General features: G+C 35.5%; 3 protein-coding genes and 1 long non-coding RNA gene across 7 annotated transcripts; 2 read left to right on the plus strand and 2 right to left on the minus strand.

Annotated features, from left to right (window-relative positions):
- Positions 1-7,915: 7,915 nt before the first annotated feature.
- On the plus strand, positions 7,916-13,745 carry LA1 (La protein 1). Its single transcript, XM_039030524.2, has 10 exons — positions 7,916-8,073; positions 8,158-8,236; positions 8,443-8,595; positions 9,143-9,285; positions 10,449-10,597; positions 11,216-11,314; positions 11,394-11,880; positions 12,211-12,358; positions 12,819-12,900; positions 13,224-13,745. The coding sequence occupies exons 1-10, from the start codon at positions 8,023-8,025 to the stop codon at positions 13,312-13,314; spliced, it is 1,482 nt and encodes a 493-aa protein (XP_038886452.1). The 5' UTR covers positions 7,916-8,022; the 3' UTR covers positions 13,315-13,745.
- A 1,573-nt stretch (positions 13,746-15,318) lies between these two features.
- On the plus strand, positions 15,319-26,959 carry PC-MYB1 (Homeodomain-like protein). Of its 4 annotated transcripts, none has more exons than XM_039030382.2 (12): positions 15,319-15,648; positions 16,132-16,344; positions 16,607-16,664; positions 16,838-16,895; positions 17,454-17,548; positions 17,665-17,768; positions 18,076-18,204; positions 18,424-20,167; positions 20,251-20,435; positions 20,916-21,030; positions 22,047-22,283; positions 26,623-26,959. In XM_039030382.2, exons 2-12 carry the CDS (start codon positions 16,268-16,270, stop codon positions 26,752-26,754), a joined length of 2,934 nt encoding a protein of 977 aa, XP_038886310.1. In that variant the 5' UTR covers positions 15,319-15,648; positions 16,132-16,267; the 3' UTR covers positions 26,755-26,959. The 4 variants fall into 4 exon arrangements, with proteins under 4 accessions (XP_038886310.1, XP_038886309.1, XP_038886313.1 ...); XM_039030381.2 differs by having other exon boundaries at positions 15,373-15,629; XM_039030385.2 differs by having other exon boundaries at positions 15,410-15,629; positions 16,176-16,344.
- LOC120076529 (uncharacterized) lies at positions 24,140-28,974 on the minus strand. The gene is made up of 4 exons (XR_005481567.2): positions 28,763-28,974; positions 28,356-28,494; positions 27,993-28,135; positions 24,140-25,555 (listed from the first exon to the last, which is right to left on the minus strand). It is a non-coding gene; the product is annotated as an uncharacterized LOC120076529 (long non-coding RNA).
- A 3,107-nt stretch (positions 28,975-32,081) lies between these two features.
- On the minus strand, positions 32,082-36,001 carry LOC120076695 (uncharacterized). Its single transcript, XM_039030594.1, has 3 exons — positions 35,096-36,001; positions 33,692-33,772; positions 32,082-32,966 (listed from the first exon to the last, which is right to left on the minus strand). The coding sequence occupies exons 1-3, from the start codon at positions 35,469-35,471 to the stop codon at positions 32,545-32,547; spliced, it is 879 nt and encodes a 292-aa protein (XP_038886522.1). The 5' UTR covers positions 35,472-36,001; the 3' UTR covers positions 32,082-32,544.
- Positions 36,002-72,089: the final 36,088 nt, after the last annotated feature.

Raw genomic sequence — 72,089 nt, forward strand, 5'->3', positions numbered from 1 at the left:
TCAGATAATGGGAGAGAGTATGAAAAAATACACCATCTCTATGAGTCCAAAGACATTTTAATCAGAAAGTCCTGTCCTCATACCTCTACACAAAATGGTAGAGCTGAGCGCAAGTATCGGCACATTATAGAAATTGGGCTCATGTTTCTTGCACAGGCATCCATGCCCCTGTCTTTTTTGTGGGAGGCGTTCTCAACAGCTGCTTATCTTATTGATGGTATGCCTACCACAGTATTGCAAGGTAAATCACCTGTCACCATAATGTTTGGTTCTAACCTTGATTTTCTTAATCTCAGGACATTCGGGTGTGCCTGTTACCCATATCTACGGCTATATCACAGTAAAAATTTCCAATTACACACGGAGAAATGTGTGTATATTAGTCCCAGCTCGTATCACAAAGGGTACAGATGCCTCAGTCCATCAGGCCGTATTTATACAAGCAGACATGTTAAGTTTGATGAAAGGGAATTTCCATTTGTAACACAGTCATGCACCACGATCGCCCAGATGACAGGTCCAATGATCGTTAAACAACCATCATTTAGCATGATCGCCCAGATGACAGACCATACAAAAGCACCTCGATCGCTGAGACAACACGATCGTTGAGAACGATCGGCCAGACAACAGATAATGCGATCGCTCAGCCTTCATCGTTTAGCACGATCGCCCAGACGACAGATAATGCGATCGTTTAGTCCCCATCATTTAGAACGATTGCCCATATGATAGACAATACGATCGTTCAGTGCCCATCGTTCAGAACGATCGTCCAGACGACAGATAATGCGGTCATTCAATTTCCATCGTTTAGAACGATCGTCTAGCTGATAGACAATACGATCGTTCAGCGTCCATCGTATAGAACGATCGCACAGACAAAAGACAAAGTGATTGCCCAATCCTCATCGTGTAGACCGATTGCGAAGGCCAAAGACAAAACGATCGCAGTAAGTCATGTTAGCTTTAGGGCTTCAATCAAACCAAGTATTTTGATGATAACAAACTCAGATTTTTTGTACTAAAATTTTTAGTATTTCAGAGTCACTATCATGTAGAGCTCGGAAAGATGATTCCAACACAATTTGAATCGCTCAAATCGGAGTTCAAACGAGAAAGTTATAAGCAAAAGAAGATTGGAGAGGAAATCCAATGTGACAGTGACACGTGGCACCTTGCTGACATTGCATCCGACGTGGCGGTTGATGTGGCACACAAACGATCAATATTGATGATGTGGAAGCTGATGTGGAGGATGATGTGACGCTCCAACTGGTCATTTTTGCTGGCGTGGCGATGGCGTGGCACATGATGTGGCAGTGACGTGGCGACCGTGGACAAATGAGATAATGAAAAGTGGCGGTTTCTTCACAGAATGAAGCGTGACGCTCAATCTCCTTCCCTGTGCACGTGGTGCTCAATCATCCGGTTATTTTTTATTTTCATTTTTATTTTCTTATTTTTCTTTAATTTCCTGATCCAATTTTCTTCAAATTCTCATCAAATTTCAGCCTTTTCAAATTTGATTTCCTTCCTAAATTTTCATCCTTCAAATTCTTCAAATTCTCCAAATCTCAATAATTCCAATCTTTCAAAATTCCTTTTCAAATCCTTTCCTTTTCTATTTTTATTCAATCTCCACCTTCATTTGCAATCATATCCAATGACCAAAATTTATTGTTGACTTGATTTTACTCTTCATGGACACACCAAAAGTTATCAAGTCTTAAGCTCTCAATTTTCTCTACTCTCAAATTCTTGTCCTCCTTGCTCCTAAATTGGCCTAAAGTTATTTTTGTGAGTTTTTTTTTCTGAGTGCTCAACTTGTGTATTTAGCCTTCAAGAGGTAATATTGTGAGGTTTTCTTTTAATTTTTGGGAATTGTATTAAGGTGTGGGTACACCTTGGGTTGTGAGAAAAAGAAATTGGTTTGATCCTGAACCAGTAAAAAGGATCTTGGGTTTCTCTTTAGCTTAGGAAAAAGAGGGTCGTGTGTCGGTTTGGTCCTCACCTGCAAGAGGATCACTTAGTGAAATACCCAAGAAGGAGTCTTGGAGAGTGGAGTAGGCAATTTGTCGAACCACTATAATTCCCGGTGTTTTCTCTTCCCCTCTCTCTTTTATTTCTTGTTTTCAAATTTTTTTGCTTCTTGTCTTAGTTATTTTTTTAATCTTTCTAAATTGCATGATTTAATTTTTAGTGTGTTATTTAAATTTATCATTGATTAAATTGTCTTTAAATTTGAAGTTATCATAGCTTACATGATATAAGTTTTGTCTTGCATAAATTTTCTTTAATCAAATTAGTGAGTTAATTTTATTGAGTACTGTTTGAAGATAAAATTATTTTAAAAAAAAATTGGTAGTCAACCCTATTCACCCCCCTAGTGTTGCCTTTAGATCCTACAATCCATCGATTGTGGACATTCCATCGTCCAACACGATCGTCCAGGCAACAACCCCTCCCACACCTACTCCCTTCAATGTGTCACTAATCCCGAACCTTTAACCAATACTCAATACCCTGCCTCAGTCACTGTCCCTCCCTCAAGCAAAGCCAGCCTACCAACCAGACCATACCTTACACTCCACAAACCAGATATCCTCACCACGATATGCATCTCACTAAAGGCCATCAAAGACCCTGCCTCAAACCATGTCTGAAGGACACATCAGTCCAACTCTACCACACATATCACATACTACTACTGCCTCAACCTCTCCCAGCCCACCACAACCCACCACAGCCCACCATCTCCACCCACCCCCCACCTACTCTGACTCATCCAATGATCACCCGAGCAAAAGCTGGCATCTTTAAACCAAAAGTCTGGATAACGAGCAAAGCCACAGATTGGTCTCAAATAGAGCCCACAAGAATTACAGCAGCACTTGCGACCCCTCAATGGAAAAAGGCGATGGATGAAGAATACACGGCGCTAATGAGAAATAAGACCTAGACACTGGTTCTTCCATCTCCATCTCAAAATATTGTTGGGAACAAATGGATATTTCGACTCAAGAGGAACATGGATGGCACAATGCAGCGGTATATGGCCCGACTAGTAGCAAAGGGCTTTCATCAGCATCATGGAGTCGACTTCTTTGAAACCTTCAACCCAGTGGTGAAGCCCTCAACAATCCGAGTAGTCATCAGTGTTGCTATGTCACACGGATGGACACTGAGGCAACTTGACTTCAACAATGCATTCTTAAATGGAAGACTAACGGAGGAAGTATATATGAGTCAACCACCTGGGTATGTCAGCACTCATTACCCAAATCACGTCTGCAAGTTGGAAAAAACAATTTATGGTCTGAAACAAGCACCATGAGCCTGGAATACAACCCTCAGCTCAGTTCTCACGAAATGGGGATTCTATCAGTCAAGATCTGATACATCTCTGTTCATCTATCACGAGGAAGGCTCTATCATATACCTCTTTGTCTATGTTAATGATGTCATTGTCACAGGTAACAACACTAAACTCACAGAACAACTCATACAGACACCTGACATACAATTTGCACTTAAAGATTTGGGCCAACTTCGATATTTTCTGGGAATCCAAGTACATTATCTTGACTCATGCCTACTGATAAACCAGTCAAAATATGTAGATGACTTACTACACAAACTTCATATGTCTGATGTGAAACCGGTGCTCTCGCCAACTGTCCAAGGCACGAAACTGTCAAAAGCTGATGGACAGCCCCTCTCTGAAGCATTTATATATCGCAGCATTATCGAAGTCCTTCAGTACTTAACGCATACACGGTCGGACATCACCTCTGCTGTCAACCAACTAAGTCAGTTTCTTCAAACTCCAACTGATATCCATTGGCAGGCAGCTAAAAGAGTACTTAGATATATCAGTGGCACAAAACATTATGGGCTCTACTTTCAACCAAGCCCGAATCTACATATATTTGCCTACTCGGATGCTGACTGGGCATCCAATCTTGATGAAAGGAAATCAGTGACTACCTACTGTACATTTGTAGGAAATAACATCATCTCATGGTCCTCGAGGAAGCAAGCAGTAGTAGCAAGGTCGAGTACCGAATCTGAATATAAAGCACTTCTAAGGTCCTCTGGCTTCAACAACTACTATGTGAGATGGGATTACAGTCAAACACTCGACCGACCATGTGGTATGACAATCTAGGAGTATGAGCCTTAGCTGCCAATCCGGTGTTTCACTCTAGAACCAAACATATCGAAATTGATCTTCACTTCATCAGAGACCATGTTCTAAAAGGTAACATCAATATTCGCTATGTGCTATCGGCCGACCAACTTGCTGACTGCCTCACAAAGCCACTCAACAACACACACTTCTATATCTTATGAGCCAAACTAGGAGTACTTGAAGTACCCTCCAATTAGGGGGATGTTAGAGTAGAAATTAGAAATGAAAAAGGGAAAGCAAAGGTGGAAGAAGAGGGAGGTGAGTCGTTAAGAATTGGCTATTCACCTATCATGTAGTGCCATGTGTATTATTCTCATTCCTTGTATTATCAATATTGTAACAAACTAGGGCAAACTTTGTATAAAAGAAATAGGGCGGTAGGCATTTATTATTACAAAAGAAGAAAAGAAGTCCAAAGGACTAGAGATAATTCCCAGAACCTCTTCTTCTTCAACCGTCCCCATAGCAGTTTCAACACTCTTCTTCTTTTTTTCTCCCGTGTTTTAAAATTTTCCGTTTGATTTCTTCATCATGTTCGCTTTCTTCATTGCCCACGCAAGGATTCTTCAATTAGTGACATTTTTCGACAGTCAACATAGTCAGAATATCTCCAAAATCTAATCCCACCAGCTTCAACTCTAGCATCGTCCACTATCGCCGAGGATGAAATCTTATGCACCGACAACCAATTTCTTGGATTCGATCACCAATGACAGCAGAGCAAGCCGACGACGTTAAGAGTCAGTGATTTTGTTCCGATAAATGTGGCGGTTGGAATGATTGTTCTCTCTGTAGCCCTCAAACTGCTCACGACGAAACAACAATTTGCTCATTTGTCCTCCGTTTTCGTTCAGACGAAGTGGAGAGAGACGATCTTGTTGGAGGTGGTGGAGGATACTGAGAAATTTTGGTTATTCAGAAAAGTGGCTCACGTTCAGGAATTATGTACTCAAAACAAAAGTTTGTTAAATTTTCTGTTTTGTGTGATTAATTTTGTATTTTCTGAAAAGCATGTACTTAGTGTGAGTGTGAGAGTTCTCGAGGAAAAAAGGAAAATCCTTGCGGACTTTGTATTTTTATGTAATAGATCTTAAAGATAACCTTGACTGAAGGCTTCCATGGCTGCTTTTGAGAGTGGATGTAGCCATCTAGTATGTTGAACCACTATAGATTTTGATGTTTTACTTCTTTCTTCTTCTTCTCTTATTTTTCAAATTCCTTGAAAGAGGTAAGATTTCATCTTTCTCATTGTGTTCTTGCTTCTGCATGTTCAAAGTGAGAAAAGAGGAGTAAAGTAGGAATAATGGTTTGTTTATTCCGATTACATTTTCATGATTGATATCCTAACTAAACTAACCAAATAAACTTTTACATGTGTTATAACCAAACTGTATCAATAAGTTGATGCATGTATACAATATCAAAAGCGTACAAGTAAGTTTATATATTGAGTATCATAATGTAAGAGTGTATCAGTCACATAATTGATATATATAAGAGAGAGTATATAAGTAAATCATGCCTGTTTCATTTTATAAGCATGATACTCAAAGTGGATTTGTAGTATATTAGATATAGGACATGAGCATTTCATACATCAATCAATAAATATTGAAGTAAGAATGAGTGTACTGACAATATATTTAATAATAATCAATAATCAATTAATAATTTATTTTGAAGTAAAACAACCGTGTTTCATTTTATAAGTATGATATACTACATATGACATGAGTGTGTCAGACGTTCAAGTAGTAAAAATACTTGAAGTTAAGACATATGTGTATGATCAATAGTACATCTAGCATCAATCAACGTTCTATGTATATCAGCAATCTATATCCACATATCAATAAACTTTTAAACATATCAATGGAACATCAAATGTATATCAATAAATATTAATTAACTTTAAAAAATGATAATAGTATATTAGCATGCAGTATATCACATATTAATCAACTTTTAAGTATATCGATAATATACAACAATTTTTTTTCACACGCGTTTCTCTCTCTTTTCTTTGGTTGGTTTATTTAGCTTTTTCTCTCTCTCTCTTTTTTCCATCTAGTTTCTGGTGATTGGATTGTGATTATGGAAATTTGTTTGATAAAATATCATTACAATTTAATTTGAGTAAACTAGTTGTATATCAAGTATATCAACATTATAAATCATATAAAGAATATAAAAAGTATAATCAGTATTCGTAGTATATATACATGAATGTATCATTATAAAGTATATCAACTATATATTAGTTCAAATATATCAACAATATTAACGCGTGTATTATTATAAAGTATATCAATAATATGTTAGTCAAGTGTGTATCAGCTACATAAATTAGAGTATCACTGCAAAGTATATCAACTATATATCAATATTATATTTTAATCATAGTATATCAACAGTACATATTTTAAAATTAAGTTAGAAAATATTTTGTGCTTCATTGCTTTCATCATTCTTTGCCCTCTTTATTTGTTTCTTGGTTTCTTCTTTTTGAAGTATTTGATGGAGATGGACAATAGATTGATGTAAAAGTTTGGGAATGATTTATAAAGTTTGAAAGAAAAAATGATGAAAAGTTTGGGAAGAAGACAAAATGGTAGAAAGTTGGGAAGATGAAAAGTGTAAAGTTTACTATGGTAAAATGAAACTCTAAAAGTAGGAAACTTAAGCGTCTTTGGAACTTAGCTTTTGTCATTTTTGTAAAACCCAAATGTTTGTGCTACGGACTTAGTTTTTGAAATCTAATTTGCCATTCTTATAAGTAGCCCAATTGACATGTTGTATCATTTTTTACCATAACTTTTTTTTTCTTCCATCAATTTAGGCTAAATAAATCTACCGATTAAAAAAAAAAAGCAAATAGAATTGTTTCAAACCACACGAGTACTGGCAAAAAAAAAAAAAAAAAGCCTCCTACACAACTAAGCTTGATAAGTACAAAAAATTAATAATGGTTTGGGTTGGTTTGACAGGCGAATATGATGTGGTTGGACAGGCGAGTATGATGGCTATCTCTCATCCATACGAGGTGAAGATTAAGAAACTTTGACTATTTTAGAAGGATTGGCTAATACTCTTCCGTTAGTACATGGACAAATGGTTATGGAGTATGGTTGTTTAGAGGTGATTAATTTGTTGAACTATGCGATAATTGATCTTGAGGTGAATATCATTATTAACTCAGGTTGTTAGCGTTGTCGTGGAGAAGTTCTTTCGCTCCTACCACGTCGTTACAATGACCTTACACGTTGTCCTACTCAAAGCTGCCATGGATAGTCGTCTGGATCTTCTCCATAGCCCTTATCTTGAGTTTTTGCTCTCACGATTGTCCAAAGATAAGATCTTGTGATCTTTTTGTTCTTATTATTTTTAAAAAAATATCAATCGACTCTCGACACAGTTTATAAAAAGTATCATCCACTAATAGTAGGTCAGAAATTCAGAAATTTTATTATTTAATTTAAAAAAAAATTATAGATTCTCTCTCTCACTTTTTCCTTTGTTTTTTTTAAAAAGTATCAAATAAATCGCAAAGTGTAAATTTAATCCGGAGGGGTCAGTTAGTTTGTTCCAAGGTCACTCTGCAATACGGCAATACCTGTTTTCAATCGTGGCCGTTTCAACGGCACGTTGGTTGTTATGCCAACGTGGGCCGGATCGTGGGGAATAAACCGAACCCGGTTTTTTCTCTTATCAATAATATAAGAGCTTTAAATACAATAGAAAACTCAGTACTCGAAATCGAAACCCTACTCTCTGCTTCTTCTTCTTCCCGCCCGCGTTTTTTCTCCGTCTCAAACTTTCTTCCGATCATGGAGACGCCTTCTCTCGACCAAGAAATGGCAAAGAAAGTGATTCGTCAGGTCAAATGCGTTTAAAATCTATCTTCATTTCATGCTCTAGTCGATAATTTCTAATTGTTCATCGGTTTGATGTTTCTTCTGCAGGTCGAGTTCTATTTCAGTGACAGTAATCTTCCTAGAGATTGTTTTCTTATGAAAAATATTAACGAAAGCCCTGATGGAAGTATCCTTCACTTTCTGATCATACGTGTTTATAACGCTTTTCCTTTTTGGTTATGTTTAATTTGCTTTCAAGATTGATGGTCTCTTTAAGTATTGCCTATTCCCATTTCGGGTTTTGTTTTTGGTTTAAAATCTAATTTGGATTAGTATTATTGTGTTTGGATACTTTTCGAAAGTCTTTCGTTGATCTTAACTGTGCAATTACAGTGGTCAATTTGTCTTTAATCTGTACGTTTTCTCGGATGAGAAGCCATCTCGAATTGAAACACGAGACTAGACCAGATGAGATTCCAGAAGATATTATCAAGGCGGTTGGTGAAACTCTAAGAAGCTCTTCGACTGTTAAAGTTTCTGAAGATGGTCAGTTCTTTCGCATACTAGTGATGTAATTCGTTATTTATCTTGGTGCTGAGTAGTTGTGGAATTTTTATTTGTTATTGTGTAGCATGAAATGCAGAGTTTGGAGTTATGGAAAACCAACCCATTTCTACCCATTAATGTATCTTTATTACTATATTCGTTATTTGTTATTGCTATTGTTGCATTACACAATTTCATGAAAGAAGAAGAAAACGACTAAGTAGGAGTGAAAGTTAAGGTTTAAATTTTGTGAAAAGGTTGGTCTAAATGTTGACATCATTTGTCCTGAAAAAATCGTGAAAGTCTAGCAAATTAATAAATTAAAATATCGAATGTCATAAGTTCTCATGTTAACTGCTTACATTGAAGATGCAGAATGGTAGAATCCTTAGATATATCATAATGCTTATGAATTTATCAAAATACCTCATTGTTCAGAATTTCAGGATAGCTCTTGCTCTACAATTAACTTTTGTATCTGATTCCAATTTACGAATTGTTCTGGACTATAATATTATTATATTGAATTTGGGTTTGCATGGTCCAGGGAAGAAGGTTGGTAGAGCTACTGAACTCCCAAAGCCTGAGGAGTTGATAGAACAATTGGATGATAGAACCGTAGCTGCATCACCATTCCCATATGATGTCAAGCTTGAAGATGTTCATGCTTTCTTTGATCGAGTTGCAAAGGTAGATTTTCTTTTTCATTGATGTTAATTTCTATATTTTATTCCCAATATCCTTGTTGGTATAATTTTACATGCAAATGCTATTGTTTCATTATTGGCTTCAGAATGCCGTTAGTATTAGCTAAGATTACCATGAAGCAGCTCAAGCAGCGGATTCTGTTCTGGGCATGAACGTGCAACCTAAAGACCTTCAAGTTTTTTTTCCCCTCTACTTCCCACCTTGGCTATAAGCTCTTTTGAATAAATTTGTAGAAGTTTTCTCTTCTGAACAATTTCGTAAACAATTGTGGAAGTTTGAACTTGTGAAATGCAATTCTTCGATTCCTCCCAAATTGTGGAAATTTTAAATTGTGAAATGCAGTACCTTGATTCTTCCCATTTTCATTGATCGTCAGACTGTAAACTGATCTTTTAGTTATTTTATTTTGCATTACACATCAAGTACTCGAAATCCTGTTCTGTTAGTCTAAATGAAAGTTCTTATAAAAAAAGGGTGCTGCACTGTAAAAACGTAGTTAAATGCAATTTCCCAATTTCTGATTCAAGAAATTGAAAAAAGCATTTAAAAATAAAAATACCATTATCTGCAGTTAGTCGAAGGAGAAGGTGGTTTTGTGTTGGCGATGGCCACAACGGCTGGCAAAGAAACAAGAAAAAAAAGGGAAGAAAATGAAAAACCAATTCTGAAAGCCTGGGAAGTGAACAGGCACAAGAGAAGGAAATAAAAAAAAAACTATGGGGAAATGGAAAAGATAAGGTGACGATTTGAAAAATGTAATTTAAAATCAAAATTAATTAGGTGGATCATCTTTCGGGAGGACTATATATTTACAACTTTTTTGTTTTTATTTTTCTTTTTCAAATGTTTTCTCCTTCTCACAGTACATTATATGCATGTCCATCATATTCCTTTATAATAGTTTAATTTTGTTTTATGTTTTTGTATCAAATTTAGACTTTAACTATTTATATTTATATTTCAATATTATTTATCAAGTTGAATCTTATGGTAGACGATATGTTGTGATACTCGATACACTAAATTTTGATTTCGACACTCCTTCCGTTTCATGAGTTAACAACCTTGGTTATTATCACTACCCTTTGATATACCTTTTCCTGATTTATATTGTCAAATGTTAGAACTTTCCTACTGATTTTCAGGTCAACAGCGTGAGGCTGCCCCGTCATGTTGCAGATAAGCGGGTATTCTGTGGAACTGCCTTGGTAGAATTTTCTACTGAGGAAGATGCAGAAAAAGTTTTGAAGGAAAGCTTGGTTTATGCTGGTGCCAAGTTAGAATTGAAACCAAAGTATGTATGTTTTGAAATGCATCTACATTCCTTTTGCTTCTAAATCGAATGGTGAACCTCCAGGTGTATCAGTCACAAACTCAATTTAAATAAGAAGCAATAGTCGAAACTTTAAAACCATGCATAAATTGTAAGAATTATAATTACAATACATAAGTTGTTGCAATCTTAAATTCAGATTAGTTTGAAGACTTAAAAGGCCATTCTAAATGCTGTAAACAATCATCAATAGGATTTGCATACTTTTTGATTTCTTCTTCTAACCTTTTTGAAAGGCTTATTGGTAAAACCATTATAGGCTGGCTAAACCAGATTCCATCATATGTTTTGGATATATCCGTTAGTTTATTTCTGTATTATGAAAAATAGTTGGTTATTCTATATTTATTCTTCCAGCCGTCATTAAAGTGTGTCTGATCCTTTATATCTTCTCAAAAGGTGCAAGCCTTGAGGCTTTATTTTTTTTTTTTTCTTTTTTTCCCTGGTGAATTGTGATGGTATTTAAAAAAAATCGTTATACTAATCGGTATCTATATGAAAAGCTTATTGATTACCCAAGCTTTTTTGATAAGATGACATATCAGTCAACTGCGTTTGTAAAGATTATTTCCATTTCAGGAGGGATTTTGATGAGGAGAGAACAAAAGAGACGGAGAAGTTTGAAAGTTCACGCTCAACCTCGGGTGCAAACCGCAATAATAGTTCCCCTGAATCAAGGTATGTAGTACAGGCTTGTATTCTTAGCCATACACTTCTCCTCTTTCACATCACATGATCTTATGCATTATCATTGCAGCTACCCTAAAGGCTTAATTGTCGCCTTTACATTGAAAAGCATGTCATCTGTAAGTTCTGCTGAGGAAAATGGATCTCATGGTGTAGACGCTGCTGATAACACTGTAAGTTCTGCTGAGGAAAATGGATCTCATGGTGTAGATGCTGCTGCTGATAACACTGAATGCAAAACAGATGAAGCAAATAATGACTCTGAGAATGACTCTGAGAAATCTGATAAAATAGTGCTGACGATAAGAGTGGAGGAGGCAAATATGAGTAAAGATGAAGAAATTATGAAAAGTGCTGATGATAAGAATGGAGAGGCTGAAGAGAAAAATGACTCGGGCAATGAAGAAAGACCTGAAGTAGAACAGTGTAAGGATGATCCCATTGACGAACATGAAGAGGCTGAAGAAAAACCCCCAGCTGCTAAATCCAAGAACAATATGAATGTGGTTTCACGTGAGGATTTGAAGGCTGTTTTTCAGAAGTTTGGGAGTGTCAAGGTATCTCATAGGGTCTTCCTCATATACTGTACTCAACATAACGTTTAAAAAATATTTGTTTTATTTTTTTTTTGGTTCTCTACTTTATCCAGTAGTTTTTCGTATGTGTGGGTGGGTGTTTTTTTTTTTTTTTTTTGGGGGGGGGGGGGGGGTGATTCTTGTGTTCCATCGTTATGTAGCTTTTTCAAATAATCACTTTGCCTATATTTGTGCTTTTGTTGTTTGTTTCACTTTTCTGTTTTCAGTTCTCATATAAAGCTTTATTCATTCTGACACATCTGTGTATTTTTTTTTTCCCCCTTATCTCTTCTTTGGTTGGGATTGTCAAAGTTCATTGATTTCAAGATTGGAGACGAATCAGGCTATATCAGGTTTGAGGAGCCTGAAGCTGCCCAGAAAGCTCGTGCTACTGCATTACTAGCTGACCAAGGGGGACTGGCTGTGAAGAATTTTATAGCCACTTTAGAACCAGTGTCAGGTATCATACAAAATTTTCAAAATTTTCACTGTTCTTTGAGCAATGAGTAAAGTAATGCTAATAGGTGCTGGCCATGGTGTCTTTCTATTGTTAATCTTGATTGTGCCAAAAGACCTATCATCAATATCAATTGGCATAGTTTCTTCAAAAATTATTTTGTATAATAAACTTGGATGGAACCCGAATTTTATCAACTCCACTCTTCGGAATTGTTGCATCTTTTTTCCCGTTTATATTGTTTCATGATCTGCCTATAACTTTTGCTTCTTTAAAACAGAACTAAAGTCATTAAACGTTGGTATGGTCAATTCCTTGTTCATTGATAACCATTTTGTTTTACTTTTGGATTAGTAATTGACTTGGAGGGAGAGGATGCTTTTGGATTAGTAATTAACATCGTACTGGATGAAACTGAAATTATATCCGTTTGGCAATTTTGGTTAAATTCATTTGATTTCAGGTGAGGCTGAGAAGGAGTATTGGAGTCTACTCCGCAGCAACCAAGAGAAGCATCATCGCGACTTTAAGGGACACCGTGGAAGGTTTGCTTTGTAAATAACCATTTTGTTTTGCTTTTCTGTTTTCTCACAAGTTTTTGTATGTACCTTCTTTAAAAACACACATTTGAATTCGTAGCTGAATTTCAAACACAATTTTAAGAAGTATGTAGTAAAAGCAAGAATAGTTTGAGTGGTGTTTATAAGGGTTTTTTAATATATTATTTAAAAAAACAGAAAATAAAATGGTTATTGAACAGATCTTAAACTACTAGTGTTGTTTGATTCCATTATTATCACTGGATGTTCCTCTTGGTCTCTTTCAATTAAATCTTCCTATGGTTTTCTGCTGCTCGGTATTTCTATAGGGGCGGTAAATTCAATCGAGGTGGAAAGCACGGTCGGTCGAGGGGGCATGACAACCATCGAGGTCGCCCAGACAAAGCTCAAAAGGTTTGAGCCTACTTGAAGCTTGAAAAGCTTGTTTCTTTATGGTCGGCTCTGCTACAATTTTGCTGCAAGACATTTTGGAGGGGGAAGTACTTCGCATCTGGATCTACTGATCTTTTTACTCATCCTCATGTTTAGTTTAGTTTGTCCTTTTTTTTTTTTGGGTGGGGGGGTGGGGGAATATATTAGTTATAAAAAAAGCCTAACCAAACCCTGTTTTCCCATTTTAGTTCTCTTTCCCCACTTCAAAATCTTTGCGTGTTAGAGAGGCTGCCAAAAAGGAGTGGCAGTGTAGTGTAGTAGTGAAAAAGAGCACAATGATTTGGTGTGGAAATTTTATGAATGTATTTTGAATTTTGAGATTTTATTCATAAATCTTTCCTAATTTTGATGTATTTGAATTCGTGGTGAGTTTAAAGTGACGGAGATTCAAATGTGTATGTGAATGAATCTATCTTTTTAAATTTGGAAGCTATTTTTGAGAAAAGCCTCTCTGTAGGTAAAAAAAAAAAAAAATTGAAAAAAGCGTGCGAAGAAAATAAATCATCATATTTTTAATGGACTTTTTGCATTTTAAGTATTTATTCTCTGAGTTTGTTATTCAAAATTTGCGATTATACCATATTTCAAAATTTTTATGTAATTGGTCCAATATTGTTACACTGTTTTAAATTAATATGATAATTCAAACAATCTGATAGCAACCCAATTCGTGTGGTTTGGGTTGGGTTATCAACTCATTTGGATTGAATTTGGTTGAAATAAATGAAAATTTTATGAGTTGGATTGATCTATGAATTCACCTAATATAATTCAAATTAACTCGAATCAATCCAAATTTATTATTAACTTTAAAATATATATATTTTTTATTTATAACACAATTATTTATACATATTGATTTTAATTTTATTTAATTCAAATATTTTTTGAATAATTTATTCTTTAACAACTCTTAGAAGTAGTTTTTTACATTTTAGAAAGGAAATTATCACTATATAAATTGAAATTGAGTTGTTAATCTTAGTTCAATATATGAAAATAATTAAATTAGACTTTTATATATTTACGTTTGATTCTTTTTAGAATAAAATTTTAAAGAAATATCCGATTAACCTAAACCAACTCAACCCAAATATTTTATGGTTGGGTTGGGGTTGAGTTCATTTTTTAATAAAGGTTATTTGGGTTGAAAAAATTTACAATCTGAAGTCTTTCAATCTAACCCAATCCATGAATAAAAGTACCCTAAACTTAAATTCAGTTAATGGCCCAAAATAAGAGTACCCTAAATACTCTCGGTGCTCGTTCTGTTATTTATATATAATTTTTCTAATACTGAACGTGAAAAATTATGAGCATAACATAGCCCCTATATTTGTGAGTCATGACCTCCATGAAAGGAAAAAAATATTTAGGTGTTTGATGGCCTTCACATATTTGTGTGCAGTCCAACTAATTATCCAATAATACCATTATATTTTTAAAAATTACAATATGACTTAAATTTTGATAAACATTACAAAACAATCCAATATGTTTCTTCAAAATTTTAGACAAATTGAGACTTACAATAGTGTGGTGATGATCTACAATTTTTCATTTTAAGTTACCATCACACCTTTCTATGTCCTAATATTAATATGAAATTCCATAAGATTTCTACATAATTTTAAGATGCTTATGAAAAATCAAGAGTAAACACGGCAACTTTTGGAAAAAAAAAAGGTATAATTTCAATAACTTAACCTAAAAAATAATACTTCCAATTTTAATAATGTAGTTAAAATTTTAAATTTTAGGGGTAAATAGACATTAACAACGAAGTTCAGGCAATAATTTTGTATTTAATCTTAAATTAATGAGACAATTAACACTTTTAAGTTGGTAATGAACACACACGTTTCAAAATTCGGACAAAATTAGAAAGGAATACATTTTTAATTTGAAAAAAAGAAAAAAAGAAAAGAAAAAAAATGATAATTGAAAATGCCCGTTGAACTTGAACTTTTCGAAAAGAACCGGTTGGATTTTAGGTACAAAAATGGCCATTTTCTCTCTATAGGCGTTAAATCGACTACGGTCCAGAATTTCAAAAAACTTTGATCGACTTTAACTATAGGGTTTGAAATTGAATCTCCCAGTCCGCCTTCTTCGTATTTGAATATGGCTTCACTCTGATCTCACTCGTTCTTCACCTTTCTCTATCTCTCTCTCGCTTGCATCTTCTCTCTCGGATCTGCTCTTGCTCGAGGTATTGATCGATTTCAATGGCGAGGTTTTGAACATCTTCATCTTGTTCATCTGCATTTCGCTTTTCTTCTGTAAGTGAAGTAGGCGAAGGTTCGATAGTCGTTCTTTTTCTTTTTCTATTGAATTTTTAAATTCGTTGTGTTTACTGATTTTGAAATCTGTTTAAACGGACTTTCTTTCAATCGGAAATTTATATCTACTTCTTTTCGTTTTGGTTGAATCAATTGTGATTTAGATTATACTTTGAAAGTAGATTAGTTTTATCTGGTTAGCTCCAATTCGTATCCGATAGTGCTTTATTAACGATTAGCTTCCTTCAGATTTTGAATTTGTTAGAGTAACTTCATTCGAGTTTGGTTTGTACTGCTTCCAAGTATAAAAAATGCGTTGTTGAAACCTAAGCCACGGTTTCTTGTGGTTCCTTGTTCATCTTTGGAATTTGAAACTCCAGATCTCTGCTTGTAATGGCTTGAGACGACGATTGGGTTGTAAAGACTTTATACCATCTTCTGTTACTACACCTCAGGAATTGCGTCTGACGAATTCTCTCCTATATATGTTTTATTTCTGCAGTCCATCGGATTTTCGGATGAAAACTAATCGCTGGCTCTTCTTAGGAAGAGTAGAATGATTTGGAGGAAATATTCGGGAGAGAGTTGCAGTGGAGTTGAAGTTGGGCTATGCAGCTTTACCTGCCTGACGAAGAACTATGGAAAGTGATCCTCCGCTTTGTACTCCTTTAGATCTGCCTGGTGATATTGGTCAGAATATCCGAGCCCTGCATAGGTAGTATTTCTGTTGGAAAATCATCTACATTCTTTTAATTCGACCTTATGTTCATCTATTTATCCACTCTCTCTCTCTCTCTCTCTCTCTCTCTCACACACACACACACACACACACACACTCTTCTAGTTTCATGACTTCTTCTCCAATTATAATAGTTCATCGTCTTATCAACACTCCTTGTGTTAAAATCTGGTTTGATTGGGAGGTTTAGAGCCATATTACTTATCCAAATTTGTGCTTATAACTGAACAACTTCTAGCCGAAGGACAAGTGGCCCTACTAGACGTTCCACCAAAGGCCAATGGACAGCTGAAGAGGTAACCTACTATTTTCACTTTCCTCTTTTAAGATTCCTTCGTTTATTATGATAAACGACAAACATATATTCGTTTTGATTCTTTGAAATATTTTCTTGCTAAAGAAATTTTCTTAATTGTCTTAGGTTTTCTTTATACACTTGATCTGTATGATAAACTTCTTATTTGATTAGGATGAAATCTTGCGGAAGGCCGTCCAACGTTTCAAAGGAAAGAACTGGAAGAAAATAGGTAATGATAATTTTTTTTTTTCCCTTTTTTTTCTTTTTACAATTAGGGTTGCCAACACTTGGAACACTTCTCTTCCTTCTTAATCATTTTCACATTGTGGGACTCGGTATAGTTATCGACCTGTTTAGATCCTTCAGTGAAGTTTCACTTTACCTAATTAATATGAATAGGGGTCTACTGTGGGTTCATGATTAATAAAGTATTAATTACTTGTAAGAAAACCTGCTCATTGCAAACCTATATGCAGTAACGAGGAAGCTATAGTATTCTTACGTTGAAAACCTGCTCGTTAAATTTTACTTTATGATATTGTGCATGGAGCTTTAGCTTGGAGGGATATGGAGAGCAGAGTCTCAGCAAATTCATGTATGACTGTTACACGCAACTGTTAGGATATTGATATTTCAATCTTGATAATTGATATTAATTTTCACCATACTTGCTCATGATTGTTTGCATCACCACTTGCTTTCGTTGCAATTCAATGGCTATTTATTGATCCTCGTGGTTTGATGTCCTACAAGCCAGATGCCTAATCTCATATTTGGTTGTATGTAGCGGAATGCTTCAAGGATCGAACTGACGTGCAGTGTCTACATAGGTGGCAGAAGGTTTTGAATCCAGAACTTGTCAAGGGTCCATGGTCTAAAGAGGTTGTCTGTCCATGACAGTAATTCTTTCTTGGATCGATTATCCCTTTGTAAACATGTCAGTTGGTGCACAATTTTTTATTTTACAAAATGATGAATTATTTTGGGAATTGTTTTAGGAAGATGAAATAATTGTTGAATTGGTGGAAAAGTATGGACCTAAGAAGTGGTCCACCATAGCACAACACTTACCTGGACGCATTGGTAAGCAATGTAGGGAAAGGTATGATTTGAAGTTCTGATGTCAACCTTTAGTATTTTTACTTCCTGAGGTTAACTGTGTTGGAATATTTCACTACTAAACTCTATAGGCCTTGTTTTTGTTACTTTTCGTTTGACCCTTTTCTGTCTTCTTCACCTCTCTGTTCTTAACTCTGAAGGCCTTGTATTACATATACAATAATTTATTGAGTTGTGGGGGCACTTATTGCTTGACTTTGTCCATGTGCTTTTGTTTTGTTTTGTTTTGTTGTTGTTTTTTTTTTTTGGGTAAAATTTTTTCACATTAACTAAACTTTTCAATTAATCAGGTGGCACAATCATTTAAATCCTGCCATAAACAAGGAGGCGTGGACACAGGAAGAAGAGTTGGCACTCATTCGTGCTCATCAAATATATGGAAATAGATGGGCAGAGCTAACGAAGTTCTTGCCTGGCAGGTAAGCGGATGCTCAGATTTTCAGTATATTTCTTTCATAAAGAGCACTTCTACGTTATGAAAAATTACATCAATTTTGCTTGTAATTCCCTGTGAGATTCTTCATGTTCATTGATGTAATGCTTTAGTGCATTATCCTTCACAGAGCTTCTTTACTTTGAATTTATCTTCAGCACTGCTAAGATACCCATCAGAGTGATGTATATTTGATTGTCAACAGGACAGACAATGCTATAAAGAACCACTGGAATAGTTCTGTGAAAAAGAAATTGGATTCTTACTTGGCATCCGGTTTACTTGAACAGTTTCAACCCCTGCATCATGCAGTGCAATCAAGCATACCCGTGCTTTCATCCTCAAGGGTGCAAAGCAGTATAGATGATAGCAGTCTCAGGGGGGCAGAAACAGCAGAGGACATATCTGAAGTCAGTCAAACTTCAGCTATTGGTGCTTGCTCCAATACAATTCCACGCACAAAAGAGGAATGCCAATTGGCTGGAGATGCTTTTTTAAAAGAGGAACCATGCTCAACCCCACATTGTCCGGAGCAATGTCAAGCTTCTTTGGATGACATCACTTTTTCAATTCCTGAAATGCTCTGTGAATTGGATTGCTATGTGAAACCCCCTAACCAAAATTTCTCACAGGATTACAGAACTTCATCAACTGGAGATAACCAATATAATTTATACGAGTTGCCAAATATTTCTTCACTGGAATTAGGTCAGGAGTTGTCACAATTTCAAGCAAATGAATCTCAGGAAGTAGAAAATGTTCCACATCACACTTCTGCAGGATTGAGTGCATCTACTGTCGAAAATATGGCTCGGGCTTCAGATAAACCTGAACATATGCTGATATCTGATTATGAATGTTGCAGTGTCCTTTTTTCAGAAGCAATAATTAATGAATCTTTTCCTTCTGAAAATACAACGGATGCCCCAGACATGGTTGAACTGAATGGATATGCGCATCCTTTGCACCGTCAATCAACGAGCATTGAAATGCCAGATAGTAATAGAAACTTATCATTGCAATCATATCATCATTCGAGATCTGATGTTCTGGATAACTCATGTTCTCAACGTTTTCTTGCTCCTCGGTTGGTTTCTGTTAATGATGATACTTATGTATATACAAGTGAAACTAGTCATTTATTTGAAACTCTCGATCAGGAGCTTGTGGCTAATGGACATGATAGCTTTATCTACACCAATGAATCCACCAACTCTCCTCCCAAGGATGGTCTCAAGAATGCAGAACTCCAAAAGCAGCAGGGTTCAAAGGATCCATCAAAGCTGGTTCCTGTAAATACTTTTAGTTCAGAACCTAAAACTGCAGAAAATCTGCCTTCATCTAGTGGAAGAGAGAATACACATTCAGAACAACAGGACTTTGGTGGAGCTCTTTGTTATGAGCCTCCTCGGTTTCCGAGCTTAGACGTTCCATTTCTTAGCTGTGATCTTGCACCAGCCGCCGGTGATATGCAGCAAGAATATAGTCCACTTGGTATCCGTCAACTGATGATGTCTTCTATGAACTGTCTTACTCCATTTAAGCTATGGAATTCACCTACCCGTGATGATAGTCCCGATGCTGTGCTGAAAAGTGCTGCTAAAACTTTCACTAACACTCCATCAATCTTGAAGAAACGCCATAGAGAGTTCTTATCTCCGCTATCAGATAAACGATGTGACAAAAAGCAAGAGATTGATGTTGGCATTAGTAGAACATCATCTCATACTAATCCATCACACCAGACGATCAATTCTAGAAGCTCTGAAGATAAGGAAAATATCTGTCCTTCAGAAGAAGTGAGGCAAGAGAAGCAAATCGATAGTTGTAATATTTTGCATAGCAAACGTCCAGATATAACTTCAGATACCTGCAGTTTCCGGGAGAACAAATTGCAAGAACTGGATAATGGCACGATAACTGAGTGTGTTGATTCTATTGGCCAAACAGTGAGTCGTTTTCTTTGTCTTCTCAAATTATTTTTGATTGACTCAGAAAATCATCACCCTTCAAACCACTTTTCCTTACACAGGTTCCACAGTCTTCACGTGTCCTTATTGAATGTGACACAAACAACTACGATCATTGTGCCCTTGCAAACTGTTTTGTTGCCAGTGGAACGACAGCTACATGCCTAAACTCAGAGCCGACAGCAGCCGCCGCAGAGGTTATTGGTGATAATGTCTCAAAGGAGTCCTCTATTGAAACCATGACCATGTAAGCTTTACTTTATAGGAAGTTAAGGAAAGAATCCTTCACACGACCCCAATTACTCCTACTGCCAAAACTTTCCTACAATTTTCCACTCTGATTTCGGCAGCAGTTTAATTGCTTCTTCATCTTTTAAAAAATGTCTACTTTTTACCATCAAACATTAATCCTTTTTATCCTAAATAGGAGTTTCATTCATTCCTTCCATGCCCTTTAAGCTAGCTAATAGCTTTAGGGTCTATTTAGATTGACTAGAGCAAAAATGTTTTTTTAAAAAATCATTTTTATTTAAACATTTTGATAAAAAATTGTTTAAAATACACTTGAAAGTGTCTCAAAAGTATTTACCAAATCCTTCAATTTTTTTTGAAGTAACTTATTTTCAGAATTAAATACTTGAAAAGTTACCTAACACACTTTTAGCTTACTGTTATTTTCCTCGAGTACTCTATATGGCTTCTCAGTTGACGATGTTTGTTTCTCCAGATTCGGTGGAACTCCATTCAAGAGAAGCATCGAATCTCCTTCAGCATGGAAGTCCCCTTGGTTCATCAACTCTTTTCTATTTGGTCCAAGAATGGATACTGATGTACCAATGGAGGTATTACTATTGTCTACAATTATTTTTGGTTAAATTATAGATTTAGGGTGCTGCGGTTAGGGGTTGCTTTTGGGAGGGCTAGAGGTGATTATAAAAAAATCTTAACCGTTTTTGTGTTTGATGAAACAGATTGGATTAAATCTGTTAAAATCACTTTTATAAATACGTTTATTTCACTTTTAAAAACTAGCTTTTAGATTCTCCTAAAATCTTGAATATTTTTTTTAATTAGTTTTATATCTGGTCTTTTAAAATCAAGATTTATTTTATATACCTATTTTTTCCTCATCTAATCAAATATATCTTCTAATTTTCATAATTTTCTTAAAATATTATACCATTTTGATTTTTCAATATAAAAAATAAAATTATTTTCCTTAATATTTAAAAATTAATTTAGAACAGACAAAATATATCGTTTTAAACAGTTATTTAAAATTATAAATTATAAAAGTAGAAAATATAATAATATAGGTATATTTTAGTTATTATATTTAAAACAAGATAGTTTAGTATTTATTTATCAAACACTAAAATCAACTTGGTCATTGCTTAGCACAATAATTTGGCATTATTTATCCCAACCTACTTTGAATTTTCGTGCTATTATGTAATAGATTTCTGAAATTTAAAAAGTTTTTAGTAGGTCATTCAGTTTTCACTTTTGTATCTAATAGATTCCTAAACTTTATAAATGTCAAATAAGATCCTAAATCTAATAAGGTTTTTAGCATATTCAATATTTTATAAAGTTAATGAATATATATGACATAAAACTAAATCTTGTATCTAATAAGACATTGACCTTCCAATCTTATATCAAATAGGAGTCTAGGCCAAGGACATAATAAACACAAAATTAAAAGTTGAAGAATTAACTTGTTTGGAAATGTATTAGAAAGATTATGTAGTTTAGAGAGTTAAGTTCAAGGACTGAACATGTAATTTGTCCATTATTTGTATTTGTTTTCACAGTATTTTTCCATTCTCATGGCTCGAATGTAATGTATGTTTAGGAAGTTGGATACTTTATGAGCCCAGGGGATAGGAGCTACGATGCAATTGGGTTGATGAAAGAGGTAAGCGAGCATACTGCGGCTGCGTGTGCGAGTGCTCAGGAGGTTCTGGGAAATGAAACGCCACAATCCTTATTGAAAGGAAAACGTGGGAAATATGAGAATCAGAACAAAGAGAAGAATCATTTAACCAACTCCCTTCAAGGGGTCCGTTCTACTTTGGCTCCAGATATATTGGTACGTTTTATCTCCCCTCTCCCTCTCTTTCCCTCACTCTTATTACTACTGCTATAATTATTATTGTTATTATTAGGGTAGCTTATAGAAAATATCCTTCAATCTTACATTTTTATCTCAAAATATGCTCTTCAACTTTAAATAGTTACGATATCGCTCTCAAATATTTCAAAACTACCCTCAGAGTAGAATTCCTTTAGAATCTTAGATAAGGAAAAAAAATCAAGACTTGGAATGGTGTGGTGATAATCTTGAATAGTATGGTGATTCAAATATTCATACTAGGTTATTGCATTTGCCACACTATTCATATCTAATTTTCGTTCAAAATTCTAAAGAATTTTTACTTCAATAATAGTTCTGAAACATTTATGAAAAGTTGAAGTAAAATTTAAAATTATAAGGGATTTTTGAAACAAATGATTAAGTTAAATGAGTAATATATATATATATATATATATAAAATTTGAGCTTTACTATTATTATTCTGAATGGTCTTTCCCCCTTGATTTTCGTGGAGAGAAGTACAAAAACAGCATTATAAAATACAGGTAAAATGTATGTTTTGGTCTCAAAATGTGGGGTATTTTTTCAATCAAGTCCATCGTTTAAAATTTTTTATAAAGTCTTTGATATTGGTGAGTGTTAAAAAATACATAGTAATTAACATAAATTTATTGAAGTAAAAAGCTCACCTAATAGAAAAGGTTTGTAAGTTCTCCAAATTTTCAAGAAATTGGTGAATTTCAAATTTCTCTTATATAACTTTTATTTTTCACCTATATTTTTTCCTCTCTTTTTTGTATTATGTCCTAGAAGTTATTCACCAACCGCAAGAGATTGAATTGGTGGTTAATGTATATAGGACTAGAAACTATTATATTACATTTATCTTGCACGTTTGCAAATTTACAAAACTAAGAAAAGTTTGATTTCGACCTCCACAATTGTTCCAACAAAACAGATAAGTTGGTCCTAACGTCTTGCCTGTGACATATGTGAAAAACCACATGCCATGTAATTTTTTGTAAAAAATATTTAAGTAATAACATTTTAAAATACTTTTTTATTACGGTATATTATTCAAAGATATGATTTTCATAAATTCAATCAAAATTTGTTTTCAGCATGTATTAAATTTAGGTTTCGACTATTATTTTTTCCCTTTTTTCTCGCAAAGGCGTGGGCACTAGATTTTTGCATTTATGCCCCTCCACTAATTGATGTCTTTGTTTTGTATTATTTAAAATGGCGTTGGTTTTCCAAAAAGAAAAATGTCGATTGGATAATAACTTTTTTTCTTTCCTTATTACACTTTTTTTTCTCTTCGGGCCCAAGCTAGCCATCTCGTCCTTTGACTTATTTTGTCTTCAATTTTTACTTTTAACTCCTATCACACTTTTTCTTGACTTTGTCGTTTCTAAATGTCAATTATACCATGTGATCCAAAATCACTTATAACATGAGCTCTACTCTCATGTCGAGTCATGAAGTTTGATCTAACTTGAGAGTATAACTTCTTTAAACTTACAATGCTTTATTAATCTTGTCGATCGATTTCCTTAAGATTTGTACACCATCTCGAGAAAGATGAAAATCGATTCTTGAGAAGTGAGGAGGCAATCTTGTTAAAAAGATGAAAGTTGATTTCTTTAAGATTTATGCATTGTCTTGAGAAAGGTGAAAATTGATTTTCTGAGAGGTGATGGCCAATCTCGTCAAAAAGATGAAACTTGATTTCTTTAAAATTTATACATCTTAAGAAAGATGAAAATATATTTTTTAAGAGGTGAGGTGACAATCTTGTCAAGAAGATGAAAATCAATTTCCTTAAGATTTGTACACCATCTCGAGAAAGATGATAATTGAGAAAGAATGCATAGTGACCATGTAAGGTTGGAAAATGTGTGGGTGCATGCTAGCAATAAAATAATCTAAGCGAAAGTCAGCCTTGGTTTCAATTCAATGCTTTGTTAAGGACGAGTTTTCAGATTGCAACCAAAACACTTGAATGCATGATGCGTGTGTAACTCTTAAAACAAAATAAATCAATCTTTGCCTCGGCCTCAACCACCGGCCTTAACTACCCATATTGATCGAGTAGTTTGTCGTTACTTCTATTTAACATTCTTTGGATGACATTGAGCTTATTTGCCTTGAAAGTCCCCAGTTTTTTGTCAGATTTGAAGTTGTTTTTTGAAATTAATCTAATGCTTACCTTAGAAATCTTGTTCAATGGGGAAGCTAATTCCCTATGACTCTCGTTTTTTATTTGATAGGGAAGCATACCCCACTTTTGGTTTTTATTTGATAGGGAAATATCTCTTGTTTTTTATTTGATAGGGAAGCATATCCCATGTAACCTCTGCTTTTTGTTTGATAGGGAAACCCTAAGTAACCCCTTATTCAAGAAACATTTTACTTAAAGAAAAAATGTTTGATTGAGTATGAAGTTTTAATATCTTATGGGCTGGTCAACCTTGGATGGCGGCTTTTCTTCAATCAAGCTTCACATGTTTGTCTTTTGCTTGTCCTGTTATCTTTCGAGGTTCTAATTAATTTTTGGTGTCTAGTGGTACTCCTTGGTCTCAACCTCAACCTTAATTTCAACCGTCTCTAGATCTTGAGCAACTCAACTTTCTGTTGATAAGCTTGAGCCTCAACCTTAACCTTAAACATTTAGGGTTATCACAACCTTCTAAACGTTAGGATGAAGTCGGTAGAGATATTTGATCCTAATGTACTTAGGGTCGAACTCAGCTACTTTTCACAGTGTATTTGAACGCATATGGATGGTGAAAATATATTGCCTTGATGCATTTAAGGTCGACCTCGATCAACTTCTATGAAATTTTGATCTTAAGCCTCGACCTTGGCTCTTTGTTTCAACTTGGTCTCTTTGACCTCGATAGTCTCGGTTGTTGCTCTTCACTCTAACTTGGTCTCCTTAACCCTAACATTGGTTGCCTCAACCTTTGCTCTTTACTTCAACTTGGTCTCTTTGGCCTCGGCCTTTACTTCTACTTGGTCTCCTTATCTCAGTCTTGGCCAAGGTTATCTTAACTTCGGGTCGAACTTCTCGGCACAATTTGCACTACTGATTTTGGTCCATTGGTTCTTCTCTCATCTCTCTTACTCATGTAAAGGTATGTAGATTATTGGTAGACCACTTTCTTCCTCACATACTACGCCAACTGCCAAATTTTAGCTAAGCAAAACACACCTGATCTTCATGTGACAACGGTAAATTTTTAATTTAGGGAAGAGAGAACCTGCAAAATAAAGAAAAACCGATCAGATGTCTAAGTCATTAAGAAAACTACAGAATCGAGAAGAAGTCAGAAATTGAAGATATCTCATATAGAGCCAGTGAATGCTGTAGTTATAGGAAAAATGACCTAGGTGACATAAGGTTTTGAAATCACCTTAGATTATTAGATGACCTTCCTAACCAAGAGATTGACTCGATTTTATGTTTGGCTAGGGTCAGCTTTGATCGAGCATCTTGTTTAGGTTATATCTCGAGCCAAAAATACTCTCCTAGGCCAAGACATGCATAATGCATGCCTCGTTAGGCATTTGGCAAGACTTATCCTCGACTTTGATAGAGGCCAAGCATGCTAGCTTGGCCAGACCCAAGCTAACCCTCTCGTCCTTGGCCATTTTGGTCCACAATTTTCACTTTTGGCTCGCATAACACTTCTTCTTGACCTTGTCGTTTTTAAATGTCAATTATATCTTTTGGTCCAAAATTGCCCATAATGGTTATCAACTTTTTGCTAAGTTTTCAAAAACTAAGCCAAACTTTAAAACTAAAAAAACTAAAAAGAAAAATTTGAAACCTCACAAACTAGTTTTCGTTCATAAAATTTGATTAAGAATTCAAAATGATGAAAATTAAAATTGAAAATTTGGAATGAATCAAGCTTATTTCATAAACAAAAAAACATTAAATGAAATAGTTCTTAAAGAGGCCTTCATTATAAAACAAAGGTTAAAATAACATTTTGTCCTTATACTTAAATTATTTAATTTTAGTCTTTGTATATTCAATCAACTTGAATATAGTCTCCAATGTTAGTTTATTGTTGAAACCATATTCGTATATTGTATTTTTTTTGGATGAAAATTATTATTATTATTTAATTAATTTTGATTAAAAAAAATAATATTGAAGAACTAAAGTTAAGATTTATTATAAGTATGGGGATTAAAATTAGACTAACGAAAGAAAGTAAAGGCCTAAAATGAAAATTTTCAATTAAGGAAACTAAAATGATATGAAAACCAAAAATAAATTATGATTATTAAACCTGAAATAATTTTGAAATTTTTGCAGACAGAGCGACGGACTCTTGACTTTAGTGAATGTGGGACACCTGGCAAAGGAACTGAAAACGGAAAATCCTCTAATGCAACGACAAGGAGCTTCTCGAGTCCCTCTTCTTACTTATTGAAGGGATGCAGATAGAAATAGCAACATTCGGCTTCATTAGTTGATCCCGGGTTAATTTATTTCACAAAATGTATGTTTATGATTTGTTCTATATAATATCTCTTTTAAATTGTTTCTGTTTCGGGAAAAAAGAAACATGTGGGGACTGGCATTACGCTTTTTGGCGTAGCCAATGTATTCTTTATTCAATAGATAAAAAAAGTGTTCACCATTTAAACAACGCAACTCACTCACGTTGACCATTTCTTCTTGTTTCTTATAGGTGCCTATTTTGCTGTTACTATGTCGGTTCCCCCCCCCCCCCCCCCCCCCCCCAAAAAAAAAAAAAAAAAAAATTACAAAATAAAGAAAAAAAAAAAGAAAATTACATGCTTCTTCCGTTCATGTACTTTTGATTTTAGTTTATTTTTGTATTTAGTGCTTTTAAAATATTTATTTTGGTGTATGTTATTTTGGTCTTAGTTCATATTGACCATTGTACAACTTTAGTTTAAAAATTAATCATTTTGGTCTCTTAAGAAATGAAATAAAAATATAAATGAATAGATGAAAACAATCACTTTGTTGAACTACAATCCAAAATAAATATTTTGCAAGTATAGGATCAAAATGAATCAAAATTAAGACCAAAATGAATATTTTGAAGGTACTATTATAGATATCAAAGTAGTATTTAAGCCAAAATAATAATAATGATCATCATCGTGAGGTGCGAATTAAAAAACCTACAAACACTTGTTCAGTTTGCTTTAAATCGGTTAGGTGTGAACTTTAAATAGATAAACTTAATGACTATGAGGTATAAAATCAAATACTTTTGTAATTTTTCTATCCTATATTCAAAATATCAAAATAAAAAATGTTCATTTTGGTCTATTTTGGTTCTTGTATTTTGAACTTTGGTCAAATTGATCCTTAAACCTTTAAGAAGTGATCATTTTGATCTCCGAAAAATGAAATAAAAATGAAAACAAATTGACCAAAATTATCACTTTTTAAAAGGATAACGATCAAAATAAATCTTTTAAAAGTATGAGGACGAAAATAAATCAAAACCAAAATTACGATATGCAGTATAATATTTAAATTTAAATTTTATCCTTGCAAATAAATTCAGTGTCTACTTCAAGTTTCTAACTGATAGTGTTGGACCTATTATTTCATTGGATTTAAAATCATAAGTTATGTGACGAATTTTTAGCTTCATGCTTCATAATATTATTTCAATTGTGTGATTTTGTTTAGAATTGTACCATGTAAGGTGACTGTTGTTTGCGACCATTATTGCAACAACTCCGTTTCAGCTTCTTCATTTGCAGCATCTGTTGTCTTCCCTTATTCCTGCTCGTTGCCTCATACGAAGGCAGTTCCTTCTTCCTCCAAAAATGCCAAATCTCTGGTATAATTCGCATATATTTACTCATTTTAGGTTTTGTTTAGTAACTATTTTCTTTTTTTTTTTTTTTCAATTTTTGAAAATTCAACCTATAATCACTTATTCCACTTCTAAATTTCTTGCTTTGTTACCTATATCTTATCAATATTTCCAAAAAATTAAGTCAAATTAAAGATATAAATATTTTAATCAATAAAGATATGAATATACTGTAAAATACCTTTCGGATTTTCTGCCGTTTTATCGTTGTTTTCAGATGAGGTAAACTTAGCTCAATCCGCTTGAATCAGAGAGAAGAACGAGAAATCATTCCGATAAGGATCGCGCACCGGTTCAAGCGGCTTGATAAAATAAGATGACTGCGATCGAATTTCTTCCATCAATTATAAGCCACAAGAAGAAATCTACATTATCACTCTAATTTTTCAATTTCCACTGGTTCGAAGTTGAGAACAGAAAATATATCAAGAATCGAGAGACTGGAAACAGAAAACAAAAACGAATCGGGCAAGAATAAGAAGAAAATGAAGAATCTAAACTCGTATAGTTCTATTCAAGGAGCTCGTTCACGATCGAGCAGAGGAGACATATTTTATCAGAATTAGAGATGGCGAAGTAATTGATTACCTGCATCACGAAGATGAACGCGTACGGATCACATACGATCAAAGAAAACGGAGTTCGAAATCGAAACGGCAAAGATTAAAGAAATCTGAATCGAGAGAAGTAGAAATGAACTCTTTGTGAAAATGTTCATCGTAGATCCTCCAGTTTTTCACAAATGCGTTCTGAATATTATCCGTTCTCAAGACTGTTTGGAAAATGGAAAGCGCAAGCTCATTTCAAGTCAGGCGCCAGGACACGCCTTTTATACTTTTTTTAAAAAATATATAAATTAAATTAAATTAACGCGCTTTAATTTTCTTCCTCCTTGGCGCCCATTTCAACATTTTTGAGCGAAAATATCTCCGCGGATCGGTCTCTCTCTCTCTCTTCGAAAAAATTCTGGAATTAAAGAAATACTATAATGATAATCTTTTAATTTTATACTATAATTTTGACTTTATAAATATTTTATTAATACTGGTAAACTTTCTTATATTTTTCAAAGAAAAAGTACACAGGTGCATTTCGAACTCGACTCTATGCAACTTGTTCAAGTGTTCAATTAAGTTCATTTTTTTGTCCTCTTTGTGATTGAAGGAACATGCAGTACACCCACATACTTTTGTAGAGTTGTAGTACCTAAAATTCTTAATAAAAAAGGAAATCAATAAATCAGACGTATTTGTTGGCAATGATGTTTTTGCTATGGTTCCGTAATACTATAATCTAGGAGTATTAAAAAAAAAAAAATCCGACAACTCAAACAATTTAGATTACCCAATCCAAATGGTAAGAGTTGGATTTGGTCAATTTTGTTCTTGGATTCGGTTGGATTAGAATTTTTCTATCTTAGTTGGGTTGAGTTGAGTCTCAAGTTGGCTAAAAAAATTCGAGCCAACCCAACCAACCTGAATTTCATATATATATATATATATATATATATATATATATTATATATTTTTTTTCTTTATTTAGAGTTTTACTATTTTTCATTTTGAAATTGTTATGATATTTGTCTTTGTTTAAAGTTTGTAATAAATATCATAGATATTTGATATTTAACATTTGAATTTTATGAGATTTTAGTTGTTAATCATATATTGTAGATAAATTTACATATTTTAAATTAATAAGAAAAAAATAAATCGTAACCCAATATCCCAACCTAACTCGAAATTTAAAGGTTGGGTTGGGTTAAGTTGGATTGAAGACTTTATTTGGGTTGTTTGAGTTGTCAACCCTCGGATTGGTCCAAAATTATCCTCAACTCAACCCAATTCATATATCCTACCATAATCATTTAATTTTATACTATAATCTTAATTCTACAAATATTTTATTAATGCTTGTAAACTTCCTTTGAAAACTATAAAGGTGCATCTTGAGGTACACAAATTATCCTCAACTCAAATGACATGTTATTGCGCCATGGTTTCGTCAGTCAAAGTGGGTGTGGGTAGCAGTTTTCTTGTTTCTTAGAACACACCGAATACATGTTGTTTGTTGGCATATAGGAGCTTGTGGTTGTTTTTATTATAGAGGGAAGATTCGAACTTTTGAACTATTAATGGACAATATAAGTCTTGAGTTTGTGGTAGCCACTTTATTTTCCTATCATTTGTTAAGATTGATTGTTATATTTGTTACTTATTGAATTTTTCATGTTTGACCTGTGGTTATTTATACAGCTAGTCTTCGTTAATAAAGATTATACAAACTTAATTTACACTCGGTTACTAATTTGGCATTACCCAATTTCTTCTCTCAAGAGTGCTCTCACATTTCTTCTTGTGCTTTCGATGGAGTCGAAAACCTCTTCTCTTCCTTCTTCATCTTCTATTGTTCAACCTCTTAGTCAATCAGTATTATAATCTATATTTCTTAAATCATTCGAATAACACTAGTCTCGTTCTTGTATCTGATCCCTCTATTGAATAGAATTACAATTCTTGAAGCAATTTTTATGATATCAGTCTTACAGTCAAGAACAAACTAGTATTTCTTGATAGAGCTCTCTCTAGATTAATCAGGTATTTACTTACAACGTCAATTGTATCCTCCTTATTTAACGTGTACATAAATGTATTAGTCATAATTTAAGTGGGATTTATTAAAAACAATTGTTAAATTAAAAATTGTAATTCCTAAACGTATATTATATTTATTTCTGAAAAATGGCATATATTTAATCAATGTTTAATCAAACTAGAGTGTTTAATAGATTTTAAAACTTTTTTATTTGATAGAACGTAGCGACAAAAAATCTACATTTTGAGCCCTCTAATCCTATTGTACTAAAAAAATGACAATACCATATTATGCACTTTAAAAAACTAAATTATACATTTATGAGATAAATTTGAAACGTCTAACATCCAAATAGAAAAAAGAAAAACTCACCATTAAAATTAAAACTTTAGAAATCACAAGACACCACTTAAAAAGATCTCCAAAATCTGAGTCCAAGATGACAACTGACCCAATTTTTTTAAAAAATGTTTTCTACTAATACCATAGATGAGTGAAGTTACAAATTTGCCCTTCAGCTCTATTTCCCTCATTCTCTTCCCTTCTTCTCTGGCGTGATCTTCGGTCCTTTTTTTCCTTCTTTTTTTTCTCTTTCCTTCCTCCTCTTCTTTTCCGATGGACCAACTTGACGAAAATCTTTTATTCTTTTTTTATTTCTCTTCCTTCCTTCTTGGTGGCGTTGAAAAATCAACCTCCAGAGCATCAATTATCCTTCTTCTCTGCCGATGACACCCGCGTCTTCTTCTCCAACCAACTTTCATAAAACCTGAGTTGATAGAACGAAAGATAGCGAGAGAGAGAGGAGACCAAGAGAGAATAGTGATTTGTTAGTGATAAAAAAAATAAAAGATTTTCCATGTGCAAACGAGTATACTTTGGTAATTTCACCCAAATTTGACATCAGCAAAAGGTCATTTGATATCTTTTTTAAAATTTAGGTTAGTTGACAATTTTGACCCAATTTTTGGGTCATTCGTACAATAATCCCAAATTATATATATATATATATATATAAAGAAAAAGAGAAGCTAAATCCATAAAGGCTTAAAAAAATGCTAAACATGCACACCATAGTGTGATTGGGTAGACAACGATTAATGAATTTGATCTCATCCATTTCAATGCACCTGGCTTCAAAAGGAAAAGATAATACCAGGACACAGTAGCTCAATTGAGAAATGTTCAAATCTATCTTACTCCCCGCATGTTATTCAACTAAAAAAGAATAATAGTAAAGAATCCCAAAGCACTAATGGAATAAAGTATGATAATAGAAAAATAATAATCAAAATGATGAGACTAACAAAGAAAATTAGTAACATTTTTATCTATTACTACGACAAACCAACATGTTTGGTGGACAATTTGAAACAAAGGCATAAAAAGATGGTTGGAGAGAGAGAGAAATAAAACCTAAAAGGAGCAACTGTTAGCAACTTTTCATCACTCTGTTCTCAGAGGAGTGCAGAACAGTATTGAAGTTCTTTAGAATTCAGGGGCATAGTTGTACAACACCACTATATAGAACAGATCTTCAAGTAAAGTCGTAAGAGGATTGAAGTTCTATAAACTATTCACAAGTTATCAAGAATATGGTGAAAGATGAAACCCCAAATCTCAACAAAACCTGCCGCTACCATCCAAAGCCTCGCAATCGGGTCGGTGTCAAATATCAGCCATTTCTTTGCAAACGGAATCTATCTTTATATGACTGCCAACCGATCTCCAATGAACCAAAATTTACCTGTCATTAGCTGAATTGAAGGAAAACCGTATCACACAATGGGCCTGTTAGAGTTAGCATGGTTCATATGGGATGTTACTTCTTCGTAGCTATCAGGCTCATCTTCTTCATCAGAGGATAAGAGAGAAGATCCCATCCAAGCTTTGAATCCTTCATTGACACGCCTTTCCACATCGGGAGTGATTTCCATAGGATTTGCTACCAACATTTCCAGGCCGAGGTTTCTTCCACCAAGTTCTCCTTCGCCGAGAATTGTAGCTGCTTTTCGTCTTAAGAAAAAAGCAGTTCCTCCATAGAGAATGACCAGACCCCATGATGAGATCTCATAGCACCAAAACAGGGGCACAGAGCAGCTGCCACCCAAGGTCAGAAGACTTGAACCAAGAAATAATGCCAAGAGGCCAAAGATGATCGCAAAAATAACATTCAGGATGGTAAGACAGCGAACCCCGCCTACAAATAGCCACGTAGCATAAATTGACATATGAAAAATTCAGCAGGTACAAACTAACTATAGAAACAGGCATATGGGACAGTTTCTATAATATTATACTTATAACTTAACAGGAAGATAAGTTGCTTAGATGGCATCAGGATGAAATGGCAGGGTTGTTTTGCCTTTACACCAACTTCTAAAAGAATAGTTCTATACTTCTATTGCATCATTTCCAAGAAGAGTGGAGAAACAGAGGAACCAGGAAACTGGGAATAACTACATAAACCAAATAGTTAAAGTCCCAATTGGTAACTATTCGATTTTTTGTTTTTAGTTTTTTAAAATTAAGCCTATAAATGTCCCTTCCACCTCTAAATTTCCTGTTTTGTTATCTACTTTGTACCAATGTTTTGAAAAACCAAGCCAGTTTTTTTAAACAAAGAAGGAGGAGGAGGAGAAGAAGCACTTTTTATTATCTTGTTATGTTTATGGAATTTAGCTAAGAATTCAACTCTTTCTAAAAATTATTGTAGGTTGAGAGAAAATAGACTTAGTTTTCAAAAATCATAAAACAAAAGCGAATTGGTTACTGGGCCTAAATAAAACTTCTTTTAGAAAGTGAACCTCCTATAAAAGCAGCAAGGTGAAATCCAAACTCCAAAAGCCTTTAAACTAGCATACTTGTCTTCTTTTAAACCATCCACAATTAATGATAACATACAGCATTTAGATAGGGCATTACCTCTTCTGGATGCACAGTAGCTATTCTCAACAACCTTCAAGCAACTATGTCTAGTTGGAGCAGAATAAGCAACAACAATGCCTGCAATATAAGTTGGTTGATTGAGTGGATAGCAGAAACTAACACAAAACAGACTTATAAAAAATATTGCATCCTCGAAACAATGCTTAATTAAAAAAGACATTACAAAATATATTTGTAGAATTCAAACAAAGGCCTGAAGTTTGATCGTGTACATCATGATTAAGTATGTGATCATCAAGTCATCTGAAAGTTAAGAATATAACATTCCCTTAGCTTTGTTTCTAAGGTAAAGTGAAACACAAATCAATATACATGCACACAGCTATAAAGGTCGATAAATCTAAATTATCCAAACAAAATTTCAGTGCAAACATATGAGTGACTCAGAACACAAGAGGATCAATTGAAAAGAGAAAACAAAACTAAAAACTCTTTTGTGACGGGTGGGGGAGGGGTAAGCTAAGAAGTAGAAATTGGTATGATTCCTCCTCCGGATAAATTATCCTCAAGTTTGTATTTCGTATAAATGACACTTAATCTTGTTCGTCTTATGCAGTATTCTCCCACTAAAATAGATAGCATGGAAAACCACCACCACCACCACAAAGGGTCATATAACACAGGCCACAAATGCAAAGAACACAGACCACATTCTATTTCTTTCTTAGGGACCCTTACATGTTGTCTTCATGTTCAGCGGCAGAAGAATGCATAACAAAATTAACAAGGAGTGAAGACCCTAAACGGCTAAAGCCATAGATCAAAAAGCTAGGCAGACTTTTATTTACAGTACCAGTGCTCAACAACTGGTATTTGGTTTATCCTCAGCAGGTGTAAAGAAAAGCCACCAACACAACAGACTCTTATATTTAAAATATATATGATAGTTCTCTCAAATGGAAGCAAAACATGTAGTTAAGGTGCAGGATTGCTGTATAACTGGAAAACCAATGATGTAGAAAAACAACGAAAAAACAATTAATTGCAAATTAATAGTCCACACATCAGCAATCACATCTTGATGTCTAAGTCTTTTTACGACATATTGCCTTAAATTAAATCTTTTGACCTTCCTCCCACAAGCTTCCTCAAGGGAACTGTTTAACATATCCTATATGATAATTGATAATAACTCATTGAATCTCTTAGCCTCATTTAACTTTCCAAGTCTGAATATTAACCAATTGCAGAAATTAATCAAATACAAGTCCCTAACTATTCAACAAACGAGAAAGAAGTCAAAATCTTTCACAATCAACGACAAGTCCTATATTGTCCAAACAAGTAAAAATTATTGATTGATGAGAACCAATGGACTCTCGAATTCGCAGATCCAAATTCTTCTGCTAATGCTTAATACATAGAAAGACCATCTCTTACCTGCAACAAGATAGACAGCCGATGCAAGAAATGCGACTACAGAGGGGATGAACACGAGCATCCAATAATAGTCCACGATTTCTTGATTAGTAAGGTAAAAAGCTCCAAGTAAATGATCAGATTCACCAACTTTTCCATTCATGGGGAGAGGCTGAAGCCTCCTATCGCTGCAGAACGGTCTATTTCCGATGTCGTCGGGGAAGACTATGTTCAAACTGATAGCAGTGCATACAATAATTACGATCCCTATCAACGCCACAAGAGCCATTATCAGTGGTTTCTGAAGCTTTCCCCAAGCTTTTTCTTCTTCGCGAAGATTCTCATACTCGTGCTTCGGCATGAACGCCTGGCGAAGCGCATCTCCAATAATTGCCATTTGAGTATTAAAAAAGTCTTCGTCGCGCAAAACCGAACTCAAAACCAATCAGGAAAAAACTAAACTGAACAGAAATCTACTCTCAGAACCCTAATTCTTCACATGCCACATATATAATGGATCGCACGATCCATTGATGCTTTTGCAAGAAGAGAACCACATCCATCCAGAATAGAATCTATCGAATCATAACTACTTAGCTGAAAGCTTTGACGAAATGCCAATAAATTGTGGTTTCTTGAGAAGAAAATTGATCTTCGATCTTGGTTCAAGGACTTTACGACGATCTCCGATGAACCCTAATTGAAATGGCGGTAGACTAGGGAAATGCTTGTTCCAGAGATTTTTTGGAAATGAGTTACGAGAGAGAGAGAGAAGTGGTGTAAACTGGTAGCGTAGTTTTCAAGGTGAATCGGCAATCCAGTGTCCCACGATCTTCGGGATTTGGCGGTTCTCTGTGTAGTGACCGGCGGCTTCCGGCAACTGAATCGTCGATAGGTTTTTAATTCTTTTTAATATAATTTTGTTGGAAAAATTATTTTTTCATCCCTAAGTTTTTATTGGAAAATTTCACAAAATGACCCTACTCTCAAAAACTTTTTGTGGATGATTTCTTCCTAAAAACTTAATCTTTGTCCTTGTAAAATACCAATTTTATCTCCAATTTGAAAAACTCTCCAAATCGTGCTAAGATGAAACATTGTTCACCCCACTTTTTCGCTTACATCTTCTCTCACTATGCGATTTTGGCTCTTGTTTTCTCTCGTTTCTACTCTCGCACTTGACTTGTCGTCTTTCATCTTTATCTAAACACTTGGCCACCTTCTCATCGGTCGTTTGTATATATTTTCCACCGTTGTCGATCTTTGAAAGATATGTGACTCTTCTCCTTGAATGCATGTTGATATTCGTTTAGGATTCTCGTCGGTCATTTAGGGTTCGCACCTACCATATGTTGAAAGATCTCTCAGCTTTTGTTAAATGATTTTGTATTCGTTCTTAAGAGATTACTTAGATAATCCTAGGTGAGCCTTTAGTATTCTTTAAACGGTTGATTAGAGAAACGTAAACGATTCTTTAGAAAAAAAAATGTGTGATCGTTTAATGGTGTTTACGCGATCGTTTAGGTATTTGTAATGTGTTGTTTAGTTGTTTGTTATATGATTGTTTAGGTATTTGTAATGCAATTGTTTAGTTGTTTGTTATGCAATCGTTTAGGTATTTGTAATGCGATCGTTTAGTTGTTTGTTACACAATCGTTTAGGTATTTATAATGTGATCGTTTAGTTGTCTGTTACACGATCGTTTAGGTATTTGTAATGCGATCGTTTAGTTGTTTGTTATGTGATCATAGTTGTTTATTATCCGATCATTTTGTTTTATGTTATGCAATCGTTTAGTTGTTTGTTATCTGATCGTTTTGTTTTATGCTACGCGATCATTTAGTTATTTGTTATGCAATCGTTTAGTTTTTATTATGCGATTATTTACTTATTGTGGTAATGTTTTGTTACAAGTTGCTAAGATGACCATCCCTGTTGAGAAATATTTTCCTGCTACATTTTCTTGTGAAGTCCACAAAACTGCGTTCGTTATTAAGAATGAGTTAACAGAAGAGCATATGAGAATGTTTAGGACAATGACCTTTGGTCCACTGTTGGACATAAATCTTGTATTTAGTGGGAAACTTTTTCACCATTTTATGTTGAAGGAGGCAACGGATGTGAACCCAGGCGTTATATCATTCAACATATTGGGGAAGAAAGTAACATTCTCCCAAGACGATTTTAATATGATAACTAGGTTGTGGCCGACCGAGGAAATAGTAGAAAGAGAAATAAGTTGTGAGAGACTGCGATAACTCATTCTTGGATCAAATGACCTAAATGATAAGAATAATTCTTGCAAGGACGTGGAGAATGTGTTCAAGAAGTTCACTTTTACAAACGATGAAGATGTCGTCAAGGTTCCATTGACATTTTTCATCAAAACGGTGATGATTGGAAAAGACAAAAAAAACTCAATCTGATGTGAAAACATTTGGGATATGATGACCCTGAAGTTTTTAGACATTATGACTGGTCGTCCGTCTTTTTCAAACATACTTGAATAGCATGAAGACTATCATGCGTGGTAAGAAGAAGGCGCATAAGACAAAGAAAGCAGAAAATGCTCATCATGCTTCATATTATTGTATAAAGGGATTTTCACTTGCATTTTAGGTATGTACTTTCGTTTCCATTTCACTTTAATCTGTGTGTTAATATTAATGTGTAACAAAAGCAAGGTTGCAATTCATATTATAGGTTTAGGCTTACAGAATTTTATCCATGTTAAGTAAGTTCATAGCCACAAAAGTCAGCAAGGCTACAATTTCTAGAATTCTTAGATGGACTTATGCTCATGCCCCATCTTATAAATTGTTGAGTAAGAATGTGTTTTAGCTAAAAAAAGTAAGTAACCAATCGCTTAGTAATTATTGGCATCTATCACAGTTTCATGTATTCTGACTTACTCATTCGCTTATGTACATATTGTTTTGACAAGGCTTGTACCGAGCGCAGAGGAGATAAGGTACAAGGAGGACGGTAGGAAGGAAGAAAGATTGAGAAGGTGATCCATGATGTTGAAGAAAGAAGGATCGAGGAGGTTGAGGAGGTTGGGGGGCATGATCACTCTCTCGATACCTATGAGTCCTTCAGAGGGGCACGATGGGTTGGACCAGCATGTTGGGGAGCAAGAAAACCATCCATCTGATGAACCCCATATTGGTGAGCAAGAGTGGCATATAACTAAGCATCATGCCATAGAGCCCAAATCATGTAGGCCGGTTTAGACTAACCAGAAGAATGGTAAAGGGGGGACATGATGAATTATCAAATACGCAATATAAGTCCTCCAAACATCGCCATTCCAAATCATACAAAGTACTTAGGGATGAAATTAAAGAAGTTCGAAAAGATTTGATGAACCTGACTACCATGGTCCGTCAAATGGGTGATACCTTTACTGCCCAACATCATCTAATAAGCCAACAACTGAACGGAATAAAGTTGTTAGTCTAATGTCTATATGGGATATGCATGCATATATTCCTAAACGATCGTTTAGATAATCCTAAATGATCATGTAGATATCCTAAATGATCATTTGGATAATCCTGAAAGATTGTTTGGATAATCTTAAACGATTGTTCAGGATTCTCAAACGATCATTTAGGATAATCCAAACGATCATTTAGAAAATCTTAAACGATTGTGTGGATATTTATAAACGATCGTGTAGAAAATCTTAAACGATCGTGTAAAAAATCTTAAACGATCGTGTAAAAAATCTTAAACGATCGTGTAGAATATCTTCTTTACTTGTATGTTTTGTGTGATTTGTTCAGGATAACAATGAAGGGACTCGTGACAGTAATAGTAATGATGGTAATGATGGTGATGGTGGTAATAGTAAATGGGCTCACGATAATGGTAATAATAATAATAATTAAGGAACCCCCCATGATGATCAGTCCAAATGTACCAGTGATCAATTGGTGGCTATTGAGCACAATACGATGGAGCAACAGTCGATGAAAGACTTTAACTCTCCATAAAATCGTTCAATCTTAGGAGCCATTTCAATTTGGATCCAACTAATGTTATGGAGAGTGAAACTCAAAAGGAAGTCATTAAAATGAATGTAGGACAACGAATTAATCATCTTAACATTGAAATCAAGGTAAGGCCATTATCATCTGACTGATTTGCAATTTAAATGTACGAGAAAAAATGACGTCCTTGAGCATCGAAAAGGGAATAAACTAACCAAGTTTTCACCTGAGGATGTGAAAAGGGGGAAAAAGTCACATGTGGTTGGTAACAAAGAGGGAGAAACTCAGCCACCTTCAAGTGATCATCAACCATCTCTTCTAATTTGTCCTCAACCACATTCAAGTGATGCACACCCTTAATCACCTTCAAAATCTTACCAAGAAGCTCAACCACATGTAATTGAGCCTCAGACACAAGCACCTGCAGTGGAATCGAAACAAACAACAGATGTTATCAATCCCAACCCCTTGGTCCCGGTACCGGACTTTTCTATAAGAACCATTACTGAATATGAACCGTTGTTCCCAATCCTCAACAATCATTTAAACAATCGTTAACGATTATTTAGAAATGCTTGCACGATCTTGTTGTCAAGACTAACAATAGATGTTATCAATCCCAACCCCTTGGTCCCGATACCGGACTTTCCTATAAGAACCGTTATTGAATATGAACCGTTGTTCCCAATCCTCAACAATCATTTAGACAATCGTTAACGATTGTTTAGAAATGCTTGAATGATCTTATAGTAAATCTTCAACGATCGTTTAAGAACAGCTAAGGGATCGTCTAGTAACACTGGATTTATACATACATACATACATATATATGTGTGTGTGTGTGTGTATTTGGATCTCTTATTGGTATACATGCATCATAAGTTCCAATCGAGACCTGATCTGTGCAAGTGTTGATTCATAGTGGTTTAGTTCAGCTTCATAGTATGCAAAATTTCACATCAATAATAACTCTTCATTCAACTTTATATTTATGTATTGTTTTGCCCCAGGATGCAATAATGTTGCCAAAAGGAATTGTTTCCAAGATCCTGCCAAAAGGTGTGAAAATGGAAGATGAAAAAATTGTAGGTTGGTTGGATCAAGATGCACACATGAGGTTTTAGGCAGGGCCGTCTTACTTTATTGACTAGTACTTAGACAACACGAAGAATATAAACCATCATGGACAGAGGTTGACTTTATATTTGGACCAATCAACATCAAACAACACTGGTTCATGCTTGCCATCAATTTAGAATCGTGCACCATCTATGTATTTGACTCAATGTTTAACTACATAGGTAGTGATATACTTGATGGTTATCTTCAATTAGTGGCTAGATCAGTACTTTCGGTGTTGATTTCTATCGGATATGACAAGCGACATAGAAAGTTCAAGTACCGACCATAGGAAGTGAAGAGATCGAAGACAACTCTCCAATAGGGCAAGTCTCTTAACTGTGGCATTTTTTATGCTAAGTTTATAAACTATCTTGTAACAAGTACAGATAGGGATAACTTAGAACAGAACAATATAGAATTGTTTAAGAAACAATATGTTGCCCAGTTGTGGGCTACTCAATATGTATGGTAATCTATACTTGAATTTCTTAAAGTGAATATGTATTGTATATCTATGTTGAATCGAATAATATTAAAAAAATACAACGAAGTACAAAAAAAAAAATGAATAAATGATTGTACAGAAATAACTAAATGATCATCTATAAGTAACTAAACAATCGTTTATATAATACTAAACGAACGGTTATAAATAATTAAACGATCGCATATATATAAGTAAACGATCACATATATAAGTAAACGATCACATATATATAAGTCAACGATCACATATGTATAAGTCAACGATCACATATAATAAGTCAGCGATCACATATATATAAGTCAATGATCATTCATAAAAAAAAAAAGAAAAAAAAAGTAAACAATCTTACAGAAATAAGTACACGATCACATATACACAAGTAAATGATCACCCACAAATTACATATCATCGAGCCTAGATGGGCCAATGTCAGGTGTTATTAATGTCTGTCTGCACATTTTTTTTGTTATACCCTTTTTTAGCACATCATGTGCACTTGTGAATTTGTCATGGCTTGTCTCCAATAGAAGGTATCCTAACGGTTTGACGTCGACCCACACTTGGTACCTTTCAGGGTGATAGAAGTTCGAAGTCTTCAAAATCTGATCTTCGGCTCCATTCTTGTTTATGTCCAATAGGGAAGACCGATTCTGTATAAGCAGCAAGCACACATTCAACTGTAAACCATTTTGCACATAATCTTATTAATGTTTCTAAGGGTTACCGCAGATATTGTATGGTAGCATGAGGTCTTTATGCAATTGAACTCCATGCAAGTACATGTCCGTGAATGAAGATCAACCAGCCCCCTCAAATATCTATCGTCCACATTAATTATATGCATGTCCATCGGAGAAACATGGTATGTTCTAGACATCAGTTCTGATTCCTTAAGAATACTCATCGTGTAATCAGTTACAATGTTTGTGCATGCCATTGTATGTGTACATCGGACATAGAATCAACCTTATAGCCACTCACGGATATGCTCCAATAGCTTCGTGATTGATTGTTCCCGTGCATCTTTCAACACTCCATTGAGGCATTCTACTATATTTGTCGTTATCTTGTCATACCTACAATGGATTTGATAAACCCTTGCCACTATTGTAATCCAATCTCCTCAAGATAGGTCATCACCCCAAGATATTGATGGAGCTTAGCCCAAGACATCTAAAACTCAGACACTCTATAAGCTTTCGCTACCAGGTCGAAATGTGGAATTATGTCCTTATTCTTGAATCTGTCCACTAAATTATTTTGAATATGGTATATACTGTTGGGGTTGATGCCCTAAATCTCGTAGGGTTCTATAGTTTGTAAACACTGTATGAACAAACTCATTTTGTATTTAATAAAAATATGTGATATTTTATTTATTGTCTATAAAATATGTGATATTTTAGTTGTATTAACCACAAACCAATAAACTAACATCCAAGATTATCATTGTAACTTAAATATGTATGTGGAGACATACGGGTGGATCATGTTTAACTAATAACCTAAATGGTTTGTAGTAGATGGATAAGGCTGGGTACCTTATCCTGTGACACTACGAGTATGGCCTGCTTTGTAGGTGTTACAATTATTGTAAAGTGCTACAAATGATCTAATCCTGATCACTCATGTATTAGACATGCGAGCGGGGATATTCTATACAAATGAGTTTGTATAAGACTGGACCACGAAATGTTTAATCTCATTATATAACATCGTTCATAATAGACACTTACATTTCACCAGGATGACCATAGGTAACATGACCTGAATCCCGAGTGAGTTATGAACTTCTGCCTATGAGGGTGGTCCTTTGATTTGTATGGGTGAGAGTGGTCAGATTGTCGACTCAACAAGCCTACCATTTTGGAGATTCGTCTGATTGGGGAGCTAGAAACACAGCTACACAAGATGAAATTCACTCCTTCCTCAAAGCAGGGGTAAGTAGATAAATTGCTCCCTTAAGGGTTGATTTCGGGTCTAGAACAATGTAGTGCCACACTCTCTCCTAATCATAGTGGGACTATGATCTATTATTCATTAGAGGGTGTAGTGGTACTTAAAGAGTTAGATGTAACTACAGAGGCAAAACGGTAATTTGGCCTAGTTGTACTTACGAGCAATTTGTGAAGAGTCATCATACTATTGATTAATTATATCCAATGAACACAGAAATATATATGTAGTACAAAGAGTTCAGCTGTCGATCTTTAGTAGAGTGTCCGATAGTTAACGGATGGTGAATAATGTAATTAAATAGTTTAATTAATTATTCATGAACCATTGGAGCTTCAAACTATAGGTCCATGAGGTCTCCTTGGAAGCTCAATAGAATTTAGTTGAGAAACATTTTTTGGATTAATTTGAATTGTTCAAATTAATAGAGGGATTTAATTATATATGATATAATTAAATTGTTTCAATTATATGTGATATAATTGTCATAATGTATTTGATATATTATAACTTAATGAGAGGAAATAAATATTTGAATGAGATTCAAATATAATTTTTTTATAAATGTGATTCATAGTTGTTAATTTTAATATAAATATAATTTATATTAAATGACATATAATAGAGAAAAGAAACTATAGTTTATATTGTATGTGATACAATAGTAGACTATAGATTATATGTTATATCAAATATAACATATAATTTAATATAAATATAATATGATAAGTTAGTTATCATATTTATTTATATTATATTATTATTATTTGAATAATATGAAAGGGAGTTATAACTCTCTTCCCCATCTTTTCTCTCCACCCACTTTAGTGGGGTGGTTATTCTATTTGGCAAAAAGGAGAATAAAAGAAAAATAGTTTTTCTTCTTCTTCTTCTATGTGAACGAATTTTATTGTCGAAAGATTGAGAAAAAGAAATTACAGACGTGTTCTGCCTTTTGAGTTTAGTGTGAGAAAGCTCTCAATCTTCTTCTTCCTATACCTTAAGCTTTTTCCCTCCTAACCAAAATAGTCAGAGCCCACCACTCCTAGGTTCTTACCTTGAGCATACCAAGGTAACATTGTGATTGTGTCCGAGTTTTTGGTTCAAGAAACTCTTGAAGAAGGTCTTCAAGTTGTACGTGACTGTTCGAGGGAGAAATGCGAAGAAAGGTTCTTCAAAGGTGAGGTTTCTTGAAACCCATTTTCGTTTAAAAGCATGTTGTAATTTAATTGTAAATGCATATCTAGTTGTATGTTACTGTAAACTTTACATTCGATAATTTATGGAATTTGGTCGATCCGCTTCTGCTCAAGGTTATCCTCATACGAGTTCCTTAATATACATAGGGCATATAATGCATCAGGGAATATACTTGTGACAGCCTTCACAACTGAGATGTGACGATCTGATATAATCACTAAATTTGGAATGTCTCTTACCGAAGCCTTAAAATGAGTCATGAACCAATTCCATTATGCATCGTTCTCCCCATCTATAATGCTGAAGGTGATAGGATATATGTTGTTATGTTGTTATTTCCATCAATACACGTTGCTATTAACAATATACCTTTATATTTCTTGTACAGATGTGTCCCATCAACAACGATTACTGGGCATATGCAGTTCAAGAAATCTCTAATACGCGAACCAAGTGCCATGAAGACATACTTAAAGTAATGTGCATTCTCAACTTCAACCTAAAAAATCGTACTCGGATTTACAAGCTTAAGTGCCTCGTCATATGCCCTAACAATAGCATATGATCCTTCCGATGACCATTGTGCAAACACCAATCCATACTTTCTAGCATGATAAGCCCGTCCATAACTTATATTCACTCTAAAATCTTGTAGACATCCCCAGTGATATCCCTCGAGCAGTATGTTTGACCAACTTGTTCGTAGTTGGACTTGATTAAGAGTCCAATTACCCAAATTTTTGCTTGTTGATGATTACTCATTCTCATTTCAAGAGAACATGTATGTTTACTTGGATATTTCATCACTTTGAAGGAATTTCTTTCTTTCAATTTTTTTGCACTAAACCTCCATTTGCATTTTTCCACTGAACACTGTACAGTTAGCAAGCTCTGAAGGAAATCGGAAGTGATGATTTCCATGAGCAGCAGAACAAGACTATTCCAAATTACAATCATGAATCAACAATACATTTACAGTCGACTTCAACACAAATGGTTATGCAAATATACAGAGAAATTACAGCATGAACAAATACCAAATGTATAGAGGGAAACTCTACACATAAATGCAGAAGCGTTTCCACGCTTCGATGTGCACTCTGATCGAACACAGCAACCACGAGCGCCCGATCTACATGACCGCAACACCGCACGAACACTTCGCACTCGTCCTCAATGATCTCCTCCACAACATGAAATCCTCCGCAATAGCGAACGGCTTCCAAAAAACCTCGACGGTGTCGAGTTGAGTCTGACACCACCAACAAGGCGACCTTGGTATTCTCGGTGTGAGAATCTAGAGGGTGGGCTCTGTTCAGATTTGGTGTGAGGCAAACGCAGGGAGGAAACAGCGATCATGTATACGATTGGGCAAGTGGGAGAAGTAAGAGACCTATCGTATAACTCGATGCCCAATTGTTTAGATAAAACTATGAGATCATTTAGCAAAAGCTATGCGATCATTTAGCTCGGTCTATCGCCTACAGACTCTGCACGATCGTTTACCTTAGGCCAGCGATAGTCTAGCAAAGCTATGCGATCGTTTAGTAAACACTACACGATCGCTTAGCTTGCCCAGCTGCCGTTTAGTAAATCTATATTTACTTGACGACTTCCGTGAGTTTCTTTTCGTCGGAGAGAAAACTCAAAATTTCTTTTCAAACTTTTGTAAACTTCTTACAAAAAATAGGAAACTAGTTTCCTTTATACTCACGGTTACCATGATCCAATAACCACCCACTACATTTGGTTATTTAAAATAAAAAGTATTAATTATCTAATAATTAATATTATTATAAATATAAATGATAATCAACTTATCATACTATATTTATAACCTATAGTTTTAATATTTCATCTCATGATATAAACCATAGTTCTTTTTCTATTCCATGGTACTAAATGTAAATATCATTTACATCGATCCTCCACTCGATGTATCTCATACATCATACAGATTATATCACATATAATCAAAATACCTCTTGTCAATTTGAACATTTCAAATCAACATCAAGAACTGATCCTCAACAGAATCCAAGCTACCAAGGGGACCTCATGAACCTGTAGATCTGAAGCTTCAATGGTACGTGAATAACTGACTAAACTCTTTAGTCACGAGATCCACCATCTGTTAACTGCCAGGCACTCCACTAAAGATCGAAAATTGAACTCTTCTCACTACAGATATATTATGTGTCCATCTTAATCAATCTGCAGTGTGACAACCCTTCACAGATCGCTCGTAAGTACAGCTGTGTCAATAATCGTTATGCCCCTGTAGTTACATCTGTCTCCTTAAGTACCACTGATCCCTCTAATGAACATAAGTCATAGTCCTACTATGACTGAATCTTCTCTTCCAAAGAGAAACTGTGGCCACTATGTTCAAGCCCCAGAATCAGCCCTTAAGGGAGCAATCTCTCTACTTATCCCTGCTTCGGGAAAGGAGTGAATTCCATATTGTGGAATTAGTTCCCAGCTCCCAGATCAGATATGTCCTCTAAAGGGTAGGCATGTTGAGTTGGCAATCTGGCCACTCAAAGGACCACCCTCAAAGGCAGGAGTTCACAAAACACTCAGGATTGAGGTTGTGTCACCTATGGTCGTTTAGGTGAGATGTAAGTCTCTAGTATCAACGACATTATATACAAAGTCTAGTCATCTCGTGGTCCAGGTCTTATACAAACTCTTTGTATAGGACACTCTCGCTCCACGTCTCCACATGAATGGTCAGGATCTACCATTTGTAGTAGTTTACAACACTTGCAAACCTCTACAAAGTGAGCCGTATCCGTAGTGTCACCAGGATCAGGTATCCCACCTTAATCCTTATACTACATACTGATTTAGGTTATCACTTAAGGCATAATCCACTTGTATGTCACATATACATGCTTAAGTTCACATAAGATAACCAAGGAGCTTTGTTTATTGGATATGAGCAAATGCCAGAATTAAATAACACTTATATTCATTGAACAATGTGTATCTTTACAAAATAATTAGACTCCGGGAGAATTAGGACACCAATTCCAACAAGCTCTTTGTTGACTTTTTTACATGGTAGTCAAAGTTCTTTTTTATTGCAAGTTTTGACAATTTAACTGACAATTCATATTTCGAAAAGAAAATATGTCCGACCTTTATATCCTCGTCATTCAAACAGTTATGAGGTATTGTGATGAGGTCGTCATACGATGGGCCCTCTGATAGTCTGGGTATATCTAAAAATGGTTGGGTTGAAACGGTAGAATGCATTTGAACCGAAGGCATCACAACTGGTGGGATAGGAACAAGTGGGGTTGGAACATGAATGTAAGGTATTGGAGAAGTTGGGAATTTTGTACGGATGACCCAAAAATTGGGCCCAAAATGTCAAAACGACCCATTTTTAAAAAATAATGTCAATTGACCCTCTGCTGACATCATCGCCATACCAAATTACGTAAATTGCCCTTACTTCTTTGTCTTCTTACCTTTTTACTGAGAACCCACCAAAACTAAACTATTCTTCATTAAAATTTTCCAAGGCTAACGACTTCGTATTGCTTATAAACGAAAAAACTATTTTCGGCTTGCAAACGATTCTACTGCCACCGACAAATCGAATCTTATCGGTAAATCTTTCAATATGGTTTTTTGTTTGTTTTTTTTTGGTTTTCGATGTGTTCTGTGGTTGAAGACGAGTAGAAAGAGTTTGTGAGCGAGATAAGTGAGAGTGAAATCGATAGAGTGACACCGGAGAGAGCGAATATGAGCGAGATAAGTGAACCTATGGTTTTTTTGTTTGTTTTTTTGGTTTTCGATGTGTTATGTGGTTGAAGACGAGTAAAAAGAGAGAATGTGAGGAAGATAAGTGAGAGCGACACCAGATAGAACGACACCAGAGAAAGCGACACGGGAAAGAGCGATACCAGCGAGAGAGATTCTAGCGAAAGCGATTCCAGCGAGAACGAATCCAACGACATTTAAATAGAATGTTGTTTTACATTTTTTTCTGAAGGAGTTTACTGATTGAATTTTTTAATAAATGCATGAGTGATTTAAGATGGCTATACGTTTCAGAATAGCTGAAGCCGACCAATTTCCTAGTCAAGTAACCAGCTTAGCCCACATTGCTAATGCAAAAAAGATTGTCAAAGAGAAGCTCACGCCAACGCAATTGGCCATGTTCAAGAGAACAGTTTTTGGGCGATTTGTTGATGTTGATATGGTGTTTAATAGCCCAATTGTCAATCACATATTGCATAGAGAAGTGAAGAGGACAAAATCAGACTCAATGTCATTCTTTGTCTGTGGGAAGGTTGTCACCTTTTTGAAGGATGACTTTTTGGTGATGAGTGGTTTGTGGCAATCCCCATCACGAGTTGATCGGAACCAGTAGTCCTCATATGAACTTGCTATCAAGTATTTTGGTAATCGAGTGACGAAGGACACTTTACACCTCTATGAACTTGAAGAAAAATACAAGGACTTAGAGTTTGAAAATGATGATGATGCTGTGAAGATCAGCCTAGTTTACTATACCGAGGTCGCAATGATGGCGAAAAACAAACAGAAAAATGTAGTCGACCTCAAATGTTTCAAGGATGTTCAAAACTTGAAGTACTACAATAGTCTTGATTGGGGTACCATTATTTGGGAAAGGACATTGGATGCCCTAAAGACTGCCTTGAATGATAAGAGCAGTCTATACAAGACGAGGGTCAAAGCAAATAAAAACTACGTTGTGAAGTACTCCTTACGTGGATTTCCACAAGCGTTCCAGGTAAATTTGATTAACATAATAATCATGTTGTTTGATCTAACATTACTATTGTTCTTAATATATTTTAAATTTTATTTAGGTATGGACGTACGAGATTCTAGCTTCATCGATAGCTGGGAATATTGCGGAGCGAAGGAGCAAGGTGGCTTTGCCCCGCATATTACGATGGTCATGCTCCCACTCAGTGTCCTTCAAAGTACTTGAGAGAGAGATATTCGAGTCTAACAATGTACGTTTACTCGATGGATAATATGTTTATCTAGTTGTTAAATTGATACTAACCAGTTTACTGAGTTATTAATGCAGATAAAGGTTAAAGAGGGCACCGTGATGTTAGATGCTGAAAGGGAGTTTTGGGATACCCCAGTGGAACGACGACCTATATTTGAGCTAGGTATGGATGATGATAATTCTGAAAGTGGCAATAGGTCGACGAGTGAGAAGGGTAGTCCCGAAAGTGAAAGTGACGGTGATGATCATCGTGGAGATGACAATGATGAGGTTGTTAAGGTGGAGGGAGGGGATGAACCCGAGCATTATGAGCACAAAGATGTTGAATATGGAAGGGTGGAAGGAGAGACATACACACATAGTGATGATATGTTCCATGATATGATGGGGGACGTACGCGAGGAGGACGAGTTGAACCAAGTTGATGTCTTTCTTGCGAACTCCGGTACAGAGCGACCTATGGATGAGGAGTGTCCTGAGTATGCTGCCTGCCGCAGGGAGGGAGCCAATGCCGAGAGTCAATTTATTCGTACCTACGGTCCATTGACAGCTCACTATCGAGGTTGGATGGCCGTATATCGGGTTTAGATAGTTGTGTATCCAGTATGAAGGAAAACATGATTGACATGAAAGGGCAATTTTCGGCTATCGTCGGCCATCCTATCATTATTGCAGTCTATTTTCAAGGTTTGCATCATTTTATGTCTTTATGTGTTTAGCTTTTTTGTGTTTGTGAACTCACCATTTTACTTTACTAATTAAAGGGTTCCACGGTGAATGAGGAAACAACCAGGTCACCCATCCCATCTCAGGATCCTGATACGACTGCGACTGCCTCTGACACTCCCATCCCCGTCCCCCCTCTACAACCCGATACCAGCACTTCACCTACTCCCACCCCCCTGTACAACCCGATACCACCACTGCCACGACATCACCGATTGACGTCGAACCTATACAGGCCGACGTCCCATAAACAGAGCCTGACATGTCTACCTTACTCACCATGCCACATACAGAGGCTGACATGTCTGGCATCCCAGAGGCAGACACTTCTGGGATTGTTACGACCACAGAAGAAGTTCCACTGGTGAGTAATTTATTGATCAGTAATCTTTGTTTATATTTTTATATTTCTTGACGAGTAATGTTTTGTTATCTATTTATGTACGAATCTTGAAGAATTAGTCGTAAGAGAAAACCGGTTGATAAATATACACCCCCAGACCAAGTAAAGAAGAAAAGTGTGGCTAAACATCCTCTCCCAGGTGTAGCTACGTCAATATCCAGATCGATCGTCATATATAACGTAGCACACGATGTTCCACACAATATCCTGACAGAAATGATGGGCTGGATCTCGGACGACAATACAGACAACGAGGTTCGAGAGAACTTCTTCAAACCACTCGCCAAGCAATTCTTCAAGGAATTGATTACCCCAAATTCGTTGGTCGAGTGCGATGTAAGTGTCCTAGTCTTTACGTCTTTACATGTTGGCTATCTTGTACTTGTACTGACATATTATTTTTTCGTGCAGACCATAAATAATTTATTTTATTTTATGAAAGATAATTTTATACCCGACCTGACATGTGCATGTACAAGTTCACCATCTTGCTAATTGGTGTAATGATAAATTTTGATATTTCGTTTCTTAACTTCTCATTTCGTTAAGTTTCCTGGTCTTTACTTCTTTACTTAACTTCTAATTTTATTTGACAGAGTCACCTTAATGTTCGTGGTGGGATATTTAAACGAATAAAGAATAAGTCACTTCTAGAGACTGCCCTAGCTTGGGAAGATGAAGACACGTATAAGGACTACATCACCGGTAAATTCAATGTCAAATGGACAGATGTGGATTTCGTTTATATGGCGATGAATATCAATGACCACTGAATGGTCTTTGCAATGGACATTAACAGAGGCCACATATTCGTGTTTGATTCACTTCCGTCATACACACCAATGATAAAGCTGGTGAATTGGCTAGAGCCATTGACGATCATAGTACCATCCCTACTTCATTACTGTGACGTGGATCGATCGAAGCTGGACCTATCCACAGCCCGTTGGAAAATCTCGCGACCTATGAACGTTGGCATACGACACGGATTGCTTGATTGTGGCATCTTCGCAGTAAAACTACTGAAACACCTGGTGACTGGTGCTGATCCATCCGTAATCACTCAGGAGAAGATGAGTGAATATAGGATGCAATTAGCGTGTCAACTATAGGCAAACATTCCATATTTTTTATATGTATAGAACATTGTATTTTTTATTGTATGTAAAAACATTCATTTATTTTTTATGTATGTAAAAACATTCATTTATTTTTTATGTATGTAAAAACATTCATTGTATAATTGAACATGTATTTTTTATGAAAGTTCAAAGTTCAAAGTTCAAAGTTCAATATCAGAATTTTATCAGAATATGCATTTTTTTTATGTATAATGAAGCTACTACTCTTTTCATTGAACATCTATTTTTTATGTAAGTTCAAAGTTCAAAGTTCAATATCAGAATTTTATCAGAACATGCATAATTGAGCTTAGAACATTATATGGTTCAAGGTTCAAAGTTCAAAGATTGAGAGAGCGAGATGTTAAGAGAGAGCGAGATTGTGAAAGAGAGCGAGATCGTGAGAGAGAGCGAGATTCATGGAAAGCGAGATTGTGAAAGAGAGCGAGCTGTTTAGAGAGAGCGAGATTGTGAGAGAGTATTTGTTATCCATTTTGTTACAAGTATGAAGATTGAGAGAGGATGAAGTCATTGTTTTTTGTTCATTGTTTTTTGTTACACGTATGAATATTGAGGGAGTATTTGTTATTCACTTTTGTTACAAGTATGAAGATTGAGAGAGTATGAAGTTATTGTTTTTTGTTTTCAGTATGAAGATTGAGAGAGTATGAAGTTATCCATTTTTGTTACAAGTATGAAGACTGAGAGAGTATGATGATGGAGAGAGTATCAAGATTGAGAGAGTATGAATATTGCTATTATATAAATACTCCAGCTTGTTATTGTTTTTTGTTTACAAGATGAAAGTATGAAGTATGAAGTGTTACAAGTATGAAGTATGAAAAGCAATAAAGTATGTTACAAGTATGAAAAAGTATGAAGTATTGATGCGTTATTTTATTAAATATGGAAAATGGATGATATGCATTGACGGAATTACGTTGTGCACTCAAGTTTCCCCAGCGGAATCCAAGTGTAAATTCCTCTGAGTTTCCCGGTAAGTCCAGGGTCGATCACAAGAACTTGTGAAAATAATTTACGTTGATAATTTTCTTATGAAAACTTTGCGGTATCCGGTAAAATAAATAAGGTGGTTGGTTTATTGTTGCATTAATGAAAATAATAATAAATGCGGCAGAGTTCGAAAAGAGTTGGCAACGGGAAGTACGATGAATATGTGGTGAACGGATTGAGAAGGGTTTCGGCTAACACTCCCTAGGTTGCGTTCATGCCTTGCGATCATGCAACATGTATACAATAGTAAACCACCTTTCGGCATGAATGCCACGGCTTTTAAGGCTAGAACGCATGCGATAAATATGCGATAAGTCTACAGGGTTTACACATAAACCTCTATTTCTATTTATGCAATGACAACATGACATTCACACAAATATGCGACCGCATAATATCATTTCTATTCCTAGGATGCATGCAATGCAAGTTGACAAACAGAGCTTATCTTTAAATCCCTATTTCTGGTTTATGCAGGCCTAATCTTGCTCTTTCAAGTCAGATTCTAACCTAGCTCTCTCAAGACACTAGGTTCTTTCTTTAGATTCTCTCTTGAGCAACTCTAAAGGGATGTTTCGCACAGCATAAAACAAGACAATCGCAAGCAATGAACTTCCTAGATCATGTTAGCTTAGTTCCACTCGACCCATTCAACTAATTTAGCTACTCATGTGTATTAAGAGAGTGAACAGATGTAGAAATATAACTTCCATTGATTAGATAAAAGATGAATTACAAAATAACAATGTAAGTATAGTAAAGAGCCTGGAGCAATTTCTTGCCACCAGGTGTTACACTGTTCTACTCGTGCTCTAAAGATATTCTCGCTTTTGCGAGAGTCAACCCGCTCTCTGCTCTTACGCCCCAAGGTTCTCTCTCGAGCTGCCTTGGACGATCTCTAGCGTTACCACTCTTCTCTAGCTCCGCCGTGAAATGGAAAAGAAACTTATGAAGAAAGGTGTGAACTTGTAAAGTGATGAAGTAATCGACTGCTTAACCCCTTCTCTGAAGAATGCACTTGGTATTTATAGGGCATCAAAGGTGAAAGGCGGCTTCTCTCTCCTAGTTGTACAGATGGGACAACTTTAATTCCTGACTGATGCGCCGGATAGTTGTCACCGATAAAGCTAGATGTACTTTGTGACCGTTATCGGTTGTTAACTTAATTTGGATCCGACTACTGTCAGCTTTCCGTCCCATTGATCTTAATTTTCCTTTCATCCGGATGCGCCCACCATGTTGCAGTGATTCTTCTTGGGTGGATGTTTGTGAGCACGATCAATGCAAAGTCTTGCGGTGAAGTTGCGCTGGACCGATGTATTCTTATGATCGCATTCTTTGCATTGCGTTAACACATTATTCTACACAAAAATATAGAGATCAACTGTCCTAATGCGTTGGACGCATGCGACCACAATATTGTAGAATTTATGCTTAATGGACGCAATTTAACATATTCTATCAATGCAATCCGACATTGTTTAGGAACTTAGTACTATAATAACGTGCATTTCTGCCCGTTATCAAGTATATTACAAGTATGAAAAAGTATGAAGTATGTTACAAGTATGACGTATGAAAAAATGATCAATGGTATTTATAACTAAACTGGATGAGGGGTGTTTGTGTCTTGGTCTCTGGCATTTTCGACACGTCGCACGGTTGTAAGCGGTTCAGTACAATTTTGGCGGTTATGTCCATAATTCCCACATCGACCACACTTCATTTGTCTGTGAAATTTTCCTCTGGATGGTATTCTTCTCACTCTCCATCGCCCAGCTTGTGCCACAAACTTCGGAGGAAGGATAATCTTTTCTACGTATCCAGAAGGTCTTTTCTATTCAGATATGTGGCCAAGTGGATTTATAGGCTCTGCATACGCAGTCATAGAAATTCTACTGTATAAAATCAATTGCAAAAACTGTGGATAGGTATATTTCTTTCCTTGGCAGCAAGAATTTCATGGGAATACGGGATACCAAGTGAGTCGAATTCCTTACACGTGCATTCCTTCGTGTGAAGATTGACAATACCGTCCAATCGATTATCTCGCACGTGTGCCCGATAACAATCAATAGGCTCCATCCGATATCGTCTACCCTTATCAGTTTCACTTGCCAATCGGGTTTCACAGTAGTCAGAGTGCAATGTCGTTCGAGATGCCCAATAATTCCTCCGTTCATAGAACCACGATTGGAGCATTCCTCTAACATGTTCAATCAAGCATACTATGGGCATCAGTCGATACTCTTTAGTTAAGGAATTGAAACACTCAGCACTGTTGGATGTCATGTTATCATATCTTCGTTCTATTTGATAAACCCGTGCCTATCTTTGAAGACTGATGTCTTCTAAATATTTCGTGACAGTACCGTCTCTAAAACTGCGAAGTTCGTCCCATTTTGTTTGGAACTTTGTCATGCGAAATGCTCTTGCTGTATCTCTAAATATCCCAACAACCGTGCTATCTTTAAAGTTTGTAACCAGATTCTGTTCTATATTCCATGTGCACGATCCATGAAATGTTGTGGGAAAAAATGCACGAATAGCATTACCAATAGATACCATCCGATCAGACACAAACACCAGATTATCGGGTTTTCCAATACTACATTTCAAGTTTGACATAAAACATTTTCATGATCGATTGGTTTCATTGTCCACTATTGCATATGCTAGTGGGTATAATTGATTGTTCCCATCCATAGAAATCGCAACCAACATGGTGCCTTTGTATTTTCCTTTCAAGTGCGACTCATCAACAATAATACAAGGCTGACAAATTGCAAAACTTCTAATACAAGGCCCTAATGCCATAAATATATACTTGAAATGCACCTCACCTTCAAGTTCGATCTCAAAGACTGTACCCGAATTCTCTATTTTTAGTGCTTCTCTATAGGCATGTAGTATGGAGTATGAGTATTCTGGATTAATTCTAGTGAGATCATACGCGGCTTCCCTTGCACGCCACACTTTATCATAACTTATGTTCACGCCATAATCTCTCCTCATATCCTTAACGATATGACAAGGTTTATAAATACGTCCTATGCCCGTGAACTTATCTTTGATGAGTTGACCAAAAACCGTAGCAATTGCTTGTCCTGTCCGACAACATCTCCTCCTCTTGGAACTTCTTGATCAACGCATAGCTATCTCTGAAACTGCTCTCAAACACTTTTTCTAATGTTTTTCAAGAGGATTTCAGTTTATGAACTGAAGAGACACCTTGTGGTGGTATTTATAGCCCAAAGGAACTGATCCTTCTCATTTCTTAAGGCTTTCAATGCAAGATACCTCCTACCTTAGCAACTTTTAGAGTGTCTGCACCAAGTTTTGCCACCACCTACTTCCTTGCCATTCACCTACATCTATGCCACACACCTACTTGCATGAAGTTGAGTTGTCTTCCTCATGCATAAATCTTCCTTGCATGAAACTCTATTCGTCCAGCTCCTACTAACTCAAGCTCAACCTTCTCTTAGGCAATCTCATTTTCAAGTCCTTTTTGCTCAAAAATAGTTGACCAACTTCAACGTCCTCTGTCCCAGATAAACTATGACTTGAAGACACAGATGGTGGAACCACTGAAGCTGCTGTAGAACAACGCACATCTCCATGATCACGATCCATTTCATTCAATCCTGCTGGTTGTTCATTCACATCCACATCCACTAAAGGACCACAATCCATATAATCGAATTTTGATGGTACAGTGTTGGTAGACAATGGAATATCAGTGTTGGTAGACTATGGAATATCATCCTCTTCCCGACGAAACTGATATGATTCCTCGTATTGTCTGTCCACAGCCGTATCATCATAACTCACATTTTCAAACCCCATTCCAACCCTTTCATCCTATTTAGACTTCAACGTTACAACTATCTGAAGTCTACTAAGCTCTTCTCGCAAAAGAAAGAAGTGAAGATCATTATCATCCGTTATGCATTGTGGAGGGGCTTCAAATATAAGATTATATTTAATTTTCAGGATAAGATCAAACTCTGAAGAACTGAATTTTGTAGCCCTTTAAATGCGAGATTTAAGTTCTTCATAATTCACTCTAGGGGGCACAACGATTCCTTTCAACTGTCCCCCAATATACGGATTTTCATTCGCATCCCAATCACCTTCAAATCGAATAAATAGACACTTTTCTGTCATCCTACAAAGCAAGAGAACATTTGTCATTAAGCTGTACAAACAATTGAAGTGTACTCTCGCTCTCTCTCAAAATCTCGCTCTCGCTCAACATCTCGATCTCTCTCAAAATATCGCTCTCTCTCATAATCTCGCTCTCTCTTTTCCTCTTCCTCTTTCTTACTCTCTCCCAATACAAAATTTCGTAATGCTACCCTTCCATAAATAACACATCAAAAATAATTAAACAGACTCAAAATAATTCACCTTTCTGAAAAAACTGTTCCTTTCTGAGAAAGCCTTGTCTTGGAAATCCCCGTTCGAAAAATCTCCGTTCAACAAAACATCGTCGAAAATCAGAGAAGTAATCACCTTTGAAATGGAGTTTAGAGTTTATAGAAATCACCATTGTATTGTGTTTAGGTATTATTGATTTGATTTGAGGCTTCCGTCGTGACATTTTGTCAAATCAACAGTACACTGAGGAGCAATCACATCAAACTAGGGAATTTCAAGCGAGAGCAAGAGCGTTTAATCAGACAAGAGCGAGATTTACCTTGTGAGGCTGGTTTAAGGGCAATTTACGTAATTTGGTATGGTGATGATGTTAGCAGAGGGTCAATTGACATTATTTTTTAAAAATGGGTCATTTAAAATTTTGGGCCCTATTTTTGGGTCATCCGTACAAATTTCCCGGAGAAGTTTGTGGTCATCAAGATTGTCCATATCCATGGTTAGTATCGAACTGTGGAGTACATCTGGGTTCATTTTTGTAACCAAACCAAGCTTCACTTCGATCTTCCCCCGAGTTACATGACTCAATATGATTATCCATTGAAGACATGGTGGGAATAGTACGTGTTAGAATGGTTGTATTTCCGAAGTTTTGCCTAGTTGGAATATGTTGATTCATTGGATTGCATAGTTGGTACATATTCTCAGTGTGTAATCCATGACTTTCATAAGGTGTAACTGATACAAATAACAACATCTGGGATGCATCACTACCTTCTAAAAAGAAGCTAAGATCTTCATTGTCGACTACGTCAATTGGGGGAGTCGGGACCAATAGATTGTAGCAACATTTGATGTGTATATTAAACATATCTGGATTGATATTCAGTCGTTGGTGCATAATACTCATTAATTCACTGACTGTTATATCATTTTTGACCTTCAAACCTTTCATATGACCTCCAACATAATTGCTTCCCTGTTGGTCCAATGCCCCACCAAGTCGTACAAAGATGCGAAGTAGCGTCATTGATCTGCAATTGGATTAGCAAATTTTAAGCAATACCCAATCAAATTTTAAGAAATTGTCTAGTAATTGATAAATGATCGCCTAGCTATTTATAAGTGTTCGTTTAAAATTGTATACACGATTTCATATATAACGATCGTTCAGTATTATATATGATCGTTTATATAATACTAAAGGATCGTTTATATTGTAATGAACGATCACCTATATATTGCTATATGATCATTCATTCAATACTAAATGATCTGGGGGACAAGAAATAATGTAAAATATCACTTACGTTCTCTTCGTTTTTTGATCTAACGAACGGATCTTCCTTTATACCCAAAGACACAATGAAATTAACAAATATGAAAGCGATCGACAATAAGGATATTGTATACTGAAACTCTGAGAGAACAACGATAGAATGAAAAACGTACGACGGAAAATAAATAATTGAGAGTGATCTTCCATTCTTGATATCATTGTTATTTAATATTATTAATAAAATATTAGTCGGGAATAAATGCGTTGGTGGAATGTTAGTGTTACATCGAATACATATTAAAGGAAGAGTTGAAGAAATCATTGAAGGAAGAAGAAATGTGGCGCAATTTGAGTTTTCTAAATTAGGGGTAAAATTGGCATTTCACATGGCCAAAAGATATCATAGATAAGTTTTTAGGAAGAGGTCAACCATAAAAAAGTTTTTGAGATTTGAGTTATTGATGACGGGTAGAAATGCACGTCATTATAGGCCTTTTATTTAGAATTATGAGAGCTGTTAAGTAGAAGATGCGGCAATTATACTTAGAATTCATGAGAAAATGAGTTTGTGTCTATCGGCATTAAGAATCTCGGCTAACCCACTATTATGCGTTATTATGCGTTCAAGTGTTTATTTTTGTAGCAACCGCAGATATCGATCGCATACGCGGAAGCCAGGCTATCGCAAAGACGACCGCATGCAAGGAATCTCTCTATCGTAGAGGGGAACGCATACGTTTGACGCATGGATGTTGCGGCCATTAACCGCATGCGTCTATCGCATAGAAGTTGCAGCCGTCAAGTGATAACAGGCAGAAATGTACGTTATTACAGCGCAAAGTTATAAAACAATGCAGGGTTGCGATGTAAAAATATACAATATTGCGTCCAAAAGCATTAAGTTCACCATATGGCGATCGCATACGTCCATCGCATTAAAACAGTTAACTTATGTATTTTTTTGCAGAATATGCGTTGACGCAAGGCGGAAAATGCGATCCAAAGAAATCATTGGTCGAGTGTATTAAGAGATTGTGTTAACGCAAGGCTATGCGATCATTTGCACTCGCGATTATCTGCTCAAGAAGGTTGCCGCATAGAGCCGGCACATCATGGTGGGTACATCTGGGTGAAAAGCATAATAAATCACGATGGGCAGAAAGCTGATGACGGTCAATTTCGAATTAAGTTGACAAGCCGTTAACGAATTACTGTAGCAAGTACACTCAACTTTTTGGTGACAAATATTTGGCGCATCAAACAGATAATTAATGTCATCCCATCAGTGCAATCATAAGAGAGAAGAAGCCTTTCACCCCGAAGTTCTATAAATACCAGAGGCCACTTTCAGTGAAGGAGTTCGTTCAATTAGATAATTTTTCCTCTTAGACAGAAGTAGCCTTATTCTTAGTTTTCTTTACTTCAAAGGCAGAAGTGAGTGAAGGGAGATTATACCGAGAGATCGTTCTGGTGAACCTAGAAGAGTGCCGGGAGTATCGAGACCAGAGAGAGGGCTAACTCTTGCAGAAGCAAGAACATCTTTTGAGCAGAATAGAGATAACAGTGTAAAAACCTTGGGAAGCAAGGAATTGCTACCAGGCTCTCTACCCTTACTTCCATTGTCATTTTGTACTCTGAATTTATTTATAGAAATGGAGATTTCATCTTTATATCTATTCACTCTCTGTACATTACGCATGAGTAGCTAAATATTTCGAATGGGTTGAGAAGCACTTAGCTAGCATAACTGAGGATTTTTATTCTATGTGATTATCTTGTATTATGTATGCGTCATTCGTCCATTAGAGATACTCGGGAGGGTAGTCTAAGGATAGAATCTAGGCTTGGAAAAGTCAAGTTAGAATCTAGGCTTGAGAGAGTCAGATTAGAAATGCATAATCAAGAGATAGAAGCTTAGGAATAACCGTTGTTTGCTATTAACGCATCGCATGCATCCTAGAGATAGGTTATGATTGTATGCGGTCATCTTGTCCTTGTGTGCATCTGGCATCGTCGCATAGGCAAGAAGTAGAGACTTAGGAATAAGCTCTATAGACACTATCGCATTCATCGCATGCATCCTAAAATTAGGAGCCACCATATTTGCATTGGAAAATGATTTGCCGTCGCATGAGTGTAGCATGATCGCATAGTTTGAACGCATTCTTGGGAAATGCTAGCTAAAGACCTTTTCAACCCATTCCACCGCATACTCAGTGTATCTATCGCATAATTACTTTTATCTCAAATTCGCCGCATACTTTTTATACTATAAACAATAACCCAATAACTCTTTGATTTATTTGTTACCGCAAAGTAATCTAAAAATTATTGCCACATAATTTTTTCCTTAGTCCCTAAGTTCGACCCTGGGCTTACCAAGAAACTCAATAGGATTTATACTTGGGTCCTACTGAGAAAACTTGTTGCACAATGCATTTTCCATCACCGCAATTCCTTTCATTATTTCACCGCATAAAAAACGCATAATTAAGCGAATGCAGTCATCGCAGAGAGATTTCGGCTACAGAATAATAAACATAATAGAGGGATGATCGCAAGGTTGGTGGAATGCGTTGATACTCTAGAAACCAAGCATGAACGCATACCTCGGGAGTATCAAAAGATGATGTTAACATTTCACCTACCACGCCGTTAGCAGCAGAGATTCAGAAAAGGACCATCGCGCCACGAGTGTCAGATTCTGAGTAGGTCCATTAATGCTGTCAGTGATCAAGCTCTATAAATAGAAGCCGTTGAGTAGAATTTCAAATCATCCAAGTTTCTACCTTCAGATGGATCCTTGTGATCCAGATGAAAGCGTGAGAAGATAGCTTGAAAGTTTTTCATCCCCTTCAATCATTCCGAGTGACGACCGAAGCCTTCGCCGGAGTCAGAGCTCAAGAGAGTCTACTTCACCGCCAATCCATGGCACCACTGGTAGCCTTGACACACATCTGCTGGAAGCAAGACATTGCTTCCAGATGGCCCTCCATTTCTCTTCTTTCCTTGTATTGTATTACATTTTGGCTTAAGGAATTAATACATTTTATGATCAATGCATTTCTATAATTTCCTTCGATTCTATCTCCATCTTCATTTTCTTAGCATCCTTTTCTTTCATTGCATCACTAAGTAAGATTGTTAGAGTATCGCATACTTAATCATGCGACATAGGAATATGAAGCAGGTAGCAAACCACTGGGAGGTGTGCGTTTCGCGAGTGTTGTGAGAAAACCTTATTTGCTTAGTGTGGAGCTGTAGCAACGCTTGTCTATAGGCGGACGCAATGCTTGTCTATGAGTAGAATCAGTAGCAACTAACTGTCCGGGAGGGCAAGTGGTTGGTCGCATTAAGCAATGTAAGCAAGTGTTCACTAGAGATAGGAATAATCTTACGTCAGTCAGGTTCATGCGATTACCTCATCATTCATCATTTAGGCATACTTGGGAGAGTAGTCTAAAAACCAAATCTAAGTCTCGGGAGAGCGGATTTGATCGCATAAGCAAGAATGGGGAACTTAGGAATAAACTCCATTTGCTACTACACAGCGTATGCACTCTTTAAGTAGGATATGGTAGTATGCGGTCATCTCGCTTATGTGTGAGAGCACGTGAGCGGGCATATGGAGGCTTAGAAATAGGCTTCTCAACACTATCACATATACATCGCATGCGTCTATGTCAAATGTGTATAATATGATCGCATAGTTTGCGTTGGCTAGGGTTACCCTTGCGATCAAGCTTAGGGTTTCGATGAAGAAATGCTCACCATTTTATCTATTTTTCCATGCATTTTACTACGCGTTAACAATTGTCATGTCTCTACCTCTCATTCATACTTCTACCGCTTAATCTGTTAGTTAGAAGTAGGAGTAGTGCTTAGCCCATAACCCTTATCATTCTTTTATTTCTTCGCCGCATAGACATTACTGCATAACATTTAGCTACAAGTCTCTGAGTTCGACCTCGGATCACCCGAGAAACTTGCGATCTGGTTATACTTGGCGAGAGTGCAAGAAAACTTGTGACAGGAACGCATGGTCATTGCATAAGAGCTTAATGCATACATTCCATTCCAACGCATGATCACCGACGCGTGAGAACCAACACATAACCTAAGACATGCATCGCATAAAATAATTGCGTTCACTAATTTACGTCATCAAGTTTTTGGCGCCTACATCTACATCTGTTCACGCCCACAACAAAGACTATCCTGCTTACGGACAGATCCCGAATACATCTTGAAGGAGAGCTGAAAAATGCCGCTATCTCAATTGATAAATTCATCTTGCTGGCAGACTTCCTCATTTTGGATTATAAAGCGGACGAAGATGCGCCCATCATATTGGGATGACCATTCCCTTCGACCGGTCGCGCTCAAATTGATGTGCACAAGGGGGAGATCGTAATGAACGTTCATGGGAAAAAGCTCCGAATTAAGGTAGTCAAGATCTCAGAGGACAAAGAAAAGAGGGAAAAGCCACCGTGGACGAGAAAATACCAGCTTGGAATAAGTAGTCCCTGAGTTGCTATATAAATCAACCTCATCAGGGATGCAACTTTTTTTAATATCCTTTTTCCTGCATCAATACTTCATGAACTTTCATCATACTCGTTATTATCTATTATCGCAATTACTTTGTTGTTATCTGCACTTTTCCTTATTCTAAAAAAAAGGTTGGGAGGGGGGGGGGGGGGTGGGGGGCAATCGTGCTGAACGATTACATTAAAAATTTTGTTTTGTATAATATTATTTGACCCTCTCAGTTTTTTTCTTGCAACGATCGAGGCGAACGATTGCGAAGGTGTTACACGGAGAAGCAACTTATGTTATTTTGTCACCGCAATCTAAAGATAGGAGATCGCTGTAAAGAAGGATGTGTCAACAAACAATGTGGGCGACAGTGCAAATTTGGAGGTTGTATTCCAAATTTGGACTTTATTGCAGTGACAAAATAAATTTGGACTTTATTCCAAATTTTGCACTGCCGCATCGCATTTTAATTTTAAAAGTTTTATCACTGCATCCTCTTTGATTACTACAATCATTTAACATTGATAAATTTAGTAAGTCACCGCATGCTGTCTTTTTGCCAATTATGATTTCAATGATGAAACACATGCTTCTATTTTTTCATATATACTAGAATCAACTTAATCTTAGAAAAGTCACATCATGAAATATTTCTAGAAGTTAGAAGTCTGCTAGCTTTCTTTCAAACTTTCTTTACGTAGCTTCCTAAGAACATCGCATGACTTCTTTCAATCTTTTGGCAATGGGGACATTGCCGCATTTTAAATTTAAGGGTGAGGTATTTACTTTTGACCTTGCTATTTTTAGCATCATGAAAAACAAAGAGGAAACTTTTGAGAATAACAACTCCACTGTCAACTGATGGCGGGAAATTGGAAGTCAGTTTTACTCAACAACTGAAATCCCATGGACACGGTATGCGATGCATGTTCCTAAGATATGCATTGATAGTCATGCGTCGATGGTCATACGTTGGACTGATAATGCATTAATGAATGTATGCGATGACCATACGTCCTGCCACAAGTTTTCTTGTGTTCACGCCAAGTATAACATGAATACAAGTTTCTCGGGTAATCCGAGGTCGACCATAGGGACTTGTAGCTATATGTATGCGGTGATGTGCATGCGGCAGTATAAATAAAAAAATGGAGGGGATGTTGCTAAGTTAATCCTACTTCTACTCTTATCGAATAGACATCGCAATGAGAATATGCATGAAAGGTAGAGATGCGACAAACCTTGACATGAAATAAATTTGTGGGAAAATAGATAAAATGCGGAGATATTTTCATTGTAACCCTTAAAAGTGACCGCAAGGGCAACCCTAGTCAACGTAAGCCAATGCGATCATGCTACACTCATGCATGGCAAATCATTTTCCAATGGAAATGCGTCGCTCTTAAGTCTAGGACGCATTGTTGAATGCAAAAGTGTCCATAGAGCTTATTTCTAAGTCTCTACTATTTTCCTATGCGATGATGCAAAATGTACACAATGCTGCAGTGACCGCACACAATTGTATCCTATCTCTAGGATGCATGCGATGGGTTAATAGCAAACAATGTTTATTCCTATTTTTGTAACATCTAGGTTCCTATTTTTGTAACATCTAGGAATAATTCACGAGAAAATGAGCTTGCATCGATTAACATGTTGAATCTCAGCTAACTCATTATTTTGTGTTATTATGCTTTCAATGTTCTATTTTTGTAGCAAACGCAGGAAATAAACGCAAATGTGAAAACCAGACCACCACATAGATGACCGCATGGGGAGAAACACTCCATCGCAAAGGAAAACGCATCGATCAATGCATGGATGTTACAGTAATCAGCCATATGCGTCCATCGCATGGGAGTTGCACTCATCAAGCGATTGCGGTCATCATGTAGAGTTACCATATTAAGCGAATGCGACCATTGAATGATTATGGCTATGCGACAACACATTCTAATGGGATCAATGCAAGGTAGGTGGAATGAACACATCAACACATCTACCTCGAGAAAATCCAAAGCTGATGCTGACATTTCACCTACCACGCCGTTAGTGGAAGAGGCTCAGAAAGGACTAACGCGCCGAATGTCAGACTCAGAGCAATCCAATTAATGCTGTCGATGACTCAAGCTCTATAAATAGAAGCCGATGAGTAGAAATTCAAGCATCTAGGGTTTTTGCCCAAGGTTGAATCCAAGGTTTTCGCCTAAGGTTTGCTTAGGGCGGATCCTTGCGATCCAGATAATTTATAAGAAGATGGTTGAGAGTTCTTCACCTCCTTCATCCATTCCGAGTGACGACCGGAGCCTTCGATCGGAGCTAGATCTCGAGAGAGTCAACTCCTCCGCCCATCCATGGCACCACCGGTAGCCTTGACGCACTCCGTTGGGAGCAAATCTTTGCTTCCAGCTGGTCATTTCCTTTCCCTTTCTTTTCTCATATTGTATTGTATGACATTCTGGAATTAAGGAATTAATACAATTTGTTTTTAATGCATTTATCTATTCCTTCGATTCCATCTCCATCTTCTTTGCTTAGCATCTTTACTTTCATTGCAACACTTAGTGGGATTGTTTGGGTATCACATGCTTAGTCATGTGGATTAGGGATATGAAGCATGTAGCAATCCACCGAGAGGTGTGCGTTGCGCGAGTGTGTAAGTAATCTTATTTTCTTAGTGTGAAGCTGCTGTAACGCCTGTCTATAGGCTAACACATTGCTTGTCTATGAGTGAAGTCAGCAACAATCAACTGCCCGGGAGGGTAAGTGGTTGGACGCATTAAGCAATATATGCATTGTTCACTAGGGATAGTAACAATCTTGCGTCAACCAAGTTCATGCGATTGTCTTGTATTATGTATGTTTCATTCGTCCATTAGGGATACTCGGGAGGGTAGTCTAAGGACAGGATCTAGGCTTGGGAAGGTTAGGTCAGAATCTAGGCTCAGGAGAGTCAGATTAGGACACATAATACGAGAGATAGGAGCTTAGGAATAAGCACTGTTTGCTATTAACCCATCACATGCATCCTAGAGATAGGATACGATTGTGTGCAGTCACCGTAGCGTTGTGTGCATTTTTCATCATCGCATAGGAAAAGAGTAGAGACTTAGGAATAAGCTCTATGGACACTTTTTCATTCAACACATGCATCCTAGACTTAGGAGCGTCACATTTTCATTGGAAAATGATTTGCCATGCATGAGTGTAGTATGATCGCATTGGCTTCCGTTGACTAGGGTTGCCCTTACGGTCACTCTTAAGGGTTGCAATGAAAACATCTCCGTATTTTATCTATTTTACCACACATTTATTTCATGTTAAGGTTTGTCGCATCTCTACCTTTCATGCATATTCTCATTGCGTTATCTGTTAGATAGGAGTAGAAGTAGGATTAACTTAGCAACATCTATACTTAGGTAGTTAGTTATGTTTGGCTAGATATCTAGATGTGGTGATGAACAAATATGATATAGATGTTGATTGCATTTTTTTCTCTATAATGGAGAAGGCAAATATTACATTGATTTAATATTGTTCCAGGTATAGTTATTGGTTGAATACTGTTCCAGGTATAATTATTCTGAAAGAAAAATCAGATGTCTTATTTATATAAAATAGGAATGTTATTGAGAATGATGGAAATTTTTTCATAATGTTCATTAAAAGCGATAGTAGAGTAGAAAAAGATAGGAGGCAGGATTGATGGGTTTTTCTTTTAGGAGAGATGAGATTTCTTGAATGGAAATATTTTTACAAAAGGTGGACCAATAATATGTTCAATCTGTTTAAATTCTAATTTGTTCAATATGGTCAAATATTAGTTTGTGTCATCATGAAGTAAAATCTCAAGTTTGAATTTCAAGTTTTAACTAGGGTTAACATAAAGAGAACCATTTTTTTTTTTAAATGGAATAACTTATTGAACAGAATGTTTTGTTATTTTGACCAAATTTTTTGTTTCAGAAATTAATGTGCTTCAATCTTATGTGGAAAAGGACCTTCATTCTATTAGTTTTTTAGATTTCTTTCCTCATACTTCAAGTTGTGAAAGTCTATTTCTATATTTCTCTATCTTCCTCTCACTCTTAAAGTTATTATTTTTTTTATGTATATGGTTGATTAAACAATAATGTAGAATGATATGGCAGTTTGTAGCAATTGGTATTGGATTATCTTCTCCTTGTAGGTCTGTAGAATTTAAAACTTTAATCAAAACCCAATTTGTTATTTGATTGTTTTAATATTCTTATTTGAACTATATTAATGTTTAGAATAATGGTAATGTTTGATTAGGCAAATCTATGGTGATGGTAGAATAGGCATTGAATTTTTTATTATATCTAAATCTCTTCTGTTTTGGTTTTTGTGATCAATTGGAGCTACTTTCTTTGAATTGGATAATTTCTCACTTTCATTAGCTATCATTAGTTAATAGTTACCCACAAACATTATTTTTCATTAGCTATGACTAACTTGTAATTATGGTAGTTATAGCTTAATTAATTATTATTTATGATTTCTATTTGAACTGTTTTCTATTCCATTCTTAGTTTCATATGTTTTCTTTCAACTTTGTAGTTTTAGTTGATCGAGTTTGATAAACTTGTTTAGATATTTGTGTTTGGAAGTTTGGAAATATGGAAGTTTGTAACTTTTATTGTTTAGGTTTATGTAATTTGTCCAATATATTCAATTGTATTCATATTATTTTCTTTGCTTTGATAAGTATTAGTTGCACTCGGGTTGATAAGTTATTTATAGTTTGTCGATCACTATTGAACCATATCTTTTTGCTATTGTTGCTAATGTTACAAACCCTCAATATTCTTACTCTTATTACTGTTGAATGTTAGAGCCATGTCTTTTATTGTTGTGAGCTTTAAAAATATAGTACCAATCTTTAAAAACTTGAATGTTGGAGTCTTGTCTTTTACTGTTGCTTTGCATATTTAAAGTTTTGGATTAGATTTAGTGTTGGATTGCTATGATTATCATGCAGTTATGGTAGTCATAGCTTAGTTGTTTATAGTTTCCATTGATTGGATATGGTAGTGAAACTTCTTAGACATCCTTTGGCTATAGAAGTCTAAGAAATAAAACTGACGTTCATATTTTTCTGGTTTGTTTATTGTATTGGTGTATTTTTGTTTGGAGTTTTGGTTACATTTTGTAATGTTGTTGGTGTATTTTGTACTCTTTTATTTTATTTTTGTATGGAGTTTTGTTTTCGTTACCTTGTTGAGTTTTCTTTTTCTTTTTATAAGTTTAGTTGTTTATAAGTTTTTATTTTATTTATTTTTTATATTTATACATTATTCGTCTATATGGATTTAGTTGCATTATTTGTCTAGATTAATCTAGATTTTTCTCTCCTTAATGTTGTATGAAATTTTGGAATCCTTACACATCGACATTCCTAATATTCAAATACGAAATTTCTATAAGTCAATGTATTTAGATCAAGTCGAGGCATCATATAAATCTAGCATCTAATTGCATTGAAGGTGAATATTTAGTATGTTGACTAGAATCCTTAATGTTGTATCTAGATTTTCTTTCTTTTACTAGCAATAGGTCCAAAGATTAAAAAGAAACTATTAGGGATGATGGAACTATTGCTTGGATATTCTCTCATTGTTTACTATCTAATGTGATGAAATTTGATCTGATACGAAAACTCTAGTGAATTTGAATTTAAAACCCTTTTGGTATGAGAGCCCTAATTCTCAATCACTAGAACCCCGAAATCAATTCGCTTTCAACCCTAAGGATTGAGTTAGTCACATATTGCTTAAGATCAAAGCTCTTGAAACAAAGAACAAATTCCTTGACCCAATATTCAAACAAATGCATCTCATGGTGATTGGTGAAATTTTTGTTTCATCTGGTTGTCTAGTGCCTTCAGGAAGTGTTCATGACATGCTTTACTATTTAAAAAAACAATGAAATGTTCCACTATATGACTGTTTGCTTCTTGGCTCTGTTATATACGTATCATTTTCTATTGTTACTCAAAAGTTGTCATAAGGAATTCATTTTTAATCTTTTCATAAATGGTTTATGTGCAGGAAAAGAAGGAATTCTTTGCTTTATGCCTCTTTGTTTGTAATGACTTAATTCGAGCAGACGTTACTCTTGAACTTGCTTGGATCAACAACATGATCGATTTTGCTTTCCCATACCTGTAGGAGGTGCCTTTTCAGCAACTTGGTATAAGTGATTTCCTTCTTGGCATTTACTCTTGCACATGATCTATTTTCATCTTAAACTTGTTTAATTAGTATGATTGGTCCAGTTGCCTACGAAATCTAAAATGGAAAAATAACTCCTCTGCTGAACTTACTGTTTGAAATCTTTATTAGTTTAAGCTTGTTAGTTTTGGTATGGTACTTGTAACGATAAAAATGATTATTTTCCTTTACTATGCATGCACTATGATGATGAATCATACAAGCTCATGTTGCCATAAACTTGATGACGAAATTTTATAATATTTATCTTTATCTAACTCTAACGCATGACACGTGAATGAAATGAATGATGTGCTAAATGCACTCAAGTGCTTTGCGATAAAGATAATCTATGCGATACTACGTTCTAAGAGTATGTGTTGATAGTGATATGCTCGTAGTATGCGATGAAGTAGTGCGTGTCACAAGTTTTCTTGCACTGAAACCAAGTATAATTCCAACGCAAGCTTCTCAGAGTGATCCGAGGTCGAACACGGAGATTGTTGTCATTAATGCGATACTTATGTGATACATGCGACCGGTTTTAATAATGCATAAAGAAGATTAGTTTGTACAGAAATATAAATTGCGATGAAAGTAAAAATGCGTTGATAAAGTAAAGTCATAAACTACTATGATACATGATACAAGATACATGATACTGAGGTCGAGGACTAACTGTGAAGTTGTACAAAAGAATCGATGTATGTGATGGGAAGTCTTATGAATGAAGCAGAAAGAGAAAGAGTAAAGAGTAAAAATATCGCAAGTTTGTTAATCATGTTAAGGACACAACTAAGGTTCCGTTTTCTCTTGGCTTACACCTCTCGGTGATCGGCCGCGTTCCCACATGTCTATGGTGAAACAGAGATGAACGTGATGAACGCAAGGTTGTTTCCATATCTAGAAATACTTCTCGCTTTAGTTAATGCATTCTTCCAATCTTCTCTCGATAGGCGGAATAACATCTTCACTTCTGCTCTCACAGGTGAAGATGTCGTCGAGCATGCTTTAGCTAAACTTAATTAATTCCTTAACATAAATTAACTCACTCACTTAATTCTTGCTTTTTACCCCGATGATTAAGAACACATCATAGAGAAAATGAATGATAAAAGTATGGAAAGAGACAGAAAGATGATAATGGTGACACTGATAATATTTAATTCTAAAATTAAGCGTTTGATACATATCTGTGAATGAAGGATTAAAGAAGATGAATAAAGAGTATGAAATAGAGGATAGAAATAAATACGGAAAGAGTGTCAACGTCTTGACACAGATCCCGATCAGAGATTTGCGCTTGCCGGTGTATGAAAGTGGTGGAGAGGAAAACTTCCTCTCAGGCTTGCTTTCTCGGTAGAATTGACCCTCGCACAGAGCTTCAGCTTCGGGAATTGGAAAAATTCTCTGCTCGGAGACTCACCCGGATTTACTCTGTAGTCGCTTCAGACCAGCCTCTCTCTCAATATCAGTATATGCACATCTTTATGTGTATCTGTATATCTTTCAGCGAATTTGAGAAAGCTATTTATAGGTGAGACCTTGGCTCTTTGAATTTGTGGTCCCCATTGTCTAATTATAGTAGTTTCTAAAATGGTAAAATAGAAATTTTCTTCTGTTACGCAATCAATCTGTCAGAAATGCACAACTAAAAGCTATACACTTGTCAAAATCATCCGCGAATGCGTTGCTCTTCACATCTTTGATCGATCGCCGCATGCGGTGTTGTTTTTAATTACCACATGCGGTTAGGATTGCGTTGATCACTAAAGCTCAGGATCGATTGTCGCATGCATCGTCATTGCGTTGATCATCTCTTCGTTCTTGATTGATGGGTGCAATGCGACGTAGATGCGTTGTTTATTTTGTCTTCGAGCCATGAACGCATGCGATGACCCATTTCCTGCAAAAAAAAAAAAACGAAACATTCTATTCGCCATCGCAATGGTGTTAGTGGGTGTATTTACGAAATTTCATAATTTTCATATTTCTTAGCCAATTTGTATACTATCGACACAACTTTCCTCTCTTTTTGCTGCAATATCTAAATAAAACAGTATAAATAACTTGTATTCCTACAAGTTATCTGTACTTCCTGAGGTAATATGGTGCTTTTTTTTTTTCTCTCGCTTCGTTAATTTCGCTCCTAGCTTGAATTTCATAATTCTCTTGTGTGGGGTAGTTAAATTCTTATTAGAACTCCTTTGCCCATTTTTCTTTACTTACAGGAAGTCCTGCTTTGGATTTGGATCAAATCTGTGGTAGATGGTGGAGAGAATATAACGAAGGAGCAATTGAAAATCTATGTTTGGATTTTGGAGGGGGGAGGAGAAGTGTATATTTACAAAATTTTAGTTTGTTTTCTGTGTATCTTAAAAGTAAGTTTTTACTTTTTTTTTTATACATCAATAAAAATTGTTTGTATCTAACAAAATTTTGGCTTTACTATGTAACCCTTATGTGTTTTGTTAATTTATTGATTACCTTAGTTTTAGAGTTAAATTATCATCCGGTTCCTCTTTTATGACTTATTACTAGGGATTTGTTAAAGCAATTAAGATTTTATTTGTGCATGTACATGTAAAAGAAAAATATTATTGATTTGCATGTGAGTAAGCAAAAAATATGCAGACATTTAATATCGGACAATTACTGAAAAAAAGTAGACGAAAAATCGACATTGAAGATAATGTTCAATGTTGGTCGAAAATTGACATTGAAAATAGTATTCAATGTCGGTTGAAAATTGACACTAAAGATAACTGCCAATGAAATCTTGGTCATCTATAATGTCGGTTTAAAACCGACATTAAAGAACTTTTATAACACGATCTTGGATGTCGATTTTTTTACCGACATTATATCTCTATAATATTAGTTTTAAACCGACATTAAAACTCATTTTTGTAGTAGTGAGATGTTCGATGTAGTCATTAAACTTTCAAAGGTATTATTTTTTAATCTCTTAACTTTTAAAATATTTATTTTTAGTCATTTTAACTTTAAATAATCATTTGTAGTTTGCCTTAATTTTATTTTTCAACAAACCGTTAAATTACAAGTTTAATCATTCAACATTCATGTTTGTGTTTATTTAGTTTCTTAACTTTCAAAAGTATTTAATATGTCCCTAAACTTTAAAAAATGTCTACAGATTTTTAAACTTTCAATATTTGTCTTCTTACACTTTTAAAGTGTTTAATTGATCCTTAAACTTTAAATTTTATGTCCAATAAATCTTAACGTTTTCAAAATTATATCTAATAGGTCTTTGATCCTACTTGATTTTTTTTTTCAAATTCACGTATCTACTTAAACATTAATATTGGAAAAGAAAAAGTTTAGGACTTGCTAAACACAAAATTTGAAGAAGTTTATTGGACATAAATTTGAAAGTTCAAAAACTTATTAAACACTTTTAAAAGTTTGAGAACCAAATAGACAAGAAGTTGAAAATTTCATAGTTGTTTAGACCTAACAACTCCCCAAAGATGAGAGAAAATCTCCCGTACTCGAGTAAGAAAAACTTTTTATATTCTCTTAACTTATTGTGTG

This window comes from Benincasa hispida, chromosome 4 (assembly GCF_027475165.1).
Source record: "Benincasa hispida cultivar pf3 chromosome 4, pf3_genome.v1.1, whole genome shotgun sequence".
In the NCBI taxonomy this organism is placed as follows: domain Eukaryota; kingdom Viridiplantae; phylum Streptophyta; class Magnoliopsida; order Cucurbitales; family Cucurbitaceae; genus Benincasa; species Benincasa hispida.

Excerpts from the sequence above, each read along its gene's own strand:
- LA1 (XM_039030524.2), top strand. The coding sequence starts at position 8,023 with ATGGAGACGCCTTCTCTCGACCAAGAAATGGCAAAGAAAGTGATTCGT. Across the intron at positions 10,598-11,215 it reads AAGTTAGAATTGAAACCAAA|GAGGGATTTTGATGAGGAGA; the intron begins GTATGTATGTTT and ends TTTCCATTTCAG. Across the intron at positions 11,315-11,393 it reads AATAGTTCCCCTGAATCAAG|CTACCCTAAAGGCTTAATTG; the intron begins GTATGTAGTACA and ends TTATCATTGCAG.
- PC-MYB1 (XM_039030382.2), top strand. The coding sequence starts at position 16,268 with ATGGAAAGTGATCCTCCGCTTTGTACTCCTTTAGATCTGCCTGGTGAT. Across the intron at positions 18,205-18,423 it reads ACGAAGTTCTTGCCTGGCAG|GACAGACAATGCTATAAAGA; the intron begins GTAAGCGGATGC and ends GATTGTCAACAG. Across the intron at positions 22,284-26,622 it reads CTTTGGCTCCAGATATATTG|ACAGAGCGACGGACTCTTGA; the intron begins GTACGTTTTATC and ends AAATTTTTGCAG.
- LOC120076695 (XM_039030594.1), bottom strand. The coding sequence starts at position 35,471 with ATGGCAATTATTGGAGATGCGCTTCGCCAGGCGTTCATGCCGAAGCAC. Across the intron at positions 33,773-35,095 it reads GGCTGTCTATCTTGTTGCAG|GCATTGTTGTTGCTTATTCT; the intron begins GTAAGAGATGGT and ends CTTATATTGCAG. Across the intron at positions 32,967-33,691 it reads CTACTGTGCATCCAGAAGAG|GCGGGGTTCGCTGTCTTACC; the intron begins GTAATGCCCTAT and ends GGCTATTTGTAG.